Source organism: Ascaphus truei, chromosome 9, assembly GCF_040206685.1.
Source record: "Ascaphus truei isolate aAscTru1 chromosome 9, aAscTru1.hap1, whole genome shotgun sequence".
Lineage (NCBI taxonomy): Eukaryota > Metazoa > Chordata > Amphibia > Anura > Ascaphidae > Ascaphus > Ascaphus truei.
This window is the reverse complement of record NC_134491.1, coordinates 29,827,430-29,899,518: the sequence shown is the minus strand read 5'-3', so window position 1 is coordinate 29,899,518 and position 72,089 is coordinate 29,827,430. Positions and strand designations below refer to the sequence as shown.

The following is a 72,089-nucleotide window of genomic DNA, read 5'->3' as shown; positions in this document are numbered from 1 at the left end:
TTCCTGTTTGCTGTTGGAGCTGCATTACAGATAAGACTTTATTATTATGCTTATTGGTTATCCTTTGTGTAGCATATGTTTTGGGCATGTCCAGATTAGCTGGCTGTCCTGTTAGTAAGGGCTCAAGAAGTGAGTTAGTTTCCCTAACGGGAATAGGCTTTAATTTCTAGAAAGTAGTTTTTTTAAAGGGACAGTGCACCCGTACCGTTTATTTTGGTTGTGGCTAATAAACCACTATAGTTGACCGTTTCCCATCGTGTCTAGCGTCTTACTGACCCTGCCGCGAGGCCGTCCTGCCACAATATATATATATATGTGTGTGTGTTTGGGGTGGTAAATTAGCTTAGCTACCCACCCAGTTAGAGAGGGCTGGAGTAAAGGTGTAGATATTCTCCAAAGTGGAGTAGGCCTTTATTTTGTTTATTTTTAATGTTTTTCCGTGTTAAAGGATCAGGCGCAATAAAGCCTTATTTTAGTTTAACCTTAAAAATGGTCTCCATTGCATACCTCTGCTCACATCTCCTACACTAGGACTGTTTTAAGTGTTTCTAGTGATTATTCATTTCCTTCCTATCTATTGTGTCTGTTTGAGAACTGTGTGTCTTGCTGGTCTAGAACAGGTGTGCGTAATGTTTTGATGCTGCGCCCCCCTCCCACCGCTGCTCCCATGCTTGCGCCCCACCTTGCCTTCCAAGAGCGTCTAATGACACTAGGGGTCATGGGACGTGAGGTCACGTGATCCCGCGGCATTACTATGGCGACGCGGCGTCAAATGATGCTGCGAGTCATGCAACGTGACGTCATTTGACGTGTCTTCTGAGTCAAGGTAGGATCGAGTACAGCATTTAATTTAAAAGCGCGGGGCCTCTGTATGCGCCACACACCCCCAAAAAATTATTGCACCGCCCCCAGTTTGTGCACCCCTGCTCTAGAATGTCTGTGTAAGGGGTCCTGTTGCCAGTGTATGGTATGGGGTATTCGCTGGTCGACATGGCTGCATGCCTCCCTCTCCTCGTCTCACGGTATGTGGTAGGCAAGGGGATGGAGGCGTGCTGCTGGGAAGCAGGTATTTGGGTCGAGAGGGAGGAGTATCTCCATCCCCTAACCCCTATCCTCGTTCAGACGGTTGAGACCATTCATTGCCCTTGTCGGTACACCAGGGAGAGGTTGTCGGAACTGAGGCCCAGCACCCTCTGGTCCTGATATAAATTCCCCTCCTGTTGGATACCGGACTCCAGGTAACAGCGGTGTAACGAGTGCTCACAACAAACAGGACGGAACCCCAGGGCTGAGGTGGGGATGTTAGAATACACCGACCAACAACCGCGCAACCGCGTCCGCATTTCAGAGTCGTAGTCATGTAGCTGGGTCAAAGTAGGAGAGGTCATGATAGTCGGAATACTCGCCGTGGTCTAGAATTGGAGAAGTCGGGTGGTCGTGTGCGCAGCCGAGTTCCAGGGGGCAGAGAAGGTAAAGGCTTGGTTTAAAGTTGAGGTCAAAGGTACAAGAAATCAAGCAGAATGCACAGAGCACTGGCAGGGCAGCAGAATGCTTGAGGCAAGCACTAGTACATAAACACAAGTTTATGCTCAGCCAACTTGCCTAGGGGCTGGCTGAGCATATAAAGCACAGGGAGCCAATTGCCTGCAGGCAGTGAGTCATCACACATAGATTGTGTACTGATAGGCAGGGGCAGAGTGTATCCCAACTATGGATTAATGAAGGGAGTTGGCATTAACCCCTTGAGTGTTTCTGGTCATGCGACGTCGCAGTGTATTGGAGACAGGAGAGTCCTCCGTTGCGCTACGGGAGGCGGTGCCGGGAAGAGTACTGTGGTGCTCGCGCCCAGTGCACCCGTGAGGGGTGTCACCCAATGCATCACGGGATGCGTCACGAGGGTGGGACTGAGGTCCAAGCCTCACAAGCGGTGAGCAAACAAGAGGAGCCCACTCGGGATATCATGCTTTTAAGTGCTTGGTCAGTCGTCCACTGCGCCCTGTCCGCTGTGCCCTGTCCACTGTGCCCCGTTAGTGCATGAGACGATTGCCTTGTGTCAATCCCATCTAGTATTTATCACAGAGACCTGGATAACTGCTGGATTCACATTTCATTTGGGTGGCCTAGTCCCTGATGGGTACTCTGTGTTGCATGCTCCTAGGTAGGGTAAGGAGAAGGAGGGAGGAGTAGCTGTGATATTTTAATCCAATCTTATCTGCGTCTCCCACCCTGGCCCAGACTCAAGTCTTTTGAGTATATGACCATTTTCTGTGCCACGCATAACAATCAAGCTTTTTATTTCAACCTGGTGTATAGGCCGTCTGGACACAGGGGGGGGATTTTGTGTCTCAGTTGTCAATATGGTCACTCCCATATTACAGGAGTGTAGAGGGAGAGGGGGGTTGGCCCGGTATTAAAGGGGTTGCACCCCATATGGCCACCCCCTGACCTCACCAGGGAGGCAAGGGGTTAACTGGACTGCGGTCCAGGAATGTGGCTTACACCTTGTCATGTCAGGAAACTGTATGTTCCCCTGTTCCCACGTTTCATTATAATCCTGTATTTTAATGTTTTAAAGTGCATTTCTGTATCTCCAGTTCTGGAGGTCACAGAGAGTTGATATTTGGCTAATATGTAGAGTCACTGTAGGCATTAAAAACTGGCAAATTTCGACCCACTGAGCCCACCAGAATGGAACTTATTAATATGTGTAGATATTAAAGAGTATATGTATGGTATTTTGGATCTGCTCTGAAAAATGCAGACTCCATCTGCTATGCTAAATAGGTCAGGAAGGGCAGCCGGATGATTGAGCCTAAGTACTAATCAACAGACCAAGTACTAATCAACAGACTCTGCCACTCTAATTGTTGCCTGAGGGCGGAGAATCATCAAACTGGAGTGGTTTGTAAGTGTTATGTCTACACCTACAAACAATGCAGATCCTACCAGATACTTAATTTGGTAGACTGGTCGTCGCCCCTGATTTAATTATGGGGCTACAGAAATAAGACCCTCAGAGTCCCAGTACACATGGGCTAACTAGCTGGGGGGCATGGGTTAATCTGTGTCTCCACGTTAGGGATTGGATACAGATAATTGTTCATCAATAGTCTGTATTCAATGTTAAGAATAGGGTTATACAGGTATATAAACTGTGTCAACCCTACATTTGTGAGTTGTGCTTCTGATTCCACCTGGAATTTCACCGGATTTCTGGAGAATTGCTAGCTGATACTTCTCCATCCCCCAACCCTAAGTAAGTGTTACCTTCTTGTCTGTTAATTGTACTATATTGCTGTGTTCACCTTATTTAAGGAATAAATATATTTTATTACTAGCTGATATACCCGGCGTTGCCCGTGATGTAATGTTCTGCCTCCCCCATCCTCCCTCTCAACTCCCTTCCCCCTCCTCTTCACATCTGTTCAGGCTTCCCCCCCCTTCTTTCCTGACTCCCTCCACCCCTCTCTCTCTTGACTCCCTCTCTCCCCCCCTCTCTCTCGACTCCCTCTCTCCCCCCCACTCTCTTTCGACTCCCTCTCTCACCCCCCTCTCTCCTGACTCCCTCTCCCCCCCTCTCTCCTGACTCCCTCTCTCCCGCCATCTCTCCTGACTCCCTCTCTCCCCCCCTCTCTCCTGACTCCCTCCCCCCCCCTCTCTCCTTACTAACTCCCCCCCCTCTCTCCTGACTGAATACCACCCCCCGCCTGTCCGCTGTGCGCCGCTATCTTACCGGGGGCAGCTGCAGGAGGAAGGGGGTCCTTCCGGAGGCTGCCTGCCCACTGCCTGTCCCCCCGCCGGAGAGGGAGGGAAGTGAGCGTTGGCGGCTGGGGCAGGAGGGCCGCGCCACGCTTCCCCTCCGTCCGGGAGCCAGTGGGGGGGAGGGAGAGGGAGAGAGAGAGAGTTGGGTGACGTCATAGAGCCACCAATCTGATTGGCCAGAGGCTGAGGACCAATCAGATTCACCGCAGCTAGTACCAACCTTTCGATTTTATATATTAAGATATCTAAGCCTCGTTCAGTTCAACCCAGATATTTGGTGTTCATTATATCTTGTCATAAGCTACCGTGACAAGGAGTTCCCCCGCTCTGTGGTGCTGGGGAACCTTAAAATGTGAGCTAATGACCCAGACAATGCTCAGGATATGGATCTTTAGATAATATGGGATCCATTGGATTTAGTCAATTTGTGCATGGCTTGACACATGAGAACGGTCATACACTTGACTTGATATTCGCACAGGGGGTATTGGTTGGGGAGGTGAAGCTTTCCTACCCCTATGGACAGATCATAGGGTGATCCAGACACAGACTGGACATGTCCCACCACACCTTATACAGAGTGGTGGTCCCGAGGCAGCTTTGGTACGACATACGAGGCTGCTTGAGCCCATTAGTTTTAGGGCTGCCATGGGGCCCATTTGTCCTTATTTTGTCCGGATGACAACGTCTCTATCTGCATCGAGAAGTACAACTTGGCTCTCTGTGCAGCCACAGATTAAGTGGATTCTCTCAAGAGAATGCCTGCTTGCAGATCCATAAGTGTGCCATGGTATTCTAGCGACCTCTGGGACCTGCGGAAGACTCTCTGAAGTAAAGAACACCAGGGGTTGTAATGTTGCTGACTGCAAGACAGGATACAGACCCGCAGGGCATAAGTAGGGAGTAGTACACTGACCTTGGCCTGGGATCAGAGGCCTGGGATGCAGGGGTAGTCAGGTCTGGTTCCGGGGTCAAGGCAGGCAGATTAGTCCGGTCCAATTCGGGGGTCGAGACAGATGGCAGGCAGGGGTAGTCAAGTCCAAGCAGATGTACAAACACAGGCAGGCAATCACTGGGGCAAAGGCAGAGCTCAAGCAGGAACAGGTACTGAGTACTTTGCTCGAGCAATGTCAGGGAGCAACTGCCTGCTATTTAAAAGCTAGAGGAAGCTGCTGGCAATAGAGGCCTAGAGAGAGGCTGACTTCCTGTCAGGAAATGAGAGCAGGAATTGCCAGGAAGCAAGATGGCCACGTTAGCTACAGTGAGGGTGTGAGGTCAATTTCTGACAGCAGCATTCTTAGGTATCCAAAAGAGAAAGTGGAGGAAGAAACGGAGCACTGTATCCAGAAAAACCCCCAGGATGCGTTCCCATAAAATAAAGCTAATTTAATGGATCATAATAATATACAAAAACACACCAACGCGTTTTGGGCTATAAACAGCCCTTTATCAAGGTGAATACACAAAAACAATATAGAGTATAATTTATACCTGTTCACAGGACCTCAGGGACCAATTGCCATAACTTCCGGGTGCGTCATGTGACCCGCGACCCGTGGCTCGTGACAGGTGACGTCAGCGCGCCAGCGTTTGCAACACGATTGCATAACCAATCACAACGCGTGGCTTCACTGTGCAGAGGACCTGAGGTGCCTGGCATGGGTGTCCAACCATCAGCGCAAACAGCACTGACCCAGGAACACGCAGTGCCAAAACAAACCCCTCTCGATCCGTCAGATGGAAATAGCGTGTGACGTCAGCAGGCCCATCGGCATGTGAACAAACGACACAATGCATCATGTTGCCAGGCAATATGACCCCTGTGGGTCATGCCAGGAGACAGAGACAAAACTTTATTGATACTAATGCAATAACACTCCAAACATGTCACCACTATGAATACACAAAATATAACATATTAAAATCATACTACAAAGAAGAAAATCAGATTAAAAACAATTGTCAATAAGTAAATAACAACCTTTGACATTGGGTATCCATAGATCATAACAACGAATTGTGCAGTGCTTTTATGGGTTTGAAGGAATATCAAATATAAAAATATTAAGGTAACCTGTACACATAAACAGGACCTACTTCATAAATCATATATAGTCATTCACAAACCCAAAAGACAGGATATAAGTGAAAAGAGACTGCTCATAGTATATTGTAAAGTAGAATTATATAATAAGTAATTTTATTTACAACAAATAATTATTTAATGTATCCCAAATTGCAAACATCAATAAAAAATTCAATACATATACTAATTACGGACAACCTATAACAGTGCCATGTATCATAGCGAATGAGACCATGTTGGAAAACACAATTATGTATCAAATAGAAGAGGCCCTATATCCCAATCTAAATTTAAACCATGGGGGATACGGGTTTGTAAAGTAAAAATCCAATATAATTCTCTTTTATTAAGGATATTTAATCTGTTACCTCCCCTAATTGGACAAGATACATGTTCTATGCGTAAGAAAGACATATTTTTTACATTGCCCATACTACAATTAGAAAAATGTTGGGACACAGGATGATTGAAATCCTTTTTAATAATCAAACGTAGATGCTCTAGTTTGATTATTAAAAAGGATTTCAATATGGACCTTGAATATGGAGTACAATTTTGGGCACCACTCCTTAGAAAAGACATTATGTAACTAGAGAGAGTGCAGAGAAGAGACACTAAATTAATAAAGGGGATGGACAATCTAACTTACGAGGAGAGGCTAGCTAAATTAGATTTATTTACATTAGAAAAGAGGCGTCTACGAGGGGATATGATAACTATATACAAATATATTCGGGGACAATACAAGGAGCTTTCAAAAGAACTATTCATCCCAAGGACAGTACAAAGGACTCGGGGTCATCACTTAAATTTTGAGGAATGGAGATTTCACCAGCACAAAAGGAAAGGGTTCTTTACAGTAAGGGTAGTTACAATGTGGAATTCATTACCCATGGAGGCTGTGATGGCAGATACAATAGATTTGTTCAAAAAAAGGTTGGACATCTTTTTAGAATGGAAAGGTATACAGGGATATACCAAATGAGTATACATGGGAAGGATGTTGATCCAGGGATTAATCCGATTGCCAATTCTTGGAGTCAGGAAGGAATTTCTTTTTCCCCTTATGAGATATCATTGGATGACATGACGCTGGGGTTTTTTGTTTGCCTTCCTCTGGATCAATAAGTAAGTATAGATATAGGATAAAGCAGGGGTGCGCAAACTGGGGGGCGTGAGATTTTTTTTGGGGTGCATGGGCGGTTGCAGTATTTCTAAGCTTTCCCCCAGGGCATTTAAATTAAATGCCGGGAACCGCGCGAGGCCTCTGCAACCTCTACTTACCGAGATTCAGCGGGCTTCAGAACGTGTAACCATGGCAACGCAGTGTTAAATGACGCTGTGGGGTCATGTGACAGCATGGTTGGCATGGTAACGTGACATCAAATGACCCCGCGGCGTCACTTGACGCCGCACGATGTAAGGGGGGGGGGGCGCAACAACAGAGGAGAGTAGGCAGGGGGGCGCAGCAAGAAAAGCTCTATGTAATGCTGCCACCCACGGCGCCCGCTGCGGCTCTTACCTCCGCTGTCGGGGCGCGCGGCGTCCGGTCCCATGGCCTCTCCTCTCTCCCTGCAGCCCCTGCTGCTCATGCGCGCCGCCGGGGCAGACCCCCACGCGCGTCTACAGTTCCGGCTTTTCCTCCCGGCAGACTCAATCCGCCCCTTCCGTCACGCGCGTTGCGTGCATCGCATGCACGCGCCACTATGTCCATCTCCACTGCCGCCAATGTACTTGTTCCTCCCACACCTGTCCTGCATCCTGCCTCAGCCTATCAGCGCTCTACCTTCATCTGACATCACCGCTGGGGGTTCTCATTGGCTCCTATCAGTATATAGTGCTACCAGCCCTGAGTTGATTGCTGAGCATAGTCAGTCTCTAGTTGTGCTTGCTACAAGCTACTTCGCAGTCTGCTCTTGTCTTCCGTTACAGACCCTTGCTTGAATCTGGACTCCCGATCTCTGGCACCCTCGAACCCCGGCTCGCCCTACGGACTTCTACCTTCTCCTCGACTTTGGCTTTGGACCCCGACTACTCTTGATCTCTCCGACCCCGAATCTGGCAAGTACCTCTACGACTCTACACTCTCCTGTCCCGAACCAGGCTATCCACACGACTCTGCTTACCGGACCCGCTCACGCGGCTGTAGGGCGGTGGTTTTCCTGTATCCCCACCTCGGCCTCGCGGTCCAGTCCGGTTTGTGGTGAGCACTCCTATAGTCCCGTGACACTCTAATACTTGCGCCGCTATAAAGACATATTCCCTGTGCTGGAGAAGAATAAAGCTCCATTTATCTTTTTTTGCAGCATTGGGAAGCCATCTTCATAACATAATAAATATTGCTCTAAGATCATGTTCTCGTTGTTTCATGATCCAAGTTTCCTCGTGCCTATGCGTTCCAGTGAAAGATGAAGGGAACCATTTAATTTCTTTCCTAAATTCCCTGGTAGGCGTGAGCGGGCGGCTGCTTGAAGAAGTGGAACTCTTGGTTATTGAAGTGTGAGGTATTCTTATGGCATTACCATTCTGTATCACTTGATGGCAGACTAAACTTCCACCTTCGCAAAACGGTTTCACAGCAGAAATTGTCAGCACTGGAGCTATTGGAAAGCTGACGCTGATCAGAAGTTTTCAATTAGGTATAAATCTCAGATACAAGCACAGTATTCATTAGGTATAGTGCTACTTACTCAGCCACAGAAATGACGGGGCACAGTAGGTATCGATGTTAAGTCCTAGCACACCCTTTTCCAATTGGAATGTAAGTTCCTATGAACAGGGACCTCCAAACCCATTGTAAATATTGTATTCTATTATATTTATCCACTGAAGAATACATAACCACTGTATTAACAAATTAGAATAGTATATGAGCTATCATCTTACAAGAGGAAGAACAGTGCAGGAGCACACAAGTTATAACCAGCAATGCTGTGCTCAAGAGTATATATGCTGTATATACCATATACATATACAGTATATACATATACAGTATATAAGATGGGCGTCAGAGGCACTTCATTCACATCAAGAATACTCAGAACAGATAGTCAACAAGCACTCTCTGTATGTTGAATCAGACTAAGGGCTGGGACCCGCTGCGACCGTTGGCGCGGGCGGCGGCGTGAGCTCAACTTACCATTCCAGTTTGAACTCACGATCGGGTCCCAGTCCCTCCTCACTTGTAACTTGCGACATACTGTGACGCGGCAGCCAGCAGGAGACACGAGAGAATGGTGTTCTCTTGCGGCAACGCGTCACATGGTACGCGAAGGGGCCAATCATAGACTGGCTCTATGGCTCCTTGTGTGTAGAGCTGCTGCAGTGCTGTGAGCCCTGCTTTGTTTTGGTTTTGGGCCGCGCCCCCTCACGTCATGGCCGCGCCCCCCACCGACCCGTTTGGCCACGCCCCCCCCCCCGCTCCGAGAAAAGTTTCCTGTAGACCGCAGATCGCGGTACAGCGAGTTGCACGCGCCGCCGGCAAGCAAGCCAGCCGTGCGGACGCGTGCAACGGGACCTTAGCCTAAGGCTACGGCCCCGCTGCCTGCGCTGCACGCGCGCCTGCGAGGCTGGAGGCGCGTGCAGCCGAATTCCCCGGTCTGCAGTGAGCTGCAGGGGGAAAGACAGAGGGGGGGCGTGAGGGGGGAGTGACGGAGGCGCAGCCATGACGTCACCTGGCAGGTTCGCCCTCACTGGTTTATCTTATTCAAAGTCCTGAGAGTGCCCGTTGACTATTATCATCTTGATCTTCAGCACTTGTTGATCCAATGCTGGGTGAAAGCCTCCCCAATGATCTTCCAGGTGCTGTGGTTACAAGCCTCTGTTCTCCATGTTGCTCCCACACATTTTCTGATTTCATCCTCTCATCTTACTTTTTGTCGGTGACTTGGTCTTTTGATATCCCCTAGAATCCAGTTGAGTACCATCTTTGACCAACAATGGTGTTTTCTCTTGTGATATGTCTGGCCCACAGCCATTTTAATTTCTTCACACTTGTGATGATGTCACAGACTTTTTTTTGCGCTCAAACCCATTCATTATCTTTCTTTTCTCTATGGGTAATACCCAGCATACATATCTCCTTACTTCTTTGAGTTGTCTGAAGCTTCTGAATGGTCTTCGCATTGATGGTCCAAGAGTCACATGCATATGTGAGCACAAGTCAGATACACTGGTTGAACACTTTCCTTTTGAGTGGAAAGACTCCCTTGCAAGATTTTCTTGGTTTTTCCAAAGGAGCTCCATCCCATCTTCATTCTCCTGTTGATTTCATTCTAAAGGTTCCCATCCATTGATACTTTCTGGCCAAGGTAGACATAGTCTTCCATTTCATCAGTTCTTTTCCATTTATTTTGATCTTTGTAGAGTTGACACATTTGTCGAACATTACTTTGGTCTTGTTCAGATTCATATGGAGGCCCATCTTCCTTGTTGCTTCAGCAAGCTCTCTGATTTGTTGCTGAATTATGGATGTCTCAAAAAAAACAATGTAATTTGTAAATCATAGGTGACTCAAGTATTCACCATTGATTTTGATTCCTTTTTCTTCCCAATTCAATGTTCTGGACAGTTCTTCGAGTGTTGCTGTGAAAAGCTTAGATCACATGGTGTCTCCCTGTCACACTCCTTTGCTGATCCGTATCTTCATGTAACCTAACAGCTGATGTGACATTCTCGTAAATGTTCCTTCTTCTTCAACACTTTGTATTTTTAGTGCATTTAATACTGAGATTTTGCACATTAACCAGTTTAAACTAGAAGTTGGGAAACCCCAACACATACAAATTTCGCTGGTGACATTGTTGAGAACACAACATATTCTGTTACAAAACAGAATATCACAGAGCTTCGATACAATTAAATGGCAATAGTGGTGAACAACATCACAACATAATAATATAATTATTTTATTACATCCCCCCAGAAAGAACAATGAAGCCGGCTACATCTATAAATCTTCCACATATTAACATATACTTAGGTTCTTGGGCAGTAAGCGAAGAGTAACGGTACTCAGGGGTGCAGAGTGCTGCTAATTTTTTTTAATTACAATCCACTACTTTTTAATTACAAGTTTGCAGTTCTAATTTCTTTTTAACTCTTTGACTGTCAGAAGGACCAGTAAGGCATGGGGCCTCCAAGTTTTTTTTTTCAGAACCAGCCCAGGGATAGTTGATTGATTAACCACTGGTTAGGACTATAAATGGTAACTTATACCCATTTCAAAATGTAGTCTCATGGGTGTTACATACTAATGCTATAGTTAAAGAGGCACCTGCCCATCATTTTTCTTGATAATTGTTATTCATGTTTGCCTTGGCTTTAGGAATCTTGATTTACCTTCCTGACTGTGAATGAAGCAGGTTTGTGACCACCTGGCAGTAAAAAGATTCCAAACATCTTTCTTAACAAGCAAAATAAATGAGTACCTCAGTTCTAGGTGATGCCTTTTTTATTTGTTCTAACAATTGATATTTTATTACAAGTTTTCGAGAGTTCTCCTCTCTTCCTCAGGTCAAGAAATACTGACCAGAGGAAGAGACAGAACTCTCGAAAGCTTGTCCTAAAATATAAATTGTTAGAACAAATAAAAAAGTACCTAGTACATTTATTTTGCACTATTGCCACAGGAATAACACGGCTACTTCTATTGAATTCTTAACAAGAAAAAAAAAATAGTCTATTTTGTTATTGCTTTGGGGGGACAACTACCTTTCCAGACAACTGCTGGTGTCGAGAGGCACAGAGAGGTATTGACTAACATCTACAGGTGGTGGAACTGGAGCAAGACCAGTGCAATAAACAGCACCATATTTACAAAGAAAGGGCTATTTTCACCTGGTATATCTGGTGTAAACCTTTTGCACTCGTTTTGCAGATAGCAGACTTCAGTAAATATAGATAAATAAAGAAATCAGTGTTACGGGCCCTTGAGAAAGCACCAAAGGGCGAGAAACACGTCGGAGGTCTCAGTGTTTGACGTGTTGTTGTTGAGATAAATGGATAAAAAGTAAACAGTGACACAGTGTGCTCATTTGCATGTCATTACCCAGAATCCCGGGCTGCAGTAGAAGCACTGTTTGCTAAGCGATAATGGGGAAGGGCAGGGTTGCAGACCTGTCTGAGACATGCAAATGTAGCCACAAGTGGAATTTTTATTTACTATACGGTGGAGGGTTTTTGTCACTTTTTTTTTACCCACCATAACTTTTTTAAGGTCTTGAAATAAATGGTAACCTTTTACGGGAACTTGGTCCCTTCAAGTAGTATACACTCACCATTGTTTAATAATTAGGGATTCCTGTTTTTGGTTTTAACCGAAAAACACCACTGACTGATCATCTTGCACTTTCAGTTGAAACTGATAAAAAAGGAAAATGAAGCATCCTTTCCTATTTAGGTCCACTTCCTCTAGTAGTCCAGCCACAGGTAGGAAACAAACGCAAATTACATTTTTGTATGGAAAGTACAATGAGTGCAGCGATAAACACTAAAATCAGATGTGTGTTAATTTTGTTTCATTTTAACACTGATAATCACTGATTTTTAAACAGAATAAAAACAACACCGGAACAGCAAAAATAAACACTGATTTTAGAAAAAAAATGAACACTGAAAGCCGTAATCCCGAATTTTATACGGTAAATACAAATATAGCATGAAGTATCTGTTATCTAAATTTAGCATAGGTTGAACTTGACGGACATATGTCTTTTTTCAACTTCATCTACTATGCAACTATGTAACTATAATGTCTTATATGCTGCTCTCATGTTCAGCTTGACACAATCCCCCACCCAATAGGAAGCCTAGTTTTCTGCTAACAATGGGACATTTCCTGAATGCAGCAGCCACTTAACCTCAGGCTTAGTTTCCTGGTTTGTTACTGTAACTTCTACTGTATTTATCTTTCAGTAATAAACTAATAACATACTCAAATAGATTTATTTTTCTATATTGCCTTTTTCATTTCACCATTTCTACACCATTTCTCATTTGCATTTTTAACTAAGAGCTACCATGATCCCAGGACTACAATGACAGATTTGAAGGTACTGGATCATAAATGCATTTTGAATAGAATACTTTGGTGGGATTCCAGTAAGTCTTTCCATTCCCTGATGTTGGTAATAAGTGAGACCTTTTCCGAATAAGTGACACTCAGTTTCACTAATATTACTGAGCAGACATTTGAACACTTCTGTACTGTATATGGATTCCTTGTATTGTACTTCTTTCCCTACAGTGTAATAATATGTTATGGTATGTTATAGTATGCATGTTATAGTATGTTGTAGTATGTGTTATAGTAGGTTATAGTATGTATGTTGTAGTATGTATGTTATAGTATGTATGTTATAGTATGTTTTAGTATTTTGTGGTATGTTACAATATGTATGTTATAGTATGTTGTATGTTATAGTATTGTATGTTGTAGTATGTTATAGTATGTTATTACTTAGCATGTTATAATATGTTATAGTATGTGTGTTATAGTATGTTATAGTATGTATGTTATAGTATGTTATATTACATTATGTGTGTTATAGTATGTTAGTAAGTTGTATGTTATAGTATGTGTGCCCTTTGTGGTACACCTGGATAAAACCTGTCTCATGTTTTTGCATTATTGTTTACACCTTATTAAAGTTTTGTGTAAAAAAAAAAAGAGAGCGGGTCAGCAGGTTTGAGATGGGGGGGGCGTGAACAATAGGTTGGGAGGGTATGGGATATAACCCAGGCTCTCCTCCAATCATAATTAGCACAGGTACTGATGGATAGGTTCGTCAGCCAATGGGAGAGAAGAGCGGCTGCAGTAGGCTCGCTTCCTTCCCTCTGGCTGAGAGGGACCGGGGCGCCGGGCAGGGGACAGCGGGCAGGGCAGCAGCGGGCAGGGAATAGCGGGCAGGGGGCAGCGGCACAGAGGGGTGCGAACTGACCCGCTGCAGCTGGCCGGCGCGGAGAGTGGCCGGACCGGAACGAGCGCTCACGTCAGGACCGCCCTGGTTCTGGTTCCTCTGGATCACCTGATTGTGCCACCTCTAATCCTGCTGGGTCCTGTAAGCCTGCATGTTCTGGTTCTGCTGGTTCTGTAACCTTTTACTCCCCCTGGATCTCCTGATTCTGCGAGTTCTATTGGACCTTCTGATTCTGCGAGTTCTGGTTCTGCTGGACCTCCTGCCCCTGCAGACGGTAGTTATCCTGTACATCCTGGTTCTGCAGCATTTAGTTATTGTGGACCTCCTGATTCTGCAGACTTTACTTACTTGGATGTCCTGGTTCTGCTGGGGATTCTATTTCTGCAACTTCTGGTTCTGCCTGCAAGCTCCTGCTGGCCCACCCTCTCCTGCAAGCTCTGGTTCTGCCTACAAGCTCATGCTGGCCCATCCTCTTCTGCAAGCCCTGGTTCTGCCTACAAGCTCATGCTGGACCACCCTCTCCTGCAAGCCCTGGTTCTGCCTACAAGCTCATGCTGGACCACCCTCTCCTGCAAGCCCTGGTTCTGCCTACAAGCTCATGCTGGACCACCCTCTCCTGCAAGCCCTGGATCCCCAGGCGTTCTCTCTGATTGATGTGTTGGCTCTGCAGTAATATTTGGTGCTTTTGAATCTCCTGGTTTGGAGAAAGCTCCTCTGTTTCAGAGCAGGAGGCCTGACCAAATAAACCCCTTCTCTTCAAATCCTGCTTCTGAAATACCTTGAGCTGCTGCAGAACCTGTCCCTGTCAGTTCTGGTTCTGAATGCGCTGGTACTTCACTTTCTGCCCTCACCTCCTGTGGTGCATAGACTGGGACTCTCACCCCTTTCTGTAGAGGTAACACGTTACCTGGGACCCTGATTGGGTGAAGCAGTCTTTCGGTAGAGGTGACCTCCTTGACCTGTGCTGCGCTTGGTCATCCTGAAGCTGCTTTTGTGTAGTTGTTTCCACCTCCAAAAGTGTCCGTGCATGAGCACAAAGCTCAATCCCCCAAGCCTCCCCTATGGATCATTTCAATGGAGCCCCTCAGATCTCTGCTCTCCCTGTCTGGCAATATCAAACCTTCTCTGGGCTTTACTAGAGGAGCAGCAGATGCATCAGTGCTACCAGTACCTTTGGTTGCAGAGGAAGATGAAGAGGAGGGCAGAGGTAGAACTCCCACTAGACAGGATTTTCTGGAGGAAGATGATGATGGCGGAGTTGCAGGGGTCATTGAGGAGCAGCCTTCCTGCTCCCAAGCTGCCCCTTTTTACTGGACAGCTGTATTTGACTATGAGGCCTCTGCAGAGGATGAGCTGACCCTACGTCTCGGGGACCTGGTTCAGGTGCTCTCCAAGGACTCTCGGGTATCAGGGGATGAGGGCTGGTGGACTGGGAAGATCCAAGACCGTGTGGGCATCTTCCCCAGCAACTATGTGACCACAACACAGAGCTTCTCCAGCAAACTGCAGGGCAAAAGGGCAGAAGAGCTACCTTGCTACCCAGCCCCAGCCATACAGTGTAAGAGAATGTGGGGGTATATGGGGAAGTTAGGTTACCTGGAATACGGGTAACTGCAGTGCAACTCTGCCTTTTCATTTCATGGGGCTACCTTATCTCAGTGTAAATATTTTTGGTGATATATAGAGAAGTTGGGACAAGGATATGGAAAACTCTCCTTGTTATTATTTCACCACCATATAATGTAATATGGGAGGGGGTACATTGTGAGGCCAATGGGAGAGGGCACTGCTTTGAATACAATAATAATGTTTATCTTATGCTGTGATACAGGGTACTCATTTTTGCATGTAGAGATTTCCATGCACAAGTCTCTGCCCCATAAAGAGACGACACGCTCATTTTTATGCATTATGTACAGGTTGGTACAATAATTTAACCAAGGTTATGACGCTTCAAACCTGTCCACCCTTGTGGATAGATGGTACTCCTGAGTATATTGCTATTAACACCTTACCACAGAGGGGTTGTATTATCACTGCAGAAACATGATTTCAAGGGCATGATTAAATATGTTGGTACTATCATAAAATATATGCCTCAAAGATTTCCATGAACAGCACTAGCAGCAATGCTACCTATTGGCCTGCAATAAGATAAGTCACCCTATAGAGCGTGAACAACATGACATAACATTCTCACACTCATTGTTTACAAATGGGTGGAGGTAAAATGTCATTCTGTAGGAGGCTTCCTGCATGACTTTGTATAGTGTCGATAATTAGAGAGGTGTAGTGATACTGAAAATATTTTTTTTAAAGTTTATTGTAATGCTCCATGAATGGTACTATTCCAAAAGGAGTTGTTTTTTTTTTTTTTCATGTTTTTTTTTTCTTGAAGCCGAAATATACTGTATTTTTTAAATGTGCAATTTTTCGACTGGTGGATGCCCATAGGTTTTGATAATGCAGACCATCATGTTCTGAGTTTGATTGGCAGCTATCAGAACTCGCAGGCAACGTGCTATAAAACAACATGACCACCGGCTACTAATTACCCCCAGGGTGCCACTTTGAAAAGTACTGGGCTATTATTAAGGTGTCTGGAATTGAGTGATGTGTGGGTTTCAGGGTACTCTGCAGATTATTCATTAAACTGTGATAATGCCGACCTGGACACTATCACACAAACTCCCATTGACTTAAATAAAAGTTTCCAAGCAATAGTGACCAATCGACACTATCGCAGCTTACTGAATAAGCCCCTCACAGTAGGGGGACTGTTCTGCCCTGTATTTATGCTCGGCACCATTATTTTCACTGGCCACTGGGTCAATATTCCTCTTCTCCAAAAGAAAGCACCTCTGGGCTGCTTAGGAGTATTAAATACTGCATGGAATCCCTTTGCTTGTTGCACTGAAGGGGCTAACCCCTTTGGGCCGTGTTTCAGGAAGTCACATTTAATACTTCTTTGTAAGATAAACAATGAAAACGTTAGCAGGATGTTGCGCAGTGTACAGAATGGGGCATTTTACAGGCCAACAGCTTTTGTCTATATCTTTACATGGTCTCCTATTTAAAATCAGTAGATTAGTTGGAAAGGTACCAAATTTGTGAAAAGCTCAACCAGGACAGCTGTATTTGAGCGAGCAATATATTGGAGTACATTTAATATCTTTGAAAAATATGTTGGTGGTCTTAACAAGTGTTGTGTGCTGTTGTGTTGTGACCTCATTATGATAGACCTGTCCAGGGCAGGCAAGGACATTATATAGCTTCGAGCAGTTGATACCTGTGTTTGAAGGGACCTGCAGTTAATGTATGTCCAACAGCTGTAAGCATTAGGGCCCATATGAAATAAGACTGCTTAGTTAATATAGCACCAAGACCCATTGACTATAATAGGCAGTAAGGTATCTTCCAGTGCAAGAAGGTGCTTTATGGCAGAATCATGCTTAGTAGATGTGGGCCTAACCGTTGAACCAACAGTGGACCCAAGTGTGTTGGTCCAGAGTTCTTATTCCTTAGCAAGTCACTGTCACTTTGTATTTTCATCCTAATCACATACTGTATTGTGAAATAGTTTTCTGTTTTGGAGAAATATTGATCTTGTGGCTAATATGTTGGATTACGCAGATTTTTCCTTATTAACTGTTATGTATGTTTTGTATGAATGTCAGGGGTGGACGGAAAAAAAAGAAGAAAAAAAAAGGAGCCAGCCCAGATTTTTAGGAGCCAGACTTTGGCCTCCGTCGGCTTTGTGTGTTAGTGTGTGACACACACAGATGCGTGTACACACAGACATACACACACACACACACACACACACACACACACACACTCTCCTCCCCTTCCTCCAGCTGCAAGTTCTGAGAACGGGTTGGCACTCACGAAAGGCTCCCTCCGCCAACCCCTCTCGTGCCTTGCTACCGCCGACTCCACAGCACAGTGCTCACTGACCTGACTGTCACAGACATCTTGGTGACCGGCAAGCACGCAACCTACCCTGCTTAATGCAAGATAGGTTGCACTGTTGCCGGTCACAGTGACTGACGGAGAAGCGTGGGACAGCGGCGGGAGCGAGGCACAACTCTGTCTCCAGCGGTGAACTTTTAGGCACATCTCTCATTATCATTCTCAGCCCTTGTCTCCCCACTGCTGGATGAGGCCTCCCCAAGGATCTTCCAGGTACTGCGGTTGCAGCCTCTCTTTTCCACGTTGCTCCAACACATTTTCTGATTTCATCCTCCCATCTTACTTTTGGTCGTCGTCTTCGTCTTTTGACATCCCTTAAAATCCACTCGACTGCCCCCCTTGTCATTTATATATGAGTGTGAAATTCTCTCTTTGTTTACTTTATTGCTGTAAAACAAGATTTTGGGGAATTGGTTAAAATTTACCATCATTTTATAGATGTTTTGAGGGTTTATTTAAAGGCCAGACCAGGTTGCTGCAACTTTGAAACTTTTAATAATTTCATTTTCTTCACATGAACCACTAATTATTCTCTAAAGAAGCAGTAGGTACAGTACAGTATATATTACATGATCTTGTTCTATCTGATGCAAAAGTTCAGTATTTTAGCCAAACTTTTCGGAGTTATTAACCCCTTGAGAGCCCCATGACGTAGCCACCACATCATGGGGTCTGGCACCCCAGGGACCCCATGACATAGAGGTTATGTCATGACTTTTAAAAGAGCAATCCACCCTAACCTCTATTATTTTATTTTTTTTACCAGGGTTGGAGCTGGGGGTCCTGCAGAGCTGAACTGTACTATTTTCAGCCCCCCTGGTTTCCGAGATACGGGTATTACTACTTCATTTTCAAAGGGGATTTGAATGCACAGCCAATAGGAAGTCACAACCGATGATGTTGGCGCTTCCTATTGACCTGAAATATGGCAGCCATTTTGTTTCCCGTAAGGGAAATTTTGACTGGGTAACTTCACCGGTAAGCATCTCCCAGACCCAGGGGTCCCCAGAGTTTAAAATAGTGGTGTTTGGTTCAGGGAACCCACCAGTGGGGGTGGATTAAAAGAAATAAAGACAAGTAGGAGGAACAGCTCCTTCCCTTTTTTAAGCTGTTTTTTCTAGGGGAGATCACGTTCGTCGCTCCTATTGAGCACTGAACGTGATCTGGCAGACAGGAGTGGAGACTCCCATCTCTTCCGTTCACGTCAGCGAGGCCGGGATAACGTGACCGCTCCTCTGGGCGCTAAATGCCAGGGGCTGTGGCCCTCTGGGGCTGTGCTCCCTCCGGCACACACAGGCTTAAATATATCTTGAATTACTAAGCAGAGGTTTCTCAAAACTGCTGTATAGATCCAGCTATAACCAATATGATCTTTTACAGGGGTGGAAACTCCAGCCCTCAAGGGCCACCAACAGGTCAGGTTTTATAGATATCCCTGCTTCAGCACAGGTGGCTCAGTCAATGAGAGCCACCTGTGCTGAAGCAGGGATATCTTTAAAACCTGACCTGTTGGTGTACCTTGAGGACTGGAGTTGGCCACTCCTGATCTATTAGGGTCCTGTTTATCAGACTATAAAGCAGCAATCCCATCTTCTTAAAGGATTTTTTTTTTAACTTTCCTTTTTATTTGATAAATTCATTTTTAACCATTGTCCCATCTATTCTGGAACTATACACTAGCACACTCCTGGAGCGTTAGGAAATCAGCATGATCACCAGCACACTCATTGCCAGAGAGCCAATGAATAAGGGGTACATTGCATGGCCTTGCCATCATTCACTGGCTATCAGGACCAGAAAATATTTTCTGAACCGGTATGCTTCTAGTAGAAAGGCAGCAATAGAGTTCCCTGGGCCAATCAATTCGATTGTTTTGGACAGACTCTAGTTTACTTGAGGTCCCTGGAAACTAGAGGTGGTCCCCCAAATCCATTGAAGCTGATGTCTTCTTCAGTCTGTATTTTATATTACGGCCAATTAATCAGTGACTGCCTCATAGATACAGATTTCTAAGTTATGTTACACAGATATTTCACTCTGTTGATCAATATAGTCCAATATGTTTGGTAGTCCTACAAATAATCATTGAATTGGTCGGCAAAAGGAAAGATTTGACAGCCTAAATGATCTTGGTCAAATAAGCATAATATAAGAAGATCATGACCCTTATTTTACTTGTTCTTATTCCTTTGATCATTGGCTCTGAAAATGCCCTCTAATCCACTATGTTCCTTGTAATTTTACAAACCAACGAAGGAATACATATAGAATAGCAACCATGTGGAGTTTGCTTTGTATTAGCGCAAATTGGATTGGCTTTGATGCGTGCTAAAAAGTATAAGCTAATTATAAACATTGACAGGGACTCTAAAATCATGATACATAGCAGTGGGTTAACTTTTTTTAAACAGAATATTGCCTCTTTGTGCATACTTGGTAAAATCAATGCAAAATATCTTATTGAAATTGTGTAGGGTGTAACAAGGAAATGTCACTGAGCAAGCTTAAACATGAAAGATGAGCTTTATTGTGGCTAAAAGATTCTAATGTGCTTTCAACTATTTTATCTGACATAGCTGGTTTAGTGATATGTGTGATCGTAGAATTGCTGCTGTATAGCCTTTAGTATACCCTTATGTTCAGGAAATGTATCAGGGCCCTTATCGTTTGCTGAGAGGGTGCGCTGAGTGTCCTACTTAGCGTGCGCGTTCACATTAGGAGCAGCGGCCGGGACCGCGTTCACAATGGGCGCACAAAGGGGAACATTTAAAGATGGCAGCAGAGACGAATTGTGAAGTAGCGTCGACGTGTCCAGCGGTGACTTTTTTTCTCCGCGACTTCAATGCGGTGGAGCACCGTCAGCGGTTTGGTCGCTGTCAAAAAGTCCCATTCCGCTTATGATTTGCCCTGAACATCTTCCCTTTTTTCTTGCTTATTTTTAGGAACGATCAGTTCCTATTATATTCCCGAAGAAGGGGGCGGATAAGGCCATTTGATCGCTGAACTAGTCTTTCTGGAACTGAAAGGGTTACTTGCCTCCATCATAAAAATTACATAAATGTCAGGATGTTTGTGAGTACTATTTGCAGTTAGCACAGCTATTCAGCAAGGTTTATGAAAACGTTGTTGAAAACTGTAGAGAAGGTCACGTACCTAAGTGCTTTTACTTAATTAGAACCAAGATAATGTTCGGGATGTTGCACCTTTAACTCAATAAGGTCCACTGTGGAATCGTGATTAACAGAAGTCCATGTTTTTGGAGCTGTTCATTCAGCACTATCTGTGTGTGCAGTGTCAGCATTTCTGTGCTCAAAGCCAACTGCTTGGCACTGACCTTTAATTCATTCAGCCACATGGGTTTTGACCGTGAAGGCTGACTGTTTTTTTTTAAAGCAGCAGTTCCCCCTAATCTGGTTTTGTTTGATTTATCTCTGGGGGGGCCCTTGGTTCCTGAGATACATACCTGTAAAGGTAACACGAGAACCGTCTCCTTCAGGGGAAACAAAATGGCGGTATAAATCTCCTCCAGTGCGCAGGCCAGTAGAAGTGGCATCATCATCCTCTTTCTGTTTGCTTCCATGATGCAGGGGGTTTAAAACAACAAGGAAGTAGCGGCGCTCGCGTTCTCGGTATGTACTACAGGAATCGGGTTGAACATTGTAATACTTTGTACTGAACTTAGTGTACTTAAGTGAAACTATAACTTGATACTTCCCATTGTGCTGATTTATTTCTAACTTTTTTATCTATTGAAAAGCCTTAATTTTTTTGCTAAGTTTTCATCTGTTTATTATTTTTCTGACAACCACTATTACCATGGTAACCTTTTTTTGTTTTGAGTGTAAATTTTAACCTCCCTCGGAGCCAAATTTTTCACAACTGATATCTCCAGAATTCAACTACAAAATTAAAAAAGGGTAGGATTGCCAAAGACAGCAGCAAAATTACTTTGCAATGGTAAAAATAAAGACATTTCTTTTTTTATCTTCAGTAGAGTTGATTGCGATTTTTAAGGATTGTTATTGATAAGAAGACCACCTTCTAGAGTAGATGGAATTGCATCTTTAAGTGTAATTAATTCTGATGGTTGAAGTAATCTGAAATCAACTAGTTCTTTTTTTCTTTTCCTCCCACCTCTTTATCTCTCTCTCTGAACACCTTTCAGTACTAGAGATCGACTTTTCAGAGCTGACACTGGAGGAAATCATTGGGATCGGAGGCTTCGGGAAGGTGTACCGCGCCATTTGGAGTGGAGAGGAGGTGGCCGTCAAAGCTGCCCGCCATGACCCCGATGAAGACATCAGCCAGACCATTGAGAACGTCCGGCAGGAAGCCAAACTCTTTGCAATGCTTGAGCACCCGAACATTATGGCTCTGAGGGGCGTGTGCCTGAAGGAACCCAACCTGTGCTTGATCATGGAGTTCGCTCGGGGAGGATCGCTAAACAGGGTGCTCGCTGGGAAGAAGATTCCACCTGATATCCTGGTGAATTGGGCTGTTCAGATCGCCAGAGGGATGAATTATTTGCACGATGAAGCTATAGTGCCGGTCATACACCGTGACCTGAAGTCTAGCAACAGTAAGTAAGATGCGGGGGGAGGGAATGGGGAAAAAAGCTGGTTTTAATGACGGCATCTGAATACTGAATAACTGCTTTGTTTGATGCAAAATATTCACAAAGCAGCAGTTCCCCTATTTTTGGATTTATTTTTCTCTGGAATCGGGGGGGGGGGGTGGTCTTCAGCCGAACTCTGCTATTCTTAGCTCTCGGGACCCCTAGGTTATTCATATAACATAATATATAACCTATATGAAAAACCATATAAGATATAACAATTTATAACCTATATATTTTTTATATATAACATAATATATAACCTATATGAATAACCTATATATATTTTTTTTATTTAACATAATATATAACCTATATTAATTTACCATTCAGAATTTTTGAGTTGAAAGAATAAAAAAAATATGGTGTCTTGAAAATGTAGTAATTTCCCCCATCTTTCAAAGCTAGTAGCAAGTACATGTCAGTGACGAAGGTGTGACCTGGTGGTAATAGAACCACCGTGGAAGTTGGAGAAACACATGATTACAATATATATGAATATTAGCATGTCTTTTCTATGGTTTGTTTTCTCTACCTTATACCTCAAGGTCCAAGCAGGAACTGATCATCAACAGGATAGAGGCAATAAAATGAAGGCGTTTAGCTGCACCTATAGAAAAACCCAGAGGTTGGGTTAGATTTTTTTTTCTATTGAGTAGAAAATGTGTTGGAGTATTTTGAATGATATTGAATGATATTGCCAGCTCTGCCTTCGATGTGGGAGGGTTTAGCCCGGGAAGACCATCACTGCTCTGCTCTCCACAGTCGCCCCACAAGGCATATAACTTTGCAAAGCATTGCGGGGTGCAACTTGAGAGAGCAGAGCCCTGATTGACAGTCCTGCCTCAGATAAAGGTACGATTACGGAAGAGATAGGACAGAGCTGTTTGTCTCCGCTCTACTCTCTGAAGTCGTACAATGCTTTGCAAAGTGCGATGCAAGGTATTGTTGCACATGACTTTAGAGATCAGAGTGGGAACACGTCGCTCTGCCTCCGATGGCCGTGCATGCAGTTGCGGTTCATTCAGTCGCGGTTCCTGACCGCTCTGTCTCCGATGGCGGTGCATGCCGTTGCGGTCCTGACCACTCTGCCTCTGATGGCAGTGCATGCAGTCGCGGTTCCTGACCGCTCTGCCTCCGATGGCGGTGCATGCAGTCGCGGTTCCTGACCGCTCTGCCTCCGATGGCGGTGCATGCCGTTGCGGTTCCTGACCGCTCTGCCTCTGATGGGGGTGAATGCAGGCGCTGTTCTTTTTCTCCCGCAGTTGTAGCCTCATGCACACAACACAGCCTATGTGAAAGGTGTATCATACAGTTTTTTTTTAGGCATCTAAGACAGCCGTGTAGGTGTAAACGTGACCTATGGAAGTAGAGATCCTTAACATGTTACCTTGACACGAAGTGCAGGGAATTTTAGATTGTACATGAAGCATTTTTCAAGCTACAGAGCACGTCCTGTACAGAACGCTCCATTCTGCAAGAGAAGCGTAGCTTGTTAAAGGGATTGTAAGATCTCACAAGCAGGGTGCTCATTACCTCTTTGTATCTGTTTGCATGTAACTATCAGATCTGTGCACCCCCATTGTATTGCGGAATATGTCGGCGCTTTACAAATACACAATAATAATAAATGTAAGTTGTAGTAAATGGAATTGAGCAAAGTCTGTTGCATGAAGAGCATTTGGAAAGCAATGATTTTAGTCTAGCAGTTCCCCTGCTGCTCTGGGCAGCGCTCTGCTGAGAGCACACAATCAAGTCAGGGTTTATTGCAGACTTTTTAATTAAATGCCGGTTAAGATGCACAGGGGAGCAGTAACGAGCCCCGGTGATGGGCCGTACAAAAGAACACTCTCTAAGTCACTTCAAAAGGTTCCATTCTTTTAGGTCTGGGCCTCACCGTCTTATTACTGCCGGAGCTTGCAAGGCTTGGCAACTTAATGCCATCAGGCCGTGAAAGGTTTTACGCTGTAATAATGTCTGTACAAAGCACAAAACCGGTCTGTGGGGAGATCATTATTCCTTCAAAAGCATGGACCGTCACTTCTACTTCTTTAAAAAAAAAAAATATAAAAGAACGATTATATCGGGAGAAATGCAGTTGGTAATATAAAGAAAGTATTAGCTGCGATCCAACATGTACAAAAAGCAAAAAACTTTTCCAGGAGTTTTGTAGTTTAGATGCTGAAATACTTCCAATCGAAAGAGGCAAACCAAGCGGCACTTGAAATTGAAAAATAAATGAAACCTTTTTTGTTTGTTTTAATATAGCAAAGATCCTGCTTCCCAGGGTTCACTAAATGGCTGCCTGTCAGTCTCAATCAATCCTTCAGTCAGTGTACAGTACCACAGCAGCTACAATGTATCCTGATATTACTACGGTAACATTATTTATTACAGTTTGCAGCTCAAACTGCTGGGAATATTGGCAACAAACTGTCCCAAACGGGAAACGTGTTACAAAGATCTTGCGCTGCTGAGGAGGTGGCTAAATCCTGTTCTAGAAATCAAAGGGTGCTCAGTGTATGAACAATCATTAAACATGGCATTAAGTATTATCTAATACTTCAGAACTGATTTACAGTATTTAAAAAATAAACCACGTGTCGGATATTGCTGGGATTGCTCGTTTAATAACACAGGATCATCTTTGCCATTCCCTAGAAATAATTTTTGGGATAAGTGGCATCTTTAAAGAAGCGCTGCTCCTGGGTACATGTCAAAACGCTTTCAAAATAAAATAAAAAGGGGACAAGACAAGGCTGTCCATTGTCCAATATAACTTGTGCTGTTTGCCACTGCGATAGAGCCACGTGCCAACGCCAACAAACTGAGAACACTTAAGGATTACGAAGGAATAAAAACAGTTTTATTTGCAAACAATATGCTGCTATTTATCTCACACTATTTTAGTGTTTGATATGTTTTGGGGATATAAAATACATTTTAACGAATCAGACGTGTTCAGGGATGGGGAAATCCCGGTGTTTAAAATGTCCCCCGTAGCACCTGTGCGCAGTGATTGCTGAACTGGTTGACCTGTCAAATGACAGCTGCACAGCTCAGTGAGTCGAGCGATTGGATTAGAGAACAGGAAGCATGGGCGGGGCTAGTTGGAGGGGGCGGGGCTAGTTGGAGGGGGCGGGGCTAGTCAGAGCAGAGATGTGAGTGTTGGTGTGAGAAGCTGTGCAGCTGGGCGGGGATCGGGGGGCTGGGGTTAGTTAGTGCTGAGAGTGGCGCAGTTGAAGACCGATGATTGATTGTCACGCGCTAACGCGGGGATATCCTGAGATGTTGGTGGCCCTTGAGGACTGAAGTTGCCCACCCCTGGTATAGAGCGTACATCTCCCAATTGCGTAGGCATTTGGTGTGACTCCTCAGTAAAGGATATAGCTGCTTTATAATATAATTGCAATTTTGCAATACTGTATGTGGTATCTTCGCAAAGTCCCCAGTGGGGACCCTACCGTCGATCCCACCACAGTAAATGTTGATTATTTGGATTTACAAGACCTCAGGGGCGCTGCTTCTTTTCTGTCAAGGAGAATTTTTATATACATTGTGTTGGCATGAAAGGGCAGATTTTTTCCATTGCGTATGGAGCTGTAGAAAAATAGCAAAATATTGGAATAAAGTAGTAAAAATAAAATATATAAAAATATTAGAAGAAATGGCGGCACACGCTGGGTAGAATACCTCAGCAGAGGGGGGGGGGGGAGAGCGGGGGTGCTCGGTAAAGGTAAATAATTAAAGTAATTAATGATCACCAAAGTGATCAGAATACCAGCACAGGGAGTAGAAGAAAAGGGTGTTTATTCAGTCCATCATACAGACATATCCCCACATTTCGATCCCAGAGGGTTCTTCTTATGAAAGTGATCATTAATGATTTATCTATCTATCTCAAATAAATATAACGAGAGAAAATCTTTCTATTATGGAATATTTCCAGCTGTAGTGGAAAACACAACAAAAGGCAGACTAAATACGTAACTCTATCTTGGTGGTAGCAAGAAAGATCAGAATGAATATATGGATAGCTAAAAATGCTCCCGCCATCAGAGAGTTGGAGGGAGAGATTTTTAAATGAATAGAGTGACAGAAGAAATACAATTTATAATGGATATGTTTTATGAAACATTTTTAAAAAATGGGATTCCGTCTTAAAATCGTTGTGAGGGGAAAGACTGGCTCTATTAGGAGAGAACTACGGCGAATCATGGTGTGGAAAGGTCCCTCTGCTTCAGATATAATAGATATAATTCTAATACAAGAATGAGGTGTGTATTTCTGTGGCTGTTTAGAAGAGGTGAAAAAGGTGAGAGAAAGTAGTTGAGCACACCAAAAGGATAAAGCAATCAAAAAGTAGCAAAAAGTGTCATTTAATGACTTAAAGAAGTCATAACAGCATCCCATGGTACGTCGTTTAGTCATTAAGTGGCACTTGTTGATTGCTTTATCCTTTGAGTGTGCGTGACTTCTTTTCATGCCATTATATCTCCTGACTGGTGTTTTTTCTGTCTCCCTGTCACCCACTTGTTGTTCCCTTTTATTTTTTCAGACCCCATGTAGGGGCATCCCAAGTTGCTATACTTGATTTTTCTATTTTTTCATATTACTGTTTAGAAGAGGTATTTATATTATATTTATTATACGTAATGGGAAAATATGTGCTGACCCATTAGAATGAATGTTAGCCAAGAGCTTACACTTCCAAGAAAACGCATGCAAAGAAAAAGTACATTTGTGTCTGTTTTATAAATGTCTTGATTTGTGTGTTGGCCAAAGAAATTACCCACCGCCCCCCCTAGTGTACCTGATAATCAATGGCAAAAACAATGGAGCTCTCGAGATGGTATCAAGCAGGGCATGTTGGGAATTGTGCCGCTGTGGAAGCAAGTCAAGAAGGTCCCCTGAGTCCTTCAGCCTCCAGGTGTAGAGAATGACGACTCCACCATCACGGTATTGAACTTGGAATTGGTCTTGTTGCGTAGGTGAAGGAATTACGGAGTGGGCCGCCTTTCGTCTGCGCTTGGTGAAGAAGGATGTCCGTGTGGCCTCTGTAGCTTTCCGATAAAGGAGCAATCTCTTTGCCTTTTATCTGTCTGGTGCTAAGAACGAAGAATGATGTATGGCTTCCCAGTTTGATAATATAATTACGTTTTTTCAATTTGGCGGTGTAAATTTTGAAGTTACAAGGTAAAGCGCAAAGTTGAAGTGAGATTGGGTTAGGTGGATAGGTAGTAAGATGACTGTTTTTTTTTATTTGCTCATTTAGTCACAAAGATGCAGTGTAAAGGATTTGCTTTAAAAAATAAAAAAAAGGCCACCCCCATTTCTGTTGCAGGTTTCAGATATTGCTGCATAAATCTATTTGAAAGACCTTTGCCCCATTGTTTTTGCTTTTTTTATATTTGTTTTGTACAGCATTCCAATGCTTGGCGCTTAGGGTAGGGGGTTAATTTAAGGGGTTTGGGTAAGGGCTTACTGTAGGGGGTTTTATGGTAAGGCAATTACTTTAGCAGCAAAGTGGTGGCAGCTTCCGGCGGCGGGTGAATCGCGGACAAATGTCCTAGACCGAGCTCCAGTCCTCAAGGGCCAGCAACAGGCCAGGTATTAAGGATATCCCTGCTTCAGCACAGGTGAATCAGTTATTCTGACTGGGCAGCGGGAAGGCGATTCTGCTCACGGCTGCAACGTTCCTGCTTTCTGTGCATCAGGAAGATACAGAGCCCCCCAAGTCTCCTACTCTCCCCCGTGTCTCTCTCTGCCCCTGCATTTCACCCAAACCTCCCCCGTGTCTCTCTCTGCCCCTGCATTTCACCCAAACCTTTCCATGTTACTCCCCCCATTCGTGTCGCTATATCTCTTCCCCCCCCCCAATGTGTCACTTTCTCTCCTCCCCCCCTCCGTGTCACTTTCTCACCCCCCTCGTGTCGCTTTCTCTCCCCCCTCGTGTTGCTTTCTCTCCTCCCTCCGAGTGGCGCTCTTTCTCCCCCCTCCGTGTGGCGCTCTCTCTCCCCCCTCCGTGTGGCGCTCTCTCTCCCCCCTCCGTGTGGCGCTCTCTCTCCCCCCTCCGTGTGGCGCTCTCTCTCCCCCTCCTGTGTGTCTCTCTCCCCCCCTCCTGTGTGTGTTTCTCTCTCCCCCCCTCCTGTGTCGCTCTCTCTCCCCCCCTCCTGTGTGTCTCTCCCCCCCTCCTGTGTCGCTCTCTCCCCCCCCTCCTGTGTCGATCTCTCTCCCCCCCTCCTGTGTCGCTCGCTCTCCCCCCATCCTGTGTCGCTCTCTCTCCCCCCACCCCTCTGTGTCGCTCTCTTCCCCCACCTCTCTGTGTCGCTCTCTTCCCCCCACCCCTCTGTGTCGCTTTCTCCCCCCCACTTTATGTTGTTTTCTCCCACCCATGTTACTTTCCCCCTATGTCACTTTCTCCCCCCGCATGTCAGAATTTGTTCTTCTGCAGCCATTCTTTTGTAGATCTGCTTGTATGTTTAGGATCATTGTCTTGCTGTATGACCGACTTTCCCTTCAGCTTCAGCTCACGGACAGATGGCCGGACATTCCCCTCTAGAATCTTCTGATACAATGCAGAATTCATGGTTGTGTCAATGATGGCAAGCCGTCCAGGTCCTGAGGCAACAAAGCAGCCCCAAAGCGTCACACTACCACCACCATGCTTGACGGTTGAGATGAGGTTCTTCTGTTCGAACGCAGTGTTTGGTTTTCGCCAAACATAACGTTTCTCATTTAGGCCAAAAAGTTCTACCTTTGACTCGTCTGCCCAGAGAACATTGTTCCAGAAGTATTGTGGATCATCTGTGTGTTCTTTGGCAAACTTCAGACGGGCAGCAATGTTCTTTTTAGAGAGCAGTGGTTTCCTCCTGGCTATCCTTCCATGAACATCATTGTTGTTCAGTCGTTTCTGATAGTTGCATAATGAACACTCACATTAGCCAAGGCGGGAGTGGCCTGCAGATCCTTGTGTGTTACTCTGGGATTCTTTGTGACTTCCTAGATGATTTGTCAGTTTTTTCTTAGAGAGATTTTGGTAGGACCGCTACTGGGTAGAGTAACTGTTCTTGAACTTTCTCCATGTGTCTGAGAGTGGATTCGTAGAGCCCCAAATCCTTAGAAATTGCTCTGTAACCCTTTTCAGACTGATGAGCATCAATAACTGCTTTTCTGAGGTCCTCAGAGATTTCTTTTGATTTTGGCATGACGTGTTTCTACACACCTGTATGGTAAAGACCAAACTCACTAAGTTTCTGATCTTTATATAGGGTGGGGCCTCCCAAACTCACCCCTGAAGATCTACCTAATTATTTAAACACCTGATTCTAATTATCCCCTTTTAATTGAGATGATAAAACCAGGGTTTCACTTACTTTTGCACATTCCCTCACTCTTAATTACTCATTCTTTATCATACATCATTTTGTTTCAAACGACATGGAATTGCTTAATATAAACCCTATTGGATATTGAGCAAAAGAAGGTTATCATGGGAAAACTATGGAATTTCCGTAATTATCATTGGAGTTGACAACCTTTTTCTCGCCACTGTATATGTTGCTTAATGGACTGCGGGGCCTATGCAGAGAGCAGCGCTATTTCGAAATTCGCCATTTTTTGGAGAAAATCGCGCAGAAAGCAGCAGAAAATGGCGAGTTCCGAAAAACGCGCCAATTTTTCTTTTCTATTTGTAAAACTCGCCTCGCGGCTGGCGAGAACCTCAATCTCGCCAGTTTTAAAAATATCCGTATGCAGAGAGGCGCGAACGGCATCTAGCGGCTGTTCGCGCCAATAAAATGGCGCGATTGTCTCCTTTTTGCCTCGCCAGAAAAAACTGGCAAGAAGCTGCCGCTCGCGGCCATTGCAAAGGGAAAAAAAAGGCGCGAATTTGTTTTTACACGTTTCTGAAGCGCGCATCTCGCCAATTTAAACTCGCCACACGCATCCATGTTAAACATAGCAGAATTCGCACTTTTCTGCATATGGAGAATAAAACTCTCCAAAAAAGCTACTTTTTAATAAATTCGCCAATTTTAAAATTCGCTGCTCTCTGCATAGGCCCCTGCATCTCTAGGCATTGTGTAGCCTCTCTGTGTTTTCACTCCTTGTTACGGCTCCAAAACATCAGATTACACCACAAAATAAAGCATTGTTAATTAATTCCTGCTAGTAACTTTCACAGGGAGGCAGATCTCATCCCAGTACTAGCAAAGAAATCTGTGTTGGTGCCAAATGCTTCATGTGATTCACTGAAGTGCTGAATAAGTATTTTTATTTGCAGAGCCTGTACCATCCTCACAGCACTTCAGAAAGGTGTACTGTAAGTACACAATCCATGTCAGGAATTTTGTATTGCGGTCACTATTTCATTGAATTTTTTATACTTTATCATTCTGGAGAGATCAGTCACTTTGCAATGTAATGTATTTTATATTTCTTTATACACATCTATCCATATAAACGACAATACAAGCAACAGGTAAGTAACTTGTGTAACGGTGATTCCCCCACCCTCTGGGAGATCCCCCTGTTACCAGGTGTATGGTGCATGCTACCTGTTGGCTTACAGAATGCTGAGTTGTCCGCCAATGGTTGTGGGGACTACAGGACAGGCTTCTGGGGTATATAGCCCGACATTTATTCCATGGTACACAGCGCCTCCACCTGCCGTAAGCTCCAGATGTATGGAGACAATCTCGTACGGTAGAAACTGTTACCTCTCCCCCCAGTAAGATCACACACCAGGCAGGAGGTATATTCAACTGGAACTGATTTATTCCTGTACACTCACAGCACACGACAGTCCTCTGCCCAATACAGTCTCTGTTCTGGTCTCCAAACTTGGGATGGTCCCTGGACCTTCACTACGGGTCAAGGGCCCCCGCAGCAGTCCCTGCTCTTCCCAAGCCCTCAAGCAGGACCAGGCGAAAAGGTGATCACTCACTCTCCCCCTTAGGAAGAGGATCAGGTCCTGCGTGATACCTTCTCTCTCTCAATGGTAGAGACGCTACTGAATTTGGGGTTGCACCCCCCTTAAGTACAGTAGGGGGAAGGTACTAGGTCTGGACCCAGGATTGGGCAGAACACATACCTAGTCGCACCTCCTCCCCTGTCACTCAAGGGACTGCCTGTGTGGGGAAAACCCATGATTAGTTCTGGCACTGCCTGCTCTTACCAGGACTTGCATGCCAGTGAGGGCAGAATGGTAGCCAGGAACCAGCCATGGCTACACTTGTATGGGAGCAATGCAGCCATTTATACCCTGCAATGTAACATCTAGGGGTTTACAGCATCAAATAGGAGGATAGAATCCCTGGAGGGCACATGAAAGAACATGTTAAAGGTGACAAATAGCATACTGCATATTAAAACCGAGCAGTAACTATTACTAAATAGTATTCACAGTGAATTTAATATTATAATGTTACATAGAATTTGTCGTAAATAAAAAATGCAACCTTCGTTTTTCTGTTGCTGTCATGTATAATAATAATAATAATAATAAAATAGTTTTCTTATATGGTGCTTACAGTGTACACATCGCTGTACACATCGCTGAAAACAGCGTTTTTGCAGGCGCAATGAGTCCTTGCTAGGCTTGTGCGATATCAATATTTTCACCATGATAACGATATTAAGACATTTATCGATATATATATATATATATATATATATATATATATATATATATATATACAGGAAGGCCCCGCTTCTCGGCGCTTCGTTAACCGGCGTTCCGCTTATCCGGCGGCGCCAAGAAGGGGGCCGCCATCTTTAAATTGCAGTTGCGCATGCGCAGACCGCAATCTGCGCGCGCATAATGTAGTTTGCGCGCGCAGACCATAGGCCGCGCATGCGCAGAACGGCGAAAAACGCCGTTCTGTGCATGCAGAGAAGTGAAAATCGCCGGATCCGCTTTCCGGCGATTTTCACTTTATGGCGGGCCCCTGGAACGGAACCCGCCGTATACCCGGGGCCCTGCTGTATATATACATACATACATATACATTTGTGTAAAACAGACAGTGAATCCCAGCGCTTCTCCACCGAGCCACCAACAAATGGGCAAATAAATATTCACAGTGAAAACTAAATCTGTAAAACAAAGGAGACTTTTGGTTACATAATTTGATCAAATAATGATAAGCCTGCTAACCACACCAAGGTAAGTCTCAGTAGCAGTATATGTATATATATATCTATCACAATAAATTTGTTAAAATAAGAGACTGAAAATGTTCTAGTAAATCTGAATAAAATGTCTTCTCAAAATAAATACATTTTCTTTACATTTATTAGAACAAAGAGACATTCATTCCCAAACCCTTTCCATGTCTGCACATCGCCTATCCTCACCTACACTGCCCCCATCACCCTAACATCCCCCTCATCCTCACTCTCACCCTGAGATACTCCCTCCATTTAAAAACATTTTTAATGTTGAAAATATATTAAACAGATTTTTCAACATTTAAGAATTGTCGAAAAATCTGTTTTAATTCATTTTTAACCTTTTTCATAAAGGGTGTGAGTGATGGGATGAGGGGGATATTAGGATGATGGGAGCAGTGTAGTTGAGAAATGGTGAAGTGAAGGCATGGCAGGGGGGGCTAAGGGTCCCAGGGATGAGAAATGGAGAGGAAGGGGTTAAGTGCCCAGGGACTAGAGGGAGTGGTCAAGGCTCAGAGATAAAAGAAGGGGTTAAGGGTCCCAGGGGTAGGGTGGGGGGGATAGAGGGCTTAACAAAAGGAAAGTAAGGAGAGGAGTTCCTACCTTTCCCTGCTGCAGCCTGCTACTCTCACATCCGGTCTCTTCCCCATGCTGCCTGAAGCTCCTCCCCCTCCTTCTGAGTCTGCATTCAGAAGCAGGAAGGGAGGGAGACTCGGGGATAGAGAGGCAGAGAGAGACAGCACAGCGGCAGCTTCAAAGCTGTACCATTGACCGCCGGCATCCAGTAATATCGCGATAACAGTTAATCTCCCATATTTGCACTTCGGGAGATTGTTAACGCGATATTACTGAATACTGTACCTGTTTATCGGCCAACCCTAGTCCCTGCCCTATAGAGCTAACAATCTAATTTTAGGGCCTGGAAGCACAAGGAAGTTGATGAGACTTGCCCAAGGAAAACCGACACAGGTTGGAACCTGATTCAACCACTGCACTATTCCCTCATGTAACTGCTCATCAGTCATCCACTGAATTTTGTGTGTGTGTGTGTGTGTGCCAAACACTTTAGGTAATAGTGGTTAAAGGTTGATGTTACAAGCGGGCACACATGAGTACCACTACATTTTTAGTTACAAATGCAGAGTACCACTATTTCTTTATGTACACACCGTTCTGGTCTTGCTGTAGATGTAGCAAACTCATTTCTGTTTTTGTAGCATAAGGATTTATATAGCTTTATGTATTGTCACGTTTCATAAATGTAGTTGTTTCAGTACTGCTACTTTTTTAGGACACATGCACTCTAGAATGACAGAGGCCTGGATGAAAACTTTACGGCCTTGACAGCTGTTGCAAGAAAGTGTAATAAGGGTCAGGAAGCCCATTAGATACCTGGCAGGATTTCCTCTGATTTGCCTCATGCGAGGAAGTGAGACGTTACTGTGGGATGAGAGGTCCAGCTGAAGACAGCTGTGCAGACAGGGAAGCAAGATTACATCTGTACTCACTTGGGTCACCATGCAGTGATATGATGCTAATCTTCCCTTGGGGAGGAATATTGGTGTTGCAGTAAATTCAGAATACTCAGGCTAGGTCAACAAAGCTGTTAAATCTTAGGCTTATAACGTGACGTTACCTAAAACAGGAATGGACATTATGTTCCCTCGGGTTAATGTGTATCATCCAAGCTAATTATGTGCAGTTCATAATTGGCCCATTATTGTCGCGTAATGTCACGTTCTCTTCCGGTAATGTGTTGGGTTTGCTCCGATCCAGACCTAGAAATAGGTATTTAACTCAATTCGTAAATCCGCGCTCGTGCTGTTTTGAATGAACTCTTGAAGTCAATCTCTTTGCTGCTAGGTGCACAGGAGTCACTAACCGTAATATCCTAAAAAGAGAAAAACCCCTAAGGGAAATCTCCAAACACACAAAAAGAATGCACACAGCGCACCAGGGGTTAGGTCATTCAATATTTCAGAATTAATAAAATCACAATGGATCATCTGGTTAAAATACCAGTTAAAATCTTAATAAACAGTGAATATAACAACACACCAAATGTAATCACCAATTGTGAAACAAGTGAATAATGAATACAACTGATTAAGATTGCATACAGTGAAAATAAAAAAAACAGTGTATCCTAACAAGATGCAATACACAATGTGTGTAATGCAAATACACCTAAAGTGAGAAATGCTCTGATGAGTGATTAGTGAACAACCCACAAAGATAAATCAATTAACCACTACAAAATAAATACACAGTAAAGGGGCATAAACAGTGCAATGATCAATATAAAAAGTGCATGTGCTGTGAACTATATCAAATGAACACAATGACACAAAGCAAAAAACACCCCAATAATTTCAAATAACAAACCATAAAGCTGATCTAAAAAAGGCCACTGTTGGGGAAAGGAACACTAGCCTGGAGTCTCAGACGGGACACCGAGGGAGCTGATGATGTTAAAGGTCCGGACTACAGCTACACCTTGGTACACGAATCACCGCTGGTACTTCCTGGTGGGTGCCTTACTCCAAGGGGCAAGCGCGCTAGGGCAGCCTCACGTGACCACGACGCGTTTCGTACTACGTACTTTGTCAGGTGAATCGTCAGTATTTAACTCCTGAAAAGGAGAGGCGAGGGAAAGAACGCTATGTTACCGAACTCATGCTTAAATGTGGCATTTTCATGGGCAGGATGTGAGTGACCTCAAGTGTTTGTATGACCTAACATTAAGTCCCCACACTTTTGTGGGTATGCGCCTTTAGGGCGATGCTTCATTTGCATGTCATTGTCACTAACGTTATAGTTAATGCTATGCTCTTTACTGGAGAAATCTGATTTAACATTGTTATTGTCCTTAGAAGATACACAGGGCCTAACGTGATGTTAACCTAACTTAAAACCATCTTAAGTGACTTAATGGTGCTATGTGGATCTGGGTCGTGTAACACCTTTCCCATGCTTTATACTTTATTTCACAATTTGAGAGACCTTTAAGCCTTTCAGTGACGGATCCCGGTCCATATTTAGGAAGTAGGGCTATTCGGTGACACCTTCTGGTGTTGGAAGATGCCTTGCAGTTCATTCGGGTTCCAAAGTGGCTTCCAACGCCAGTAGGTCTCATGGAATTGCACTGCTTCTGTGTATGTATATATTAGTTCACACTGCAGTATAAAATAATGCAGAGTATGACGACTTCCAGCCCTCTCTATTTATATAGAGAAAGAATCAGATAACATTTAATACTCTTATTATTGTGGGTTAATGCTTTTGTTTTGGTTATTACAGCGGGTTAAAGGTGAGGGGGTGATCAGTGTGGAATATCTAATCAATATGTGTTTAGGATACCTAATGTTCTATTTTTTTCACAAGGAAAAGGCGTATCGTAAATGGATATAGTCAACATCACTATACACTGCAGCATGATTTTTGTCCTTAGTTGGGGATGAAGGGCAGATGGTTGTGTGAAGACTTTCGTTTTTCAGAGTATCTGAATAGCATCATTGATGTCCCTGTTCGTTATGTAGGATCTGATGACTCCTGCATTTTCTGCAGGTCTTAGTACAATTTGAATTATTTAACGCTGCTCTGCATGCGCTTGTACGATGAAGCTGTAGTCTGAAGGAGCAGGAGGATGTTCCAAGTGAATGCAGATCTGAAAACTAACTAGAGAGAACCTTTCCTGAGATACAAAGCCACTTGTTGCCTCTTACATGCATGGGTATATAACTAATGAAATATATGCAATCATGCAGGAATAGCTATGGGTTGGCATCATCAGACCTTTAAATGTACTGTATTGTTCGACATTTCAGTGCAGTCGTGCACCTTTTTCATCTTCCTCTCGCCTCTTGTTTGAGACATTGGCAGATGATGTTTGCTTTAGGCTCCCAGTGTGATCCACAAGCAAAAGGACTATATTTACTTAGCCGTGTTACTCCATAAGATCCCTTCTGTGCTGGAAGACGCCATACTTGTGAATGGTCCATAAATGGGCCATGTTTACCAAGCAGTGTTTCACCATAAGATCTCTTCCCTGCTGCATGCTGGAAGACGCCATACAGCCCATTTGCTGGAAGGAACCTTCTGGAGTAACACTGCTTATAAATGGGCCCCCGAATCGATTTGTATTTTCAAGAATGTCCCCAAATCCTCTTATTCTGATTGGGATGCAGCTCGTCACTTTTTCATTTTAAAGTTTGGACAATTGCGGTGCAAATGTGCATAGTAACAATAGAGAGGAAAATTATAAAAATCCTCGTTGACTTGCACTGTAAATACTTTTTAGACAGAATTTGCTCACTGCAGCTTTGCAATCACTGCTGCACCCTCAAATCTAGTGCCCCTGATGTAGGCATCTGCTGTGTATATTGATGCACTTGCAAAGCTATTAAAAACATCTTCGCATCTGAACACGTGTTACAGAATTTATTACAACCTGTTACATGCATCTCCTGTATGTGTGTTTCACTGGGGCTGCAGCAAAGTGGAAAGGGGGATTTTGCTACTGGATTACTAGTAATTTTAGCACAGAGCCCTTTCCGCAGGAAACCCGTTATCTTCTGGGGTCAGACTTCCTGCGCTGTCCAGGAGCTTGAATGGTCTACTGTGTCAGCTCTTAACCTTTCAATGCCCTTAACTACTTCACTGTTGGGAAGGGACCAGACCCTCCACACATGGCCAATGAAAATGGTCTCCCAAGCGAGCCCCTCCTGCCATCCTTATCTCAATGCCTTGCCTTCTGGCAGGCAAGGGGTTAATATATGCAGTTCAATATAAGAACATTGCACCGATTCAGCGTATCCGCATTTAGAATGTATTACTTCCGCAGAACACGCGTGCTGACAAATTCCCGCTGATAATGGGATATACTTTTTTTGTTTGTATGTGTAGTTGGCACCTTCCCGGCTTTTCTAATTAGATGAATTTTGTACCGAGCTGCAGACAACAGGAGCTGGAGGCAGACAATGTGCCTCTCCCAACGCACACTGGCAGACATGGGTACAATTGGTGCATTTAGGTATAGAAATCTGGTGCGTGAGCAAAGTAGGAGGTATGTACTGCTGTGTACGCAATGCTACATTAGAAATATTACTGGTTTTCAGATTGAAATGACGTTATAAGATCCTAGTTGTGTTGGTGTTTGGTTCAGATGATCTTGCAAAGCCGTGTGGTGCAGGATACCGGAGCAGCGGAAGGGGTTAAGCATGCCCCCAGTCTTCAGTTGGAAGAGAGCGGGCTCAGCATTCCTGTTGGAGCAGCAGAACAAAAGCTTGTCACGTGTGTATTCCCAGCCCGCTGTGCTCGTGGGAAAGATAAGGCCAGAAAACCAAGAGCTCTGTGTTCTTGTGACTCTGTAACAGACAAGGAGAATGATTGCTTGGCTGCACGAGCCTAGGAAATCCAGTGCACCTAGACCGGAGAGGCGAAATCACATTATTCATTCGCTAATCCCTTAGCCCTCTCCGTGCCAGGAGAGCCTGCAACGCATTGCGTGGCAAGGGGTTTACCCGTACGCTTTCAGAGCATTGTACAATCCACTTTAAGTGAAAGATTCCAATGCATTGCCTCTGGAATTCCACTTCCAGGACGAGTGGAAAGTTGGGGTGGGAGTGAGGGGACATGTTAAGATGCTGCAGCACGTGTTCAGAAGCTGAGTTGTCAATCACTACTTTGCTTCCCTAAATTGCGCCCCATAATGCTTTGCTCTATGTAAGGCATTGTGGGACACAACTTTGGGAAGCAGAGGGGTGACTGAAAACTACTTGCAAAGACGTTCTGCAGCAGCCGCAACCTATTCTGCACCGACGCCCCGCGTTGGACAGGAGGCTTCCGACGCTGGATCGGTGCCGGTAGGGGAGACATTTTTCCAGCCCTGATTATTCTAGTAAGACACTTTAGAGACTCCTGTGTGATTGTTACTGCCAATTGATCGATGAGCTTTATATACCTACTTAGCTGAGTCAGCTTCTGTGTGCATCAGATGGTGGGAAACGGTCTGTCCGCTGCCTGGGCCGCTGGTCTTCACATTCCAAGAAAAGCAGCAGCAGTAAAAGAGTGGACGTGGCACTTGATTTTTTACTGTTATTCATATATGCTTTAAAGCAGGTGTGGCCAACTCCAGTTCTCAAGGGCCACCAGCAGGCTATCCCCACTTCAGCACAGGTGGCTCACCCATTGACTGAGGAGGATATCCATAAAACCTTGAAGGCTGGAGTTGCCACCTGCTGTAAGGGTGCACAGTGGGGATATGATGAGATGGTGCAATTAGCTCCAAAACACAGAGCACAATTTATCATTGGCATTAATTTGTGGCAGCCGAAGATGTGTGAAGCTTGGGTCATTTTGTTTGCCATATGGGTCAGGTCACGGAGTGAAGGTTAAATCCGCCGTCTCCTCCAGAAGCCTTTAATGCGTTTAACTTGTATAATAGTACATCTTGCCCCCTAAACTTGTCCAAACATTTTTTGTTTAAAAGTCATGATATGTTTAATTTGTAGATTCGGAGGTTGCCACGGCAATTTTTAGATTACACAGGGCTATTTTAACCTCCCGAAACCTTTTATGGCTAAAACGCTTGCATCTCCTCCCAGGTGGAGCATCAGATCTTAAAAATAAAAAATAAACTATTGGAACATGGCAATATGAGATCTCTTCAAATAAATCAATAAAACATGGTGATTGCTGCTTCTTTAATGTCACCTGAACCCGGTGTATTTATTGATGTAAAGAGAGAGGAAAACGTGACCAGTTCTGGGTGCAAATTGTGATGCATCAGATCATAAACTCCTGCCCACCATCTCCTCTCCGGAAAGGCCGTGTTGGCATTAACGCGAGGCAATGGCAGGCATGTTCAGGCGAAGTCGCTTAGTGGCAGCGTATCAATGTCCTGTGTGTATCAGCGCAGTGTGCCCGGGAAGAGTTAAGCGATGCACGTATTCTAATCGGATATCTAAAACTCTTCTTCTGTCCCCATCATTTCCCCCCTTTCCCTGGCGTCCAACAATCTCTGCAAGGTCGGAGGCCATGTAAACCCCACTGTCTTTCTATCGTGATTACCAGGCATTTCATCCAGCTGTGTGCAGACTGCCCTTTATTATATCATATATATATATAATATCTGTCTAAAGAGCTGTGTTTACTGTGTGGCTCTACACAAGTAAAAAATACAATTTTGTGGGTTGCTTTCCATATGTTTTGTCTTGGATTAGGCTATTTTGCCTTTGATTATGCCTGTCTGCTTTTTTCCATATAGGTGGCTATGTAGGGTTGATTGGTGGCTTCTCAAAAACTACAGGACAGAAGGGTGAAGGGTGCAAAGCGCTTGAGAAAAGTCTCACTCTCACCCCCCCATCCTAATCCTCACACCCACTGCTACTCCACCCATCCTAATCCTCACCCCCACTGCTACTCCACCCATCCTAATCCTCACCCCCACTGCTACTCCACCCATCCTAATCCTCACCCCCACTGCTACTCCATCCATCCTAATCCTCACTCACACATCCCCATCCTAATCTTCACCCCCACTGCTACTCCACCCATCCTAATCCTCACCCCCACTGCTACTCCACCCATCCTAATCCTCACTCACACATCCCCATCCTAATCTTCACCCCCACTGCTACTCCACCCATCCTAATCCTCACTCACACCCCCCCATCCTAATCCTCACTCCCCCTCCCCCATCCTAATCGTCACACACACCCCCATCCTATTTCTCCCTCACACACCCCTCCCCCAACCGAATCCTCACACTCCTAATCCTCACTCACACACTTCAGGTTCCCGGCTCCGCCCCACCGCCCTTCTCCGCTCTCCTAGGCTGCTGCATCTACTGCTCCCAGCCGGCCGCCATCACCATCCACCAGCCCACTCCCTGCCCCAAACCGGGCAGGTCAGAGTCTGTCAGAGAGGTTATACTGGACACATGTCCGGTATTACCTGCCATTTTTTACTTAGCAACCCTACGGCCATGATTTTACTGCCTATTTATTTAAAATGGTCATTATATTCTACACTATACAGTATTGCTCTGATTTCCTCTGCTTATCTAAATAACAACAACAAATGTATGTGTACTTTTTGAATATTCAGTTTCACTTTTTTTCTCTGCCAGTATTAATCCTGGAGATGGTAGAAAATAGTGACCTCAGCAACAAGATCTTAAAGATTACAGACTTCGGCCTGGCAAGGGAATGGCACAGGACCACCAAGATGAGCGCCGCCGGCACCTACGCCTGGATGGCACCAGAAGTAATTCGTTCCTCCATGTTCTCAAAGGGCAGCGATGTGTGGAGGTATGAAGTCTATATATACCTTTTCCCTATTTATATCTCGGCTCTAATGTCCTGCTATACCCGCTGCTTCCCTCACACTCTGACCAAAGCAATCTCCTTTCTACCTGCATGTCTCTACCCTTCACTCTGAAAGCATTTCTCACATATTGACCCTTATCTATGGAACACTTCTCCCATCAGTTCTCCTCAACTGAATTGCAAAATAGGGGGTAAGAGCAATAGCTAACAAGTAAATGTAGGAGAATCTCTGAACCACACATCCTTGGGCAGGATAACGAAGTTACAGACACAGCATGAATAAAAGTAAGGGCATTAGGCATATCTATTTCTGTTGTGTGTGTGTGTGTGTGTGTGTTTGTGTGTGTGTATATGACGTATGTATGTCTTTATTTATATAGCACCATTAATGTACACAGCGCTTTATTACAACAGTAATACACGTGACAATCATATAAATAACAAATAATACAAAAAACACAGTGGGAAGAAGTGCTGCAGACATAAAAGTAACATTTAGGAAAAGGAGTCCCTGCTCCGAAGAGCTTACAATCTAATTGGTTGGTAGGAAGAACGTACGGAGACAGTAGGAGGGCGTTCTGGTAAATGCGTCTGCAAGGGGCCAAGGTTTACGTATGAGGTGTAAATTATCAGACAGGATAGAGAGGGTGCTAGTCAGATATTGAGGGGAAGGGCATTCCAGAGGTGTGGGGCAGTCAGTGAGAAAGGTTTAAGGTGGGAAAGGGCTTGGATACAAAAGGGGGTAGAGAGAAGACATCCTTGAGCAGAATGCAAGAATCGGGATGGTGTATAGCGAGAAATTAGGGCTGAGATGTAAGGAGGAGCAGAAGAATGTAAAGCTTTAAAAGTGAAGAGGAGAATTGAGTGTGTGATACGAGATTTGATAGGAAGCCAGGAGAGGGATTTCAACAGGGGAGACGCTGAGACAAATTTAGGGAAGAGTAGAGTGATTCTGGCAGCAGCATTTAGGATAGATTGTAGGGGAAACAGGTGAGAGGCAGGAAGGCCGGACAGCAGGAGGTTACAGTAATCGAGACGGGAGAGAATGAGGGTCTGTGTCAGAGTTTTTGCAGTCGAGCAACAGAGGAAAGTGCGTATCTTTAATATTGCGGAGGAAAAAGCAACAGGTTTTAGCTACCTTTTGAATGTGAGAGAGGAGTCGAGTGTGACCCCAAGGCAGCGTGCTTGTGCTACAGGGTGAATGGTAGTACTTCCAACAGTAATGTGGAAGGATGTAGTAGGGCCAGGTTTGGGAAGAAGTATGAGGACCTCTGTTTTTTCCATGTTAAGTTTAAATTAGCGGAGGGCCATCCAGGATATCGCAGAAAATTTAGCATAGGTTGAACTTGATGGACCCATGTTTTTTTTCAACCTCATCTACTATGTAACTATGTAAGAAAGACATTCAGAAACTTTAGTCTGTACAGCAGGTGTAAGGTCATGGGTTGAAAAGGAAATGTGTGTGTCATCAGCATAGAGGTGATATTTAAACCCAAGAGATGTGATTAGGTCACCTAGAGAGTGTGTAAAGAGAGAAGAGGTCCCAGGACAGAGCCCTGGGGTACCCCCACAGAGAGATCAATAGAGTAGGAGGAGGTGTTGGCAAAAGAGACACTGAAAGTACGATGGGGGAGTTAAGAGGAGATCCAGGATGAAGCATTGTTACGAATACCAAGAGTATGGAGAATGTGAAGGAGAAGAGGGTGGTCCACAGTATCAAATGCTGCAGAGAGGTCGAGTAATATGAGAAGAGTGTAATGACCTCTGTCTTTGGCAGCATGGAGGTCATTAGTTATTTTAGTGAGGGCTGTTTCAGTGGAGTGAGCAGTGCGTAAGCCAGATTGTAGAGGGTCTAGGAGAGAATAGGTGTTGAGAAAATTGAGCAAACGAGAGAAGAGGATGGATGGAGAGGGAGAGAGAGAGACATTAAGAGTATAAAGGGAGCAAAGGGAGAGAAAAATAGTGTAGAAGAGAGTGATGAAGGCGACAGAAGGGTAAAGGGAAGAATAGGAACAGAATTCGGGACATTGACATTGAGTGGAGAGAGCAGAGAGCGAGAGAGGAAGGAAACGCAGCAAGAAAAAACAAGTGGAAAAAGATGATGGGCAAAGTGACACACAGAGAGGGAGAGGGAAGAGTTGGCTGGATTGTAGAAGATTTTTCAAGCTCTGTTCAAATATAATACTTTTCTGAAATATGTGCTTCTTCTCAAATACAGCATGCACAACATATACAATATATGGTTAAATACAACATAACACATCTATCAATGGAGTGTGTTTTGATTTTTCCACCCCTGACGGCTGACACATGTTTTGTTATTTCTTCTCTTTCCATAAAAGCTATGGGGTGCTACTGTGGGAGCTTCTGACTGGGGAGGTACCTTTCCGGGGGATTGATGGTCTCGCAGTTGCCTATGGTGTTGCCATGAATAAACTCTCCCTTCCCATCCCTTCTACCTGTCCAGAACCCTTTGCCAGACTTATGGAAGGTGAGATATAAAACTCTTGTATTGTCTTCTCTGCAATATCAGGGAATCACGGGGGACCAAGTAACATATTTGTCAGGGTTGCAGAATGGTCATTTGAGTGACACCAAATCAGGCATTTAAAGCATTGCTTCCCAACTTCTGGTGTTTGTAACCGCACCAGCCCCCAATCTCTTCTCTGCTGGTCTCTTAAACAAGCTCTGCACTCATTCCCTTTGTTAAAAGTGAAGGATGCTGGGAGTTGTTCTAGTGACATAGGCCTAGATTCACTAAGCTCCCTTAAATTAGGGCAGATAACGCCTTATTCAATAAGGTAATTATGCAAAAATAATATCTGTAAATTGAGCTAATTATTTTAGGATTATAATGAAGCAATAACATCACGTTATTTGAAGGTAATGCAACCGGCAAACTTATTCCAAAATAATGTGATGGTATTTAAGTATTGGATAGAAAGAGTGAAACCAACCAATTGAGGAGCGGTCCTACTGACTTGTGTATCTCCAAATAGATTAACTAGTGCTCAATATATAGTAAATTCATCTTTTCGGTGGTGTAAATTAATGGCCACTCGCCTAAACATACACACTCTCATTCTCACACACACTCTTCTCTCTCTCCCTTTCTCTCCAGCAAAAGCCTTATTTCAGGATCTTGATAGGACTAACGCCAGTTAGGATTAACTTAAAAAGAATAGCGCTATTTCCAGGCGTCAACCTTAACGGAGCTTAATCGATATTACCTTGAATATGGAGTACAATTTTGGGCACCAATCCTAAGAAAAGACATTATGGAACTAGAGAGAGTGCATAGAAGAGCCACCAAATTAATAAAGCAGATGGACAATCTAACTTATGGGGAGAGGCTAGCTAAATTAGATTTATTTACAATAGAAAAGAGGCGTCTAAGAGGGGATATGATAACTATATACAAATATATTTGGGGACAATACAAGGAGCTTTCAAAAGAACTATTCATCCCACGGGCAGTACAAAGGACTCGGGGCCATCCCTTAAGGTTGGAGGAAAGGAGATTTCACCAGCAACAAAGGAAAGGGTTCTTTACAGTAAGGGCAGTTAAAATGTTGAATTCATCACGCATGGAGACTGTGATGGCAGATACAATAGATTTGTTCAAAAAAAGTTGGACTTAGAGTTACCCGGAATATCATATATATTCATCATAGGGTATCATATATATGTGTGTCATTTGTTGAATTTTAACACCCATTATTTTAATTAGTATAGCATTAAAAATTATTTTTACATTTCACATCATACATCAGGGGGTATTGAGTGCTTATAGTGGGTTCTTGCTTCTTTATTACTCACCTTATACGTCACCCATTAGCACCTTACACCCACACTATTACTTTGTACTTAGCTGAAGCGGGGTTCTTCTATATTGAACTCTGGATCAATAAGTAAGTATAGATATAGGATAAAGTATCTGTTGTCTAAATTTAGCATAGGTTGAACTTGATGGACCTACGTCTTTTTTCAACCTCATCTACTATGTAACTATGTAACTATGATATGAGATCAATATAATTTAGGCTAAAATAAACTAATTTGGATATAATTTAGAATAACATCCATTACAAATAACTTACGTTAAATAGGTTAAACAGATTTTAGGGAATCTAGACCATAATCCAGTTACAACTAGTATAATGAATTCTAGAAATGATTGGTTAGGCTCCATGGCTATGTTGGGAAGCAGGCTCGGTGTCTTGGGAAGCAGGCTCGGTGTGTTGGGGAGCAGGCTCGGTGTGTTGGGAAGCAGGTTCGTGTTGGGGAGCAGGCTCGGTGTGTTGGGAAGCAGGCTCGGTGTGTTGGGAAGCAGGCTCGGTGTGTTGGGAAGCAGGTTCGTGTTGGGGAGCAGGCTCGGTGTGTTGGGAAGCAGGCTCGGTGTGTTGGGAAGCAGGTTCGTGTTGGGGAGCAGGCTCGGTGTGTTGGGAAGCAGGCTCGGTGTGCTGGGAAGCAGGTTCGTGTTGGGGAGCAGGTTCGTGTTGGGGAGCAGGTTCGTGTTGGGGAGCAGGCTCGGTGTGTTGGGAAGTAGGTTCGTGTTGGGGAGCAGGCTCGGTGTGTTGGGAAGCAGGTTCGTGTTGGGGAGCAGGTTCGTGTTGGGGAGCAGGCTCGGTGTGTTGGGAAGCAGGTTCGTGTTGGGAAGCAGACTCAGTGTTTGGGTGGTCTCTTTTAGGAACTGTGTGTGAGTTGGACAGTCCTTCTTTCCAGATATATGTTTGTGTCGGCCCCTATTTCATGAACATAGAATTGATTGGTTCCCATGTTGGGTGGTAGGGAACCAGTGATTTAGAAGATGTATTGATGAGGAGAGGATTCGTTAGTGAAGGTTCTAACTACTGTACGTATTTTCTCCTCTATAGATTGCTGGAACCCAGACCCACATTGTCGCCCCCCATTCACCAACATACTCTTCCAGTTGACAACCATAGAGGAGTCTGGCTTCTTTGAGATGCCCAGAGACTGCTTTCATTCACTGCAGGAGGACTGGAAGCAAGAGATCCAGGAGATGTTTGACCAGCTCAGGGCCAAGGAGAAGGTGAGAACAGTCTCCTGTCTTAATCTCCTGTCTTAATCTCCTGTCTTAATCTCCTGTCTTAATCTCCTGTCTTAGTCTCCTGTCTTAGTCTCCTGTCTTAGTCTCCTGTCTTAGTCTCCTGTCTTAGGCTAAGGCCCCGCTGCCTCAGACCACACGCCCGCACTGCAGACAGGCGGCGCGTGGAGAGGCACTTGACCGGTCTGTAGGGAGCGGGAGCAGGAGCTGGGGGGGCGTGGTTTGAGCAGAGGGCTCTCCGGGCTGTCCCCCCCTTCCCCGCCTCCCCCGTCGGTCCATCCGTCCCCCCATGGGTACTGAGCACTGGGGTGTGTGGGGGGGACAACAGGTTTAAGGTGAGCCGGTTTAAGGGGGGGGGAGGGGGTGCGGCTAAAACGGCAGCAGACAGGATTCCAGTCGGAGCTGTCATGCTTTTGCACAGACCCCCCCCCCATCTGCTGCCCCCTCATTGGCTCCCTGCCGCACCACGTGACGCGTCGCCGCTTGGGATCACGATCCTCGTGTATCCCCCGCTGGCTGACGCGTCACAGCGTGTAGTGAGCCTTGCAGGGAGGGGGGACTGGGGCCGGCTCGGGAGGAACTCATGTCCGGTGAGTGACGCGCACGCGGCCGCGCGCACCGTCACTCGCAGCAGCACCCAGGCCTTAGTCTCCTGTCTCAGTCTCCTGTCTCAGTCTCCTGTCTCAGTCTCCTGTCTCAGTCTCCTGTCTCAGTCTCCTGTCTCAGTCTCCTGTCTCAGTCTCCTGTCTCAGTCTCCTGTCTCAGTCTCCTGTCTCAGTCTCCTGTCTCAGTCTCCCGCTTCCGCCAAGAGAGGTGTTTATGAGGTTTTTAAAGCTTTGGCATACTGCACATGATCATTAGATTATTAGAACAATCAGACTGGCATTAAGTAATTCAATTTCCGGGCTTAATCTTTGGCATTGGGCAGGTTACTCTGTCATCCCAAAGGATTCACTGCTCTGTAGTAACCAATATAGCAGACAGCACTATTAAATCCCATAGGAGATACAAGAAGAGAAAATATAAGAATGGTACGATGGGAACACACAGGAAACCTTGGTTCCTTAATCAAATAAAATATATATATATATATATATATATATATCCATCCAGGGTTCTGTACTGCGGCAAATATTACAATTGTATCAGCTAAATGTCTGAAAGCGTATACTTATCTGTGAATTCTGAGGAGAACAACAGTGTCTGCCGGAAACACCAGGGACTCGCAGGAGCGCGGAGAGTATCTCACTAATACAACAACACAAATACTCTAAAGATCAACTGATTTGAAATCGGTAGAATCACTTTGCTTTTGTCTCAGTATCTCCTGCCGTGAAGCAGAACAGGAGACATCGGCACACACGCTATGTCATTGTACAGATTTCAAATCAGTTGATCTTTAGACTATTTATCTTTGGGAGAACATAGAAGGAAAGTATCACGTTCCTATGAAGTGGGGATGGGCCAGAGGAAGGGGTTCTCACGCCGAAATTTCGCCCCCCCCCCCCTTATATTTGTATTTTTGTGTTATTTCCCTGGATGAGAGTGCATGAATGATGTGGTATTAGTTAGATACTCTTCGTGCTCCTGCGAGTCCCTGGTGTTTCCGGCAGACACTGTCTCTCCTCGGAATTCCCAGATAAGTATTTGCTTTCAGACATTTCGCTGATACAATTGTTCTATCTGGCACAATGCTGTAATTGCAACACCGTTGCTCACTATCCTTTTTTCTAGTGTTCATGGTGCTTGGAAATATATTGCTCCATGTGATTCACGGAGTCTGTGTATATTTGGTGTTTTGTATTTAATTGGTCTGTTTTTATGTTTATATATTTTTTCGTATCACCCCAGTAAAATTATATATTTTTGTATTACCCTTCACTGTCTTGGTTGCTTCATTCTTAGTGATGAATTGCATGCGGAGAACCCTCATGGATTATATATATATATATATTGACCGTTTGATCTTGAGAGAACAAGGGAAGACCTTACAAAATTGCACTCTATGATAGCATACTAATAATATTATGATAATTTTGCCACTTAGGCTCACTCCAAGAGGTAAGGTCTGTTATTAAAAACCAAAAAAATAAAGTTTTATTACATCAAAAAATATGTGACATGGTGAGATAAATCTAAAAATTAACTAAAATCTCCGTAGCAGGAGTAGTAGGAATTTTTCTGTAGTATAGAAAAAAGTTAGGGCGAATTGAGGATAATTTATAACCTTATAGGTTTTTGGTCCAATATATATATAATGATTCACTACTCTTTGTTTTATCAGCAACAAGTACACAGTCAGAGCCATATTAAACATTCGTCCTGTTGCTTGTGATGTAAGTGTTGTGCTAGATATACGCTGCATGGATTCTAGTGGCAGATTTACACTGCGCTGTCTGTCATGTGATCCAGTGTAATGTGCTGCGAAATCTGCACTGCTCCGCGTGCAGTGCCAGATATACACTGCTCCGCGTGCAGTGCCAGATATACACTGCTCCGCGTGCAGTGCCAGATATACACTGCTCCGCGTGCAGTGCCAGATATACACTGCTCCGCGTGCAGTGCCAGATATACACTGCTCCGCGTGCAGTGCCAGATATACACTGCTCCGCGTGCAGTGCCAGATATACACTGCTCCGCGTGCAGTGCCAGATATACACTGCTCCGCGTGCAGTGCCAGATATACACTGCTCCGCGTGCAGTGCCAGATATACACTGCTCCGCGTGCAGTGCCAGATATACACTGCTCCGCGTGCAGTGCCAGATATACAGGCATACCCCACATTAACGTACGCAATGGGACCGGAGCATGTATGTAAAGCGAAAATGTACTTAAAGTGAAGCACTGCCTTTTTCCCACTTATCGATGCATGTACTGTACGGCAATCGTTATATAAGTGCATAACCGATGTAAATAACGCATGTGTAACAGGCTCTATAGTCTCCCCGCTTGCGCACAGCTTCGGTACAGATAGGGAGCTGGTATTGCTGTTCAGGACGTGCTGACAGGCGCATGCGTGAGCTGCCATTTGCCTATTGAGCGATATGTCCTTACTCGCGAGTGTACTTAAAGTGAGTGTCCTTAAACCGGGGTATGCCTGTACACTGTTCCGCGTGCAGTGCCAGATATACACTGCTCCGCGTGCAGTGCCAGATATACACTGCTCCGCGTGCAGTGCCAGATATACACTGCTCCGCGTGCAGTGCCAGATATACACTGCTTTGCGTGCAGTGCCAGATATACACTGCTCCGCGTGCAGTGCCAGATATACACTGCTCCGCGTGCAGTGCCAGATATACACTGCTCTGCGTGCAGTGCAAGATATACACTGGTCCGCGTGCAGTGCCAGATATACACTCTTCCGCATGCAGTGCCAGATATACACTGCTCTGCGTGCAGTGCCAGATATACACTGCTTTGCGTGCAATGCCAGATATACACTGCTATGCGTGCAGTGCCAGATATACACTGCTCCGCGTGCAGTGCCAGATATACACTGCTCCGCGTGCAGTGCCAGATATACACTGCTCCGCGTGCAGTGCCAGATATACACTGCTCCGCGTGCAGTGCCAGATATACACTGCTCCGCGTGCAGTGCCAGATATACACTGCTCCGCGTGCAGTGCCAGATATACACTGCTCCGCGTGCAGTGCCAGATATACACTGCTCTGCGTGCAGTGCCAGATATACACTGCTCCGCGTGCAGTGCCAGATATACACTGCTCCGCGTGTAGTGCCAGATATACACTGCTCCGCGTGCAGTGCCAGATATACACTGCTCCGCGTGCAGTGCCAGATATACACTCTTCCGCGTGCAGTGCCAGATATACACTGCTCCGCGTGTAGTGCCAGATATACACTGCTCCGCGTGCAGTGCCAGATATACACTCTTCCGCGTGCAGTGCCAGATATACACTGCTCCGCGTGTAGTGCCAGATATACACTGCTCTGCGTGCAGTGCTAGATATACACTCCTCCGTGTACAGTGCCAGATATACACTGCTCTGCGTGCAGTGCCAGATATACACTGCTCCGCGTGCAGTGCCAGATATACACTGCTCCGCGTGCAGTGCTAGATACACACTCCTCCGTGTACAGTGCCAGATATACACTGCTCCGCGTGTAGTGCCAGATATACACTGCTCCGCGTGCAGTGCCAGATATACACTGCTCCGCGTGCAGTGCCAGATATACACTGCTCCGCGTGCAGTGCCAGATATACACTGCTCTGTATGTGATGACAAATAAGGAAGTATCACAAAATACCTGCACAGAGGGATACATACGTTCATGTATCTTTAGGACGCACACTGCTGATGTTGCAATTGTTCAGAAGATGCTGGGTTTTCTGAAAGATGGCGCATATTATGTATGTATGAATGTCTTTATATAGCGCTATTAATGTACATAGCGCATCACAGCAGTAATACACTTGACCATCATATAAATAACAAATAATATAAATAACATATACAGGGGAGAAGTGCTTCAGACATAAAAGTAACATTTAGAAAGAGGAGTCCCTGCTCCGAAGAGCTTGCAATGTAATTGGTAGGTAGGAAGAACATACAGAGACAGTAGGGGGAATTTCTGGTAAGTGTGTCTGCAGGGGGCCAAGCTTTATGTATCGGGTGTATAGTATCAGCCACGGAGCTACTCGTATGCTTCGTTAAGCAGGTGTGTTTTAAGGTGAGTCTTAAAGGTGGCTAGAGAGGGTGCTAGTCAGGTATTGAGGGGAAGGGCATTCTAGAGGTGTGGGGCAGTCAGTGAGAAGGGTTTAAGGCGAGAGAGGGCTTTAGATACAAAGGGGGTAGAGAGAAGGCATCCTTGAGCAGAACGCAAGAGTTGGGATGGTGTATAGCGAGAAATTATAAACATATAAAAGAAAAGGGAGTGTGCTGCCTTTATTGTTGCTGTATAACTGACCTGCTGCTGCTGTTGCTGCAATAAATGATTTCCCTTTAAATTCAATGAACAGAAGCTGTATCTTGGAACAGAGTAGATGCATTCAGTGCCCATTATACTCTGTTACATGTGCAATGCCAGGTGTACTCTGTACTGCATGTGGCACAGATATGCAGTACGCTACTGTGCATGCCATGAAGAGATGTATAGTACTGTGCATGCCATGAAGAGATGTATAGTACTGTGCATGCCACGAAGAGATGTATAGTACTGTGCATGCCATGAAAAGATGTATAGTACTGTGCATGTCATGAAGATATATATAGTACTGTGCATGTCATGAAGAGATATATAGTACTGTGCATGCCATGAAGAGATATATAGTACTGTGCATGCCATGAAGACATGTATAGTACTGTGCATGCCATGAAGAGATGTATAGTACTGTGCATGCCATGAAGAGATATATAGTACTGTGCATGCCATGAAGAGATGTATAGTACTGTGCATGCCATGAAGAGATATATAGTACTGTGCATGCCATGAAGAGATGTATAGTACTGTGCATGTCATGAAGAGATGTATAGTACTGTGCATGCAATGAAGAGATATATAGTACTGTGCATGCCATGAAGAGATGTATAGTACTGTGCATGCAATGAAGAGATATTTAGTACTGTGCATGCCATGAAAATATATATAGTACTGTGCATGCCATGAAGAGATATATAGTACTGTGCATGTCATGAAGAGATATATAGTACTGTGCATGCCATGAAAAGATATATAGTACTGTGCATGCCATGAAGAGAGATATAGTACTGTGCATGCCATGAAGAGATATATAGTACTGTGCATGCCATGAAGAGATATATAGTACTGTGCATGCCATGAAGAGATATACAGTACTGTGCATGCCATGAAGAGATATATAGTACTGTGCATGCCATGAAGAGATATATAGTACTGTGCATGCCATGAAGAGATATATAGTACTGTGCATGCCATGAAGAGATATATAGTACTGTGCATGCCATGAAGAGATATACAGTACTGTGCATGCCATGAAGAGATATATAGTACTGTGCATGCCATGAAGAGATATATAGTACTGTGCATGCCATGAAGAGATATATAGTACTGTGCATGCCATGAAGAGATATATAGTACTGTGCATGCCATGAAGAGATATATAGTACTGTGCATGTTCTAATGAAGATATATTGTGCTTTGCTTTGTTTCTCTGTGCTGAACGTGTATACCCGGTGAGATAAATATACAGGGCAATATTTATTAAGCAGGGCTACTCCATAAGACCGATCCCACCACGCGGGGTAACTGTGTCTTCCAGCACGGAAGGGGTCTTGTAGCGTACCACTTCTTAGGAAATATGGCCCACCATCTGTTTTTAAAGGAGCTGCGTAGCTGGGAGGAGGAACTTTCGCGGGCCGCCCTAGAGCAGAAGAATCACGAGGAGCTGCTGCGTAGACGGGAGCAGGAGCTGGCGGACAGGGAGATTGACATCCTGGAGAGAGAACTGAACATCATCATCCACCAGCTGTGCCAAGAGAAGCCCAAGGTGAAGAAGCGCAAGGGCAAGTTCAAGAAGAGCAGACTCAAGTTGAAGGACGGCAACATAATCAGCCTGCCCTCAGGTGCGTTCTCCGCTGCCTTGCACTCTTTGGCTGGGATTCACTAGGCGCTAACTGCTATTGACATGAATTACTGTTCACGCCGGATCTGGGTGCAATACCCTCCAACAGCATTTAGTTAATCTCCCCCTTTATGTGCCGGGCGCTTAATATTCCGTGCCGGTTGCATTCTTCACGTATTTCTTTTTTTCGGTAATGTTGCCGGGAATCTTATTTTCAGCTAAGACCTTTTTCATTTAAAGGTCATTAGAATAGGATGCAAAACCAAAACGGGATGTGTCGAGCGGAGGAAGGAGGGGGGGGACATGGCCTTTTTAAGAGATTTGGACCAGGCGGTATCACCAGTCACATTCTATTACAAAAAAAACACCACCACATATTTGTGAATGATCCAGTACACAAATATAAAATACATTTTCCTGGTAACGGACCAGAGCTGCGAATCCTCCAGAACAGAGAGAGTTCAACTTAGTGGTTCCAAAAAACATTTTTTTTTTGAAGTGCAATCAGCTTCCATAGAAAAGATTCAATTGCCCCGAAGGTAACTGTTTTTTCTTATTTGAATTTTAGGAAAAATGAGGGTGTTCAAGCATTGTAGCCACTTACATCTGTTTAACTACCGGTGGCATTCTAATTACTTTGCAAACAAAGGAACAGAACGAAGCTAACGATTTCAACTACTTGAAAACGTTCTTATCCGCAAAAGACATTAGTTAAAGATTGAAGAACCCTCCAAAGCATTTGTTTACTATGTAAACGTTAAAGGAGCAACTCGTGCACCTTTTTTTTTTTTTACTTGTATTTTTTTAACATAGGTTTGAAGCAGGCGGTCTCCGGAGCTGAAACCCTTTATCTTCATCTCTGGGGACCCCCTGCTTTTCGAGGTAAAGACCTCCAAAGGGGGTGCTGGTATCTCAGAAAAGTCTAAAGCTCCCGCGTCACAGGGGTCAATAGGAAGCCGAACCTGATGGCGTCACGACTTCTATTGGCCCACACGGTGCGGGAGCTTTGAAACGCCGCCATTAGGCGAACCCTGCTAGCGGAGGGGCTACCGGCACCCCCTACGGACATAAGTATCTCCGGAAACGGGCTCCCTGGAGCTGAAATTAACGGGGTTCAGCTTCGCGGACCCCCTGCTTTAAACTCATGTTAAAAAAATATTTGTAAAAAATAATCGCCCGCTGGGATTGCCTCTTTAAAAGTTGAGCACATTATTATTATTTTTAAATACTTCTACTTGTCCCTTTCATTTGAAGCTGACCATGTAGCCTATTGAACATGACGCAGAGCTTAGTTCTCTCCCGCCCTGTGCAGAAGGCGGGGTGCGTGGAAAGTGTCGCTGCCTGCTCTCTGCTCTGCTGTCTTTATACCGTTTGCTTGATATGGGACTGGCAGAGACGGCTGGGAAGTTAAGAGTCAGCTTAGAATCTCCTGAGGGAAGCCAGACTGCACTTTAATGCTCTATATTTGTGGTATGTAGGCTTCAGGGATACAGAATAGAGAGACGGTCAATGCAAAGCGCAAAATCAATAATTAGACATACAGACATTTCAAGTTTCGCTAGTGCAGCATACTTCAATCTTCTGAAAATGGTGAAGATTTTAATATCATCAGGGAAACCTATTCCCATCACCTTCTATATTTTGGCTGATAAACTCTGTTTAGGGAAATCTCTGGAATAAGGGAGCAATACTTCAAAAGGGGTCAAGTGAGACAGATTTGATTTTGCATTAGAATAATCCTTTTCATCCTGTGGGCTGCTTCACTCTGAAACCAAATCGGTGCATCTTTGCAGCATGTTATTATTGTCATGTATGAAGAGTAATCCGTGATGTAATGCTGATAACCCCCAAAGGTTATATATAGACAGAACAATATATCCACCCAGAACAGGCTATAGTGCATATTCATCTCTCAGATTCCCTTATGCTGGTGAAAGCTGATTTTTCTTGTAACGCTAACAAAGCATATACATGCTGCTCTGCTTGTAATTCCATATATCAATTGCCCTACATACAAAAAAATATATACAGAAGTAACAAGGGTTGTTGCCTCTGCTAGTGCGTTAATGCAGAGAAGATGACTGCCACTGGAAGCTCTGTAATAAATTGGCTGTGTTATTACGCTATATTCTGCGTTATCAAATATCAGTGTACAGTTAAAACACAAACACATTTTTTAACAATATATAAATATATAAAGCCATATGTCTTAAGTGCAAGAGAGCCCATTGTGTCTTATTTACTAATAATGTCCTTTCTATCCTCTTACTTGCCATGCTTTGCCTTGCAGATTTCCAACACAAATTCACAGTGCAGGCTTCTCCTACCATGGACAAAAGGAAGAGCTTAATTAGTACAAAGTTCAGCCCTCCTGCAAGTCCCACCATTATTCCACGGCTCAGGGCCATCCAGCGTAAGTAGCCTTGTGTGAAAAATCAATCGTACTTGGATACGGGTACTTGAAAAGATTGAAGACCCCCAAGCTCTTTGAAATCCTTCTCTGCAATAATTGTATTTCAATTTGTGATTGAGGTGATGTTGTTTTAAATTGCTGTAATCCGGGAATACAAAAAAACAACATAAAATGCACAAAATGGTAAAATCTTACAGGCTGAGGACTGTTAGGTGTAATTCATCTTTTATCTTTGTATAATGAGCTTTTCAAGTAGAAAAAAGTCTTCTGTACTTTTTTTTTTGTTTACATGGGTTTGACCTCGATCTTCCTTTGAGTCGTGATAACATTACTGATACTGTACAGTAAACATAATTAAATAGAGAAAACCATTTGGGGGCAAGGAGTAAAGTACTAGAATTGTAATGTAATAGTTAGCAAATGGATACTAATTGCACTCACTAGGATTATTAATAATCCAAAATTAACCCAAACACCAAAATGTAAATCTACAAATACGGATTTGTTTCCCCACAAGCAATGCACTCTTATTGTAGCGCTTATCGTATGAGCACATGGTATCCATTCACAAGCATTGCACTCTTATTGTAGCGCTTATCGTATGAGCACATGGTATCCATTCACAAGCATTGCACTCTTATTGTAGCGCTTATCGTATGAGCACATGGTATCCATTCACAAGCAATGCACTCTTATTGTAGCGCTTATCGTTGTCACGGTAGCTTATGACAAGATATAATGAACACCAAATATCTGGGTTGAACTGAACGAGGCTTAGATATAATAAAATATATGTATTCCTTAAATAAGGTGAACACAGCAATATAGTACAATTAACAGACAAGAAGGTAACACTTACTTAGGGTTGGGGGATGGAGAAGTATCAGCTAGCAATTCTCCAGCAATCCAGTGACATTAAAGATGGTATCAGAAGAAGAACTAAAAACTGTAGGGTTGACACAGTTTATATACCTGTGTAACCCTATTCTTAACATTGAATACAGACTATTGGTGAACAATTATCTGTATCCAATCCCTAACGTGGAGACACAGATTAACCCATGCCCCCCAGCTAATTAGCCCATGTGTACTGGGACTCTATGGGTAGCCCCATAATTAAATCAGGGCAACGACCAATCTACCAAATGAAGTATCTGCATTGTTTGTAGGTGTAGACATAACACTTACAAACCACTCCAGTTTGATGATTCTCCGCCCTCAGGTAACAATTAGAGTAGCAGAGTCTGTTGATTAGTACTTAGGCTCAATCATCCGGCTGCCCTTCCTGACCTATTTAGCATAGCAGATGGAGTCTGCATTTTTCAGAGCAGATCCAAAATACCATACATATACTCTTTAATATCTACACATATTAATAAGTTCCATTCTGGTGGGCTCAGTGGGTCGAAATTTGCCAGTTTTTAATGCCTACAGTGACTCCACATATTGGCCAAATATCAACTCTCTGTGACCTCCAGAACTGGAGATACAGAAATGCACTTTAAAACATTAAAATACAGGATTATAATGAAACATGGGAACAGGGGAACATACAGTTTCCTGACATGACAAGGTGTAAGCCACATTCCTGGACCGAAGTCCAGTTAACCCCTTGCCTCCCTGGTGAGGTCAGGGGGTGGCCATATGGGGTGCAACCCCTTTAATACCGGGCCAACCCCCCTCTCCCTCTACAATCGTATGAGCACATGGTATCCATTCACAAACAATTCACTCTTATTGTAGCGCTTATCGTATGATCACATGGTATCCATTCACAAACAATGCACTCTTATTGTAGCGCTTATCGTATGAGCACATGGTATCCATTCACAAACAATGCACTCTTATTGTAGCGCTTATCGTATGAGCACATGGTATCCATTCACATACAATGCACTCTTATTGTAGCGCTTATCGTATGAGCACATGGTATCCATTCACAAAAAAATTTGTTTGGCTAAACACTATTAGACTAAAATATTTAATATAAAAATATTTGTTGCCCTTATAATAAAAGCTTCAGGTCACACTAATGAGAGTTTTTCACACTGAGCAGTGACTCCGGGCGACACTAGCAAAACAAGGAACCGTAGCACCGGGGGTCAGAAGGATGAAAGTGAAGAGGATGAGAAGAAAGAGCAGAAGAAGAAAGGCCGCACGTGGGTGCAGGGGTCTCTCGGTCCTAAGGAACCTGCCGGGGGAGAGGACAGGTAAGAGCTCGCTGAACAGGAGTCAGAAACACTGAATAAGAGGGGACAGACAACGTGAAGGGTCATCCAGCCCAATGATCAGAGCGGGACTGTACTCAGTGGAACGTTTACACATTTTTCAGCATAAATCCGCTCCGCCGTCCCCCATATTCACCCTGTGTATCCCATATTAGACCGCCCTGCCATCTCGGGCCTGTGCCTGACTTTCTCACCATCGCCCATATTCACTACGCTGTAAAGGTATTTTCACACGCTGGAGAAGGTGTTCTCCTGTTCATTTGAATGGAACTGAACTCTTCTCCAGCATTGGAATTTAAAAAAAAGGTGTGTGTATGTGTGTATATATGTATGTATGTATATATATATTATATAAATAATATATATGTATGTATATATTAATATAATATATATAATAAATGCACGTGGCCAAAAGAGTGGATGACATTTTCTTCTCTGCCAGTCTTAGGATGGCTGTGGAGGGATCAAAGCTGTTTTCCCCTAGTACTTCAAACCCTGGGAAGCCGCTCAGGACACCCATCACACCCGGATTCACCACCGTGACTGAATCAGGTAAGCAGAACGGAATTAACTTCTTTCATTTCTTCCTTTATAGATTGTTGTTTGCGCCACAACCTGACACAGACGCATAATACTGAATACATTAGTGCCGAGTTTTTTCAGCCTACACAATATGAAACACAACAGTACATACCACAGACCTGATTTCAGTTTTCCATCTTGTTAACATTTTGCAGAATATTTTCTGCAGAGGCCGGGCTGCTTTTTGTGAATTTTCAGAGGCCTTTTGATCCCTGAACATTTGGAATCGCTGCTGCGTTCTTCCTCCGTTAGGGACAGGCTCATTTCTCCAGCAAAAGAAGCCTGTAAGAAATTGTTGCCGTGTACCGAAGAGAGAGACATAGAAATCCTATGTGTGGTGCATGCCACTGATTTAGTAAATGATTTGATTAAAGATAAAGTAACAGAAAGTAAAGCTTAACGTTTATTACATCAGAGCATTAAAAGCAGCAGTAGGTATTAAAGCGACCTAATGGATTTATTACGAGTGGGATATGTGCGCTCACAAACATCCGGACTATTGCACGTTTGGGATTGAGAAAAACAATCCAGAAAGGGTTTGAGCTGCGAATTACGATTTTATTATTGATTGTGTGTCACTTAATTTTTTTATCTGCACTATCTGATTCTATTTACAAAGAATCACTAAATATCACTGGATATTATTCTTATTGTCAGCAATTATTGGGTCTAAGCGCCTATACGATGACACTTTTTTTCACTCAGCCCACCTAGTCTGCCCATTTAGTTCACGGATAGCATTACTTCTTAGAAGTTGGATCCCTAATATTCTGCAGCTTTTAACATATCTACAATTATTGAATCTGTTCATTTATTTTCATGTTTTTTATTCCATGCCGCACAGTTTATGAAACACGATGCACGTATCAATAATCTTTCCTTGCAAAATACCTTGTAAAAAAAACTTTTATAAAACTGTGAAGTGTATATTGAAACAAAATTGTGCCTTTGTAGGTAAAATCTAGTTAGACTTCCCAATATGACATTGTTGGCCATTACTCCAGCAATCTTATTCAATGATACTGTGAGATGGGAGAAACAGACTTGATGGGCCATAGGTCATCATGTCATCATGCAGTGGGAGAGGCAGACTTCATGGACTATATGTTCCTCTTGAGAGTTTGTGACCAGATGGGAGGGTTAGACTTAATGTGTTGAAGATTCTGCCTGTCACTCTGCACGTTTTTATCATTCGAATTTCAAGTGAATTAAAGGTGTTTCTCTTGTTTCCATGTCTTGTTGTAATTGGCACAGAGGCCGAAAATGCTGTTGCGCCATTTGTGAATCAGATGGAAATCAAAGAGCCCCAAACACCTACCCCCAACAAGTCCTACCTCTGCATACCATTCCATAAAGGAGATGATGGGGAGGGACCGTTTAGCGATGCCAGTGACAATCCCACACCGGTGAATTCTGCTACCAGTACCCCACAGCTTACTCCCACCAACAGTCTCAAGCGCGGATCTCAGCACAAGAGGTGCTCAATGGTCCTTCTGGGTTGTGGGGCTCTTCTTGCCACTGTGGGCTTAGGCTTTGACCTCCTGGAAGCAGGCAAGTGTCAGCTAGGTCAAGAAGAAAATGAACCAAAAGAAGAGAAGAAAAAAAAGGAGAGCATCTTCCAACGAGCCGCCCGTCCGAGGAGAAGCACCAGCCCGCCCTCAAGAAAGCTCTTTAGGAAAGAGGAGTCTTCACATCCAGGGGAACCCCCAACATCTCTCACCCAACAGTCCCTGTCTTCCATTTCTGAATGTAACTCTACACGCTCACTGCTGCGCTCAGATAGCGATGAGATAGTGGTGTATGAAATGCCCATTACGCCAGCAGATGAACATCCACTGGTCGTCAACAATCCGCTGGTCGATGTTCACATTGAGACATTCAAACGGGATCCCAACCAGTCCCTCACACCAACCCATGTGACTCTAACCACCAGAGCCCACCAGTGCCACAGGAGAACCCCTTCGGATGGAGCAATCAAGATGGTCCCAGTGATCGCTAATGGAACTTCGCCCAATAATTGTATTACAAGCTCTTCAGGAGCAAGTAAGTCTACGCCAGCTGATGACAGGCTGTTGCATTTGGGTTAGACCGTGGCTATCCTTTGTAATATTGTTCATTTAAAGGTGTCAGTCTTAGAAACATAAATTATATATTCGGTAAAGGGAGATTCCTTAGGTGTGGTCTTTTTAAAATATTTGCTTCTTAATTAAAAATATGTTTAAAAAAAATCTTGACAACGGTGGGCATCTTAGAAGGTTGAAAAATGATTTGCCATCAATATACTGTATATGTTTCAAAGAAACAGCATTTGTGCGCTGGAAAGGGGACCACAAAAACTCGATAGCATATAAACCTCTTCTTCAAAGAAATGTAAAGGCATACAATTATAAATGTATAAAATATATATTTACAAATACAAGGACAATACATTTTTTGAAAAGCTCATCAAGTGGAACGAGCTTATAAAATCTTAGCACATTTCCAAGAGAAATTCAAGATAAAACAAGTTGGTGAATTAAGTCTCTGAGTGATGTCCTCCTGTGTAGCTTCCCGTCAGGGTTCCCCACCCGAGCGCTTGCTAACAATAACCTAGAAAGAAAGAAGCGCTGATTTAAAGACTATATTTATATATGTATTAGGTGATACCTTTTTTTATTTGGACGAACAATTTATGTCCTAGGACAAGCTTTCGAGGGCTCTCCTCTCTTCCTCAGGTCGGCAATACTGATTAACAAAGGAATCGCACCCAAGAACGGAAAACATTTGAACTCAGAATGATAAGACTCTTTGACACCAAAACAAGAGGACTTAATGCGGATATGGGGTTTCTCACACACTATCACAATTATTTGTAATTATCCTGCCTGCCTCTCTGCCAATGTTCTTATCCATACCTCCCCCCGACACACACAGCATCCCCTTCCCCCTCCATGCTGTCCCTTGTCACCATTTTATTACCCTTCCAATGTCTTCAAACACGTTCTCACATTACCTTATCTACAGTACATCCTTTTTTTTTGTTTTTTTCCTGCTCTTCCAAACCCTGTTTTAGCCATAGATTCCTTTGTTAATCAGTATTACTGACCTGAGGAAGAGAGGAGAACTCGCGATAGCTTGTCCTATGATATAAATTGTTAGTCCAAATAAAAAAGGGCTCATCAAATACTGAAGATCTAATTTATCCTGCACTATCGCAACTGGACTAACACGGCTATTTACGTTTTTATATATATATATATATATATATATATATATATATATAGTGGTCGACAAATCACCAAAAAATCTACTCGCCGAACAAAAAAATCTACTCGCCACCTAGTACCACACGTGTGCTGCTTGGGCCAATAGGAGCTCGCCATAATGTTAAATCCACTCGCCCGGGGCGTGCAGATGTATAGGTTTGTCGATCACTGTATATATATATATATATATATATATATAAAACAAAAAAAGAGAAAGCGCACAGCCAATAGCGTAAAAAGTGTATAAAATATTTAATAAAAATGTTGAGGAGAGGGAAACAAGCTCACTCACAAACGAAAAAGAATAACAGGCATGTATATATATATATATATATATATATGTTATATATCACCACCACGAGATCAGCACGGCAAGGCCTCCTACAGCAGAAGATGTATCAAACGCTGTCAGCTATTAGTCCAATGCTTCAGACCTCGTGGATGGTAATGCAACTGATGAATGCGGAAGTCCTTGGTAATCAGTCCCTCCAGACCAGATCGGCTCTCATCCGCACCAACTCTGGGACTCTGTGCAGCAGGGCTGGAAGCTTGCCACTCCTTCCGTCCCCTGATGATGACGTAATGTCGGCGCTGCTGTCCTGACGCGTTTCGTCAGACACACTGACTTCGATTACCAAGGACTTCCGCATTCATCAGTTGCATTACCATCCATGAGGTCTGAAGCATTGGACTAATAGCTGACAGCGTTTGATACATCTTCTGCTGTAGGAGGCCTTGCCGTGCTGATCTCGTGGTGGTGATATATAACATATATATATATATATACATGCCTGTTATTCTTTTTCGTTTGTGAGTGAGCTTGTTTCCCTCTCCTCAACATTTTTATTAAATATTTTATATGCTTTTTACGCTATGGGCTGTGCGCTCTCTCTTTTTTTTGTTTTAGATTTCTATGGAATTGGTTCTCCCTCTGAACGCTGCCCTACACCCATTCAAGCGTTAACATTGGACTGGACTTCCATATAGGAGTGGATTATTATCAACCATTTCATTTATAATTTTATTGTTTTTTTTTTTCTATTTGCATTACTTATACATCGATTTATGATTTATTATTATTTATCATATATCTTTTGGCGCTACTAACTTTTGTTTGATATATATATATATATATTAGTAATTTGTGTTAAAGGAGCAATTTCTTAATGTCTGCACCACCGGCTGCGTGCTGCTCCGTTTCGTGGACCTGCTTTCATGAAGGTCATGTGACAGCAAAACAGAGGCGCACAGGCAAAGGCAGCATTTCCAGACACCCCTGGTAATCAGATAACCCATCAGCATACTACAACCACAACAACGCCACCTGCTTCACGGATTCACCCACCTCTGTTGATAAGCTGACTGTTGCTGTAATCCTATGAGTGCATGATATTTAGAAATGTCTCCTTTAATACACTTTATAGTCTCCGTCTGCGCTTCTTTATTCCTACTTCTTGTTATCAATACATGTTCGTATATATTTATATTTGTCTTGTGTTTTTATTTTGCTCACGCACCTTCAGCCTCATTTACATATATTTATGTAGGTATATACATTTATATTGAAAATGTTGCAACTGTTACTGCAACAAATAAAACCTCTGATTGCATACCTGTGTAATGACACGTAAAGGTCCATATGTGCTCGGCACCTACGTGTAACATGCTCACTAGAGCTCTTGCAAGATTTGCCATCTATACTCAGGAAATGTGGACTATGAACCTAAATGTTGGTAAAGCAGTTAATGTGTTGGTTTTTGAGTAAATCATTTTGATTCCAGACCCTTTGTGTGATCTTGAGCAAATAATTGTATCCTTGTAACTTGCTCATTTAGAAGTAATAATAGTATCACTGTTCACTTGATACAAAATAGGTCTTATGTAACAAAGTGATAATGCTACTCGGTGCGCTATCACACGGAAACTACTATTAAAGTCAGTGAGAGTTTCCATGCAACAGTGCCCCGATCTTTAACAGATAACCACGAAAGTGTCACAAGCTTTACTTTTAGAGTAGACACAAGCACTTGAAATTGCTGCCGCGGTTGTGTGCTGGAGGTGAGAAGTTTCCTTTCTTCCGAAAAGGGGCATTATGGGAGACATATAGAGGGATGAATACAAGTATATTGGGGACCTAAAAGTTGGTAAGTGAATTTGGTGAGATTATGGTGTTTTTGTTCATTGAAACGATCCCTTAGAAAGCTAGGCTTACAGTCGAGCCTTGAAGGCGTGACGAAAGGAAGCACTAAGTGGAATGTCGTTCCAGAAATTGCTAATAGTGAATGTTAAGAGGACTTCTGGGGGGGGACCCAGAATGCAAAGTTAATAGAAGAATAACTAGATAAGAATGGAAGGGGACTCACAAGTCACTTGGTCTTTTTTTTTTTAACTCAGGTATCATATCATCCCCAAGCCGAGATGCACAAGAGGTCCCCCGTCTTCCTGACCCCAATCTCGTGTTCCCTCCAACCCCACGGCGCTGGAACGCACAGCAGGATTCAACACTGGAAAGACCCAATACCTTGGAGTTTGTAGCAAGGCCTCGACCCTCCACCAACAGACAGAGACTGGACTCCTGGTGGTTTGTGTCTCCCAGTAGAAACCGTGGCGAATCTTCTGCCAACAGCTCATGCACTGAAACCCCAAGCAACCTGGACTCCTGCTTCGCTAGCAGCAGCGGGAGCACTGTGGAAGAGAGACCCGGGTTTTCTGGCTTCATCCCCTTACAGGTGGGACGCCCTGTAGGTGAACGGACACTACTGGATGTGGACGCAGAAGGCCAGAGTCAGGATAGCACTGTCCCTTTATGTAGAACCAAACCTAAAGCCTACAAAACTGCGGCCTGCGAACAAAAACAAGAGTTCTGATCGTAAAATGACAAGCTGAATACGATCAAAAGAAACCAGATGCAGCCACAAATCTTGCACTGAATGCACTTTGAGGATTAAAGAAATCACTGGAAGGCAATACGAGATTTAGTCATTATGCTGCTCACCCCAATTACTCCTAATTACACCTTTTTTTCATTTCCTGGAGACTAATGTCTTATTGTTTTCAGAGTCATCTAGAATCTAACCAGAGTTTTTCAGTAAATATACTGAATTCTGAGAATTGTTTCATTTTGCCTTTTCTTAAAGAACAAAAAACAAGAAAAAAAACAACCAGATCTTCTGGTTTCCAAATTCAACCAATGTTTTCGTCTCTTCTTGTTTTTATTTGCCAGTGAAACATGCCGACGCAGCAACACTGCCGCTGTCAACTCCGTCTGTGTTAAATTCCATGTTACACGCAACCACAGGACTTTTGACTAAAGTAATCTCTGATATATGCAAATGGGATGTGTAATCCTGGTCAGTATTTTTGTGCTAACTTTCAGAAGAAGTCGCTCCCACTGGTGAACGGGTTTCCTGGTCTTGATCAAAAGCCCTGCACACTGATTTTGTTCTCCCTAGCAATATTGACACCAAATGCAATTGTGGATTCTGCACTGGAAAGCCATTGAATGGAATCCAGCGATGTAGCTGGGAAGAGGTGGACACGGCCTCTCTGTGGCTCTCTTCTCATTGCTCTTGTGTTACCTGACCCGCTGTCATGCTATTGCTTGCATTGTCTGTGGTATTCAGACTGGGATTATAGCATTGCCTATCAAGTGGCAGATTATTATTGCCATTAAGTATTCTAGATATGTGCATGGATATGTTAGACATTAAGTACCACTCCACCTCTCTTTGCTTCAAGGCTAAGTAAACCATGGCACTGCTGGCAGAACCTGAAATGCATTGCTTATAATACAGCTGACCATTATGTGTATAGTACAGGCTTTGCCTTATGTACAATACAGATAGACGTGTCCACTGCACAATACAGACAGACTTTGATCTGAAACGCAGACCTCAGAAATGCGTTGCAGGTCATTTAATTCAGCCTTGGGATATGCTTTAGGATGAGCCGTTTCCTGTGAACAACCCCCCCCCCCCCCCCCGAATGTAGCTTTGCCCATATTAGCTCACCTGTGCCCACATGTCAATGTGAATTTTCTTTCTTTTAAATGTGAACTTCGTGTTCTCTGTATGTCTCCTTGATTAACACTCTTCTCTTTTATGCCTAGCTTGCACCATTTGAAATTAATGCTATCATAAAAAAGTAGCTATTGAACCAAAGCTGTGTGCTTGGTAACCTTCAGAATGGATGCTACTAATAAACCAAGGGGACCAATGTATTCATTTAGGTGCAGTTTTATCTGGCGTCCCAATCAGAATTGGGCCCAGAAGAATATAGTATAAACCCCTTCAGTGCTATAGTCAGTCCTGCAAGGCTTTTTACATGCTTAAAGCAGCATATCGTGTAGGGCTTCACTCCAGTCACATGTAATTGGGCAGATTGTGACCCTACCAACGTGGCCCCAAAAATGCAGATGCCTTCATCTTCTTTGATTCTTCGTAATTCTAGCTGCTGACTTGATAACTTAGTTGAAGTGGAAATCTTGCTGTTTTAAGATTGTATGGGGATCTTATTAGAACTTAACTATTTGGTATCCCCATTAATAGATTGTGATTGTGTTAATACTTCCATTTGAGTTTTTGTCCCACTGGAAAAATTAGGCTAAAACTTTAGTATTTTCACCTAACAGTTTGTACTTTCAAATCACTTTGTTAATGATGCATTGCCACATACTTGTATCCGTGTGAGATTCATGTTATACCTCTAACTGCTGGTATCTGTAAGCCTTAAAAGCACATGGGATTTTCAACAGACTTAAAAGGTGACCTTAATGTTTTTAGGTATCTTCCTCACAGAAATGTACCAAACAATGATCATATCCATGTTTTCACTCAATAGTTAAGAGAGGCATTGTGCATTTGTGATGCCCGTTGAGACATTTCAAGTATGAGACTATAGGACTATGCCGCGTGTTCAGATTACATATTAATGTCTCTGGGTTCTGCTTCCTCTGGGACACATCTTTGCCTTTGATCGGTGCAATACTGAAGAATAGGAAAGGTTTGTGCTGTACTGCAGTAGGTGAAGCAGAAAACAGGATTTCAATCAAATTTAATTCAGTGTCTCATGGCTGAAGTAAAAAAGGCGCCATCTTTGATTTATGGTGAGATTAGCTTCTTAATTAGGTTATATCATAATTTTGTATACATCACTTTAGATATTTGCACAGTTTGAACACTTCAGATCCTAACTTTCCTTAAACGGCTAGAACATGAACCTCGATGGCACCCTAAATCTCATATCCCATCTAATCTGCATTTGGAGTATTTTAGACATTGTGGCGGCTGTTCTAGGAGCCTCGTGTTTTATTCGTGGTCCAGCTCTTTGAAGGAATAACAAAGTTGTAGAATCACTTCCCACTTTTCCCTTATCTCGTGGCATCATTACTAAATGTGTTAGTTTGTTTATGGAGCTATTTGATCAAACCGGCTAGAACTTCTTTGTTCCTGTGCTTACGGTCACTTCCATTTTTGTTATTCCAGGTCCTATGCCACTGAAGACCATCTTGTTGGACTACTTTCTAGATTACTATACTTGTATGTTCTTTGGGTTCCAAGACTTTGAATGGGGCATTTTGCCTGATAAGGAACACCGTGCATTGGATAATGACTTATCTTGGTAACAGTTTCCAATGTCCCTCAGTTCCTACTTAAAACAATGATATTCACCACCTCTGCCTTCTAGAACTCCAACCTTTAGTGCCACCATACCTCCGACACTTCCACGTCATGTGACTGCCACTGGAGCGATCACATGACCCGACTGATACCCATATGCCGCTATCTGACCTGAAATGAAGGGAGCTCCATTTCTGCTCTGTCAGAGCGGTCAGCCCGACCTGCCCCTAGAAGAAACAAGCAAGTGCCCGTGACGTACCAGTTACGTCATAAGTGCACTCTAAAGGTTAAAGCTGTAGTCCGTACTTGGCGATCTCGTCTTTCCCTTTCCGACGCCGTTGTATTTTTAAAATATCACTCTGTTTACGACACAAGCATTTGAAATATTAAGTGACTGGGAGGTCAACATGGAGTTCTCCTCAGAGCCCAGTACGGTCTGAGGTTACCATGGTAAGCTAGACATTATTTTTAGTTGTAGGACATGCTCGAGACCAGATACTATCATGATGCGTTCTACTCAGACATATGGGGGATTGCTGCTTTAATAACTAACAATAAAGTTCCCTCCCGGCTAATTCTATTTAAACAAGGCTAGAGATGTGAAGGGTATACAGAGGGAAGGGAGAAGGGTATACAGAGAGAAGGGAGAAGGGTATACAGAGGAGGCTGGAAACTTTGGATCTCAGTTCTGTTAAGTAAAATAATTTAGCTGGTTTGCAATTCTGTTGCTTTATACTCAGCCCATTGAGTCACCGTGCTGTGGTCTGAATGGCATAATCCCCCCCACCCTGATTTCATATCCAGTGATGCTATGTTCCCCTTGCTCTGGAACATGTCAGCTCCGTTTAAATAAATGAGGCTGACCTTTTCCAGAGCGATGTGAATGTGTATATTAGACAATTTGGTGAGTTGGGGGTCTGGATACCGGCATTTAAATCATTAAAAGCAGAAATTCATTAGTAAGAAACCAAGCAAAAACAATTCTATTGGGATGTACCTTTCACTATTGGGACTATTTAACGATGAAGGGAACTATGGGTTAATTATCGAAATGCAAATTGCTAAGAAGTGCCATAATTATACCTAATTAAATCCACAGCCAGAGCAAAGGCAGCTATTTGCTTTTCTGGGACTAAGTACAACTTGTGCAGGCCACAGTGAAATTCAACCTGAAAGTGATGACATTACAAGGAGGAAGAATACTCTGACAAATGTGAAACCAGAGATTGTGAGAAGCAAGTATTCCCCCACTGTTTAACCATTGTTTTTTTTCCTTCGAATGTTATAATCCGGCTTTATATTTGGGGGTTATATGGTGGTCAAAGAAGGCTCTGATTGGCTTAGAGGTATTGGATTTGCAGAGGACATCTGTAAACTTGGGTACCTCTCCCAACCAATGAGTTCAAAAGAAAAATGTGAATGAATTATAATAATAATTTTTATAATGCAGCACAAATGTGGACTCCTGACGTCTGCCCCGGGTGCTCCATAAATACAAATAATGGAAGAAATACTTCCCGTATAAGTCCACAGGTAGTGCCTGTTCAAGTGAGAATTTATTTCTAAATATTCGACATTCATTGTCCTTGACACAGGCCCGTGTGGGGGTCAAAACGTAGAATATTTAGAAATAAATGATTGCTTTGCATAAGTCCACTGGTAGTGCCTGTGTGGGAATCATCTCTTCCATTATTTTTACTTAGAATAATCTTGTCATTCCATTTGCATACAGTCCAATGAAAAACATGCTGTCTTTGGATTGCAGTACCAATTGCTAAGGTTACAACAGGTGTGTTTGGCTTTATATATGTATACATATACACAGATCTATTGTGTCTGCACGTGTATATGTATACATTAGGAATTGTTAATATAAATCCTGCTAAAATAGTAATTTGGTCGGATTGGGGACGCCTGCAACATTCCTACAATAAATAATTTATCAGAAGTGATAGGTTTGTGTTGTATGTACAGTATTTGATTTATACATGCCGCATGTATTAAAAAAAAATATACAGACACACATTGTATGGTATATACATGCAGTGTATTCAATCCCCAGCTGCTGCTCTATCTGAAGGTTAGATACAGGAGCATGCCCGACCTTGGTTGTAGCTTTGTGACCATGTTTATCTTTTGATCTTGAGATTTACACCAGTCCGAAGGGAATTAAGTTACAATGTGATATCCAGCCATTGTTTATTATATGAAATGATATGTATGGTGCGTATCTCTCTCGATCTTTCTGCCAGTCTCTACAGTATGTAGGTTATTTACTAAAGTCCAAAAGAAAAGATTTGTACCAGATTATCAAAGGATAAACTCCAATTGCTTTCTTTGGGTACCTTTCCTTTTTTTTTTATAAATATGATACTGGTTTTGCCTCTGTTTTGCAGCTGGGAGAGTTTAGTAAATAACCATCAATCTTTTTTATACCATACACACACAAATAGCAGTGTCCAGCATCTCCCTCTAGCACTAAAGGTGTCAAGACAAACGCCATTGCTGAAAGTGACATTTACACACTGCACAGCAAAGAGGTTACTGTGCTTATAACCAATGTATCTTGCGGTAGTGGATAAAACACTGTATTAGAAGGTGCATCCACTCTTGGTCAATGTGAAAAGCAACATTTAGGTTCTTTCTTCCCTGCTTATTCTTAATATCCCAATACACTTATTTGTGTAAAAAAATATATAGATTGAATTTATAACAAATGTTACAGCGTCTCCCCAGCAAATCTCTAAAGTTTATAGCTCTGTTCATTGTGTCAGTCACAAGGAGCAGGAAACAGGGAATACATGTGGAATGACGGCCTAGTTTTTAAAACCTAATACGTCGTTTTTCAGCCCGTTATCCCTTCATTGCCGGTGGAGGAAAAAGGTAATTCCTCAGAGAGCAAACGCAGCAATGTACCTACTGCCTTTAACTCGGCCCAAGAATGAATGCACCTTCAACCTCTTTGGCAGCAAAGGGGTTTAAGAAAAGGGCCAATTGTGCAAATCCTACTGTTTTTCATTTCCCATTACTGTAAATGTATCTTGTGTATGTAACTTGGAAAATGTTTTTTTTTGTTTTGTTTTTTTTTTTGTATTAAATTATTATATGTTGAAGTATTTAAATTTGAGCCTGAAGCTAATGGGATTCATTTTTATTTTGGTTTGTACATTAATATTAAAATGAAAATTACCAAGCCGGCTTGGTGCAACGGGAAACATGTTCTGATGTGATGAGCTGCCCCTAGGCCTGGTCTGAATGTTAGAGCACACAGACCATAAATAAAATGTTTAAACACTCCATTATTTTGCCTCAGATTTTTCTTTACGCCTGCGCCACGTCCACTTGTTCTCACACATGACGGCAGATCCTACTGACAATGGCATCTGCTAGCATTCTGATTTTAGAATGAACGTCGACATAACCAGTATGCACCCGGAAGGCTTTAGGCGGAGTTCAGACAGGCTGCGGTGCGACGTGCGCGCGATTACTTGCGCGCACACGTTCGCCACTCTTTCGCTTTGGTGGGTGAGAGTTTTCAAACCGAAAACGACCCCCGGCGGCGAAGTTGTGATTTCAAGCGGCAGCCGCATCACGTGTACTTCGGCAGCCAATCACACACAGTTGTTTTTTTTTTTAAGTCCCGCCTCCAATCGCGTCTGTCTGCTGGGGGTGAGCTCAAATCGCCCGGCATAGAGGCGCGGACGCGTAGCAGCCTGTCTGAGCTCAGCCTTAGAGATCCTGCTCTACAATCAGGGCGTAAAGGTAATGAATCCATTTAGAACCCATGGGGTGGTGCTAGCCAGGGACTGGGTTTAAATGACCTGTGGGAAGAAGAATTCCCTTGCAGCTGCACTCAATACCCCAACAAAGTAAAAAATAACCTTTTATCAAATATACATTAAATACACAGGTTCTAAATAAGACGAAGAAACAAACTTAAAAACAATTAGCAATGAGGTTGGTGTGTGCTTTGAGGTTGTTCAATAAGCAGGCAATTACAGCCAAAATTGCATACTAGTATCACAGTCCACAACCCAGTACTGACTGGTATTCTCAGCTGCTACTGATAGCAATATTAGGCACGTTCTATAGTGCCGGGCGCGTGCTACGCCAGGCGTGTGCAGAATTTCAGTTGGGTGACGTCAGTCAGCCTTTCTGTACAAGGGCCGCGCACGGCAGGGAGAGGGGAGCCGACAGACAGCGGCGAAGATGAGGAAAATCATCTTTTCGCGCCACTTCCGGAGCTGAATGTATGTATATGTGTGTGTATATATGTATGCGTGTGTGTGTGTGTGTGTGTGTGTGTGTGTGTGTGTGTGTGTGTGTGTGTGTGTGTGTGTGTATTTGTGTGTCTGCACAAATCTAATATTTTTTTTTATTTTTACCAATGTTTTTTTTTTTTTTAATAAATAATAAATTACATATAAACACACACACACACACACACACACACACACACACACACACACACACACACACACACACACACACACACACACACTCAACACTGTATACTTAATCAACACAGTATACTTACGAAAAGCATGCGGCACGTGTTCGCATAGGCACGCATGGCCGCATGCAGTATATAACAGCCCTTATAAGGGACATTCACCATACTCCACGAGATTGTAATCAGCTGACCATTCCACTCAGACAGGTCCTGATTGGTACATGCCCCACCCTAGTGGAGGCACAATTTATAGGGGAAGTTCTCTCAGCCTCCCTGCTGCTTCAGGGAATACCCCCCCTCGTCCCCCTTCATTTGAGCAGATCCACCCATGTCTAGTGGCATTTGACGTTTGTCCTGCTATCCCTTGTCTGATCTATCAGACAACCCCTCAACTGGCAATGAAGGTATATCCAACTTATTAATATCTGTGACATAGTATGGCAATGTTGTGTGTAATTGCCTGCATATTACACAACCTCAAAGCACACACCAACCTCGGTTCATTTATTATTGGTTTTAAGTTTGTTTCTTTGTCATGACCAGTATACAGATCAGTGTGTTGCCAGGGGAGGGCACTGGTGAAGTAAAGGGGGCTCAGAAAGGTACAAAGGAGATGTACTTGGGGTACAAAAAAATATCAGTCAAAGGTGACAAAATTATATAGGGGAGGGGAGGGTGTAAAAGACTGGCAGAAATAATGACACGGCCAACGTGGGCTTTTTCGCTGCATCAATAACCCAATTATTATTGTATACCAAGCGGGGAAAAAAACCTGTGTTAAAAATTAGATTTTTGGGAGGGGGTACAGCTCCCAACCCTTTGAAGAATGGGTGTCCCAAAGGCATACCATTTATTTATTTTGGGAGGCGGCAGTGTAAAAAAGGTTGGAACCTACGGTACTACAATATTATGATTAACACTGGCAGTGACTGCTAAGGAAACGGATATCCTGTGGTATCTGGTGGAACAATATCATGTGCTGAAGCTGTAGGGTACAGCATTATTTTTCATAACATGGAACTTATAGGACCATGACAATCGGAGACACGTCTTCAGCCCATGTC

General features: G+C 43.7%; 1 protein-coding gene across 1 annotated transcript; it reads left to right on the top strand.

Moving 5' to 3' along the window:
* The first annotated feature begins 13,696 nt into the window (after window positions 1-13,696).
* On the top strand, window positions 13,697-68,784 carry MAP3K9 (mitogen-activated protein kinase kinase kinase 9). Its single transcript, XM_075614208.1, has 11 exons — window positions 13,697-15,325; window positions 21,905-22,318; window positions 40,659-40,839; window positions 43,200-43,348; window positions 45,735-45,910; window positions 52,247-52,487; window positions 54,777-54,899; window positions 56,956-57,109; window positions 57,570-57,679; window positions 58,964-59,752; window positions 63,349-68,784. Exons 1-11 carry the CDS (start codon window positions 14,842-14,844, stop codon window positions 63,819-63,821), a joined length of 3,294 nt encoding a protein of 1,097 aa, XP_075470323.1. The 5' UTR covers window positions 13,697-14,841; the 3' UTR covers window positions 63,822-68,784.
* Window positions 68,785-72,089: the final 3,305 nt, after the last annotated feature.

Coding starts and splice junctions, on each gene's coding strand:
- MAP3K9 (XM_075614208.1), top strand. CDS start 14,842: ATGGAGCCCCTCAGATCTCTGCTCTCCCTGTCTGGCAATATCAAACCT. Junction 40,840..43,199: donor AAGGGCAGCGATGTGTGGAG/GTATGAAGTCTA, acceptor TTTCCATAAAAG/CTATGGGGTGCTACTGTGGG. Junction 59,753..63,348: donor TACAAGCTCTTCAGGAGCAA/GTAAGTCTACGC, acceptor TTTTTAACTCAG/GTATCATATCATCCCCAAGC.